The sequence below is a fragment of the Salmo salar genome, chromosome 15 (genome assembly GCF_965601325.2).
Source record: "Salmo salar chromosome 15, fSalSal1, whole genome shotgun sequence".
NCBI lineage: Eukaryota > Metazoa > Chordata > Actinopteri > Salmoniformes > Salmonidae > Salmo > Salmo salar.
Genome location: NC_138305.1, coordinates 43,024,373 through 43,096,461, shown reverse-complemented (window position 1 = coordinate 43,096,461; position 72,089 = coordinate 43,024,373). Strand labels below are relative to the sequence as shown.

The 72,089-nt window shown below is 41.5% G+C and overlaps 3 protein-coding genes and 1 non-coding gene across 5 annotated transcripts in view; all 4 read left to right on the top strand.

Moving 5' to 3' along the window:
- LOC106571391 (afadin, adherens junction formation factor a) overlaps positions 1-4,951 on the top strand; it is a 140,570-nt gene extending 135,619 nt beyond the window's left edge. Inside the window, 2 exon segments of the mRNA XM_045695699.2 lie at positions 3,044-3,128; positions 3,310-4,951. Coding sequence (XP_045551655.2) covers positions 3,044-3,128; positions 3,310-3,469 — 245 coding nt within the window. The 3' untranslated portion in view covers positions 3,470-4,951.
- Positions 4,952-8,941: 3,990 nt separating this feature from the next.
- trnal-cag (transfer RNA leucine (anticodon CAG)) lies at positions 8,942-9,024 on the top strand. The gene has a single exon. It is a non-coding gene; the product is annotated as a tRNA-Leu (tRNA).
- An 11,991-nt stretch (positions 9,025-21,015) lies between these two features.
- Positions 21,016-29,071, top strand: LOC106571539 (DNA-binding protein RFX6). Its single transcript, XM_082961786.1, has 19 exons — positions 21,016-21,478; positions 22,105-22,258; positions 22,411-22,534; positions 22,654-22,715; positions 22,818-22,895; positions 23,064-23,091; positions 23,275-23,382; positions 23,580-23,657; positions 23,747-23,860; positions 23,954-24,003; positions 24,155-24,314; positions 24,486-24,627; positions 24,739-24,848; positions 24,934-25,051; positions 25,755-25,877; positions 26,093-26,290; positions 26,480-26,998; positions 27,156-27,359; positions 27,534-29,071. Exons 1-19 carry the CDS (start codon positions 21,175-21,177, stop codon positions 27,722-27,724), a joined length of 2,865 nt encoding a protein of 954 aa, XP_082817912.1. The 5' UTR covers positions 21,016-21,174; the 3' UTR covers positions 27,725-29,071.
- Positions 29,072-71,298: 42,227 nt separating this feature from the next.
- Positions 71,299-72,089, top strand: part of LOC106571390 (transcription cofactor vestigial-like protein 2) — a 6,098-nt gene continuing 5,307 nt past the window's right edge. For both annotated transcript variants that reach the window (XM_014144416.3, XM_014144415.3), the window contains exon 1: positions 71,299-71,654. In XM_014144416.3, coding sequence (XP_013999891.1) covers positions 71,568-71,654 — 87 coding nt within the window. In that variant the 5' untranslated portion in view covers positions 71,299-71,567. The remainder of the gene's footprint in view (positions 71,655-72,089) is intronic.

The window sequence follows — 72,089 nt, the reverse complement described above, 5'->3', positions numbered from 1 at the left end:
TCCCTGTGAAAGCACTTCAGATATCCAATCATAGTACTGTTGGTGTTGCCGCTCAACGCCCACCCGCCCATGTGTGTTTGTTTTTGCTGAGGGGGTGGCCTGCCGGCCGCTGGCCCACCCGCCTCCCGCCTGCGGGCCCCACGGCTGCTTGGTGGTGGTGTTGGCTTTAAGGAACACTGAGACACTGGCTTCTTATCTATCACACAGGCACTGTGGTGGGACCTGAGAGGAGCAGCTCTCTTTAGGCTCACTTGCATACCTGGCAAAGGGGAAAGATCTGTTGAGTGAGGCATTGTTTTTGTCTGTGGCTGTTTAAAGCTCTGTCAGGGCTCCAAACCAATCACTGATTAGATTACTGAGCAGTACTAATTCACTTTAATCTAGTTCTATGGTCTTCATCTGGCACAATGTTTTCTATTCAAGCCTTTAGTGACCCCTATTGACAAAAGTAGAAACTTTCTGTTATTTGTATCAACAGCTGGAACCAATGACATACTATTTTATAACTTATTAAAACAGTATTTATGCTTTCATAAAAAAATTTAAGATTAGCTTTGTTTTACATTTTAGGAATAGTCTGTATATTTTTGCTCAACAAACCACAATATTTAAAGCCTCTTGGTGAGAACAGAATTCAAGTGTAACGTGGATGTGGATTAAGGCAGCCCCCCGCACCTCTCTGAGTCAGAGGGGTTGGGTTAAATGCAGACGACACATTTCAGTTGAATACATTCAGTTGTACAACTGACTAGGTATCCCCCGATCCCTTAATATCTCTATTTTGTGTTACTCTAAACACAATACATGTTCAGTGTTTCATTGTAAGCCATAGCATAGTCTACTGTAGTAAATAACTTAATATTCACATTGACCGGAATCACAGGATTGTGCCTTTGTAATTTTCCAGACGGATGAGTTTGTTGGTACATGTTCTAAAAGAAAATATGAAAGTGCCCCCCCCTGGATATGAACACTTTAAACAGCCATGGAGAAAAGATGTCACTAATGCAACACAGTCTAACAGTGTCAAGATGTTCAGTGACTGTCACCCTGCATGTAACATCTGCACACAGCACCAGTGCCCTTCCCCTACCCAGTATGGATGATGATGATGATGATGATGTCTGGGCCTTTTGTTATTGTGTTGCATTCCTCACTCAAATTGAGACCAATCACTAACCTTGCTGTAACCCCACATCAACATAACCCGCCTCCCTGCGCTGAATCCAAGCTCACTCCAATCGACCTGATATCCATTACGATCTACTGCCTCTGCTGCTTTGCTCACCTCCTTTCAGCGCTCAACTGTTCAGTTCACTCCTCTTTTTGTCTTCTATGACTGTTCCAGTCTCTGCCCTGTCTGTCTGTCTGTCTGTCTGTCTGTCTGTCTGTCTGTCTGTCTGTCTGTCTGTCTGTCTGTCTGTCTGTCTGTCTGTCTGTCTGTCTGTCTGTCTGTCTGTCATGTCTCTGTTTTTGTGAATTTCATCTGGTATGCCCTGTCTGTCTATCTGTCTGTGGCTCTGGCTGTCCTGTCTGTGTCAGTGACATTGTCTAATGCTGCTGCTTACCACCACCTTCTCCTCTGAGGGCCATGCCGTGGTTCAGGTGACCCGTCTCCACCTGAATCATTGGCTCCCTCTGTTAACAATAATACATTCAGGCAGACGAATCCACTGGCAGCATCAAGAAGAAGGGCAACCCAGCTCTCTGATAGAGAAGACGTCTAGATGTCTAGCCAAAGGTTTTGAGAAGGCTCAGATTCCACCTTCTTCTCCACTTTATCTTAAAAGAATATCAGCAAAATCTGACTAATGTGAATATTTGGAGCCATGTGTAAGGAAAGGAAAACATTATCCATGGCACAAGAATATAGAAAGACCTTTGGTTGACTTTTATGCATTTTTACAATTACATTTGAAGCCAAGGACTGTTCTGTATAAGCTTAAATTTGGCTTCCGAAAACAATGAAATCAACAAACCATGAAAAACGGCCTTTCTGTGGTGACTTAGTTACTGGAGGGTTCAGAAGGTATCGTTTTAGCTCAGGGGACAGACAGATCTTGGATAGGTACCAACTTGTCAACCAGTCTGTAGACTCCGAGAGCCTGTTCTGTGCCAGAAGAACTTGACCCTGCCAGTGGAGTCCTGCCTCGGTTCACACGTCAATGTGTTTGTGTCTGCCCTGTTATCCCTAGTTTCTTTCATTTTAAACAAAGAAAAATTCACATGCATTTGAATTCTGGTTGTGCTTCCACTCACACAGCATGCTGGAACACAACCAGTAAGATTCTATTAGTGGGAATTCTGGGTTAGTGTGAGAGACAGCAGCAACTGCGTTTGCCTGGCCCGTGCACACACGGACATGTGAACTTACTGATTAATGCCTACTGTGGGTCAGAGGTAGAGGTCACCTGGGGGTCAGTGGTGTTGGGTTAGAAGTTAGAATGCCAGTTAGGATACCGAATCAGTCCTCATTTAGCCACCTGTGGCTTTGATGAGCTCCTAGCTAACACCCAGTGGTTATTAAGTAAAGGTTTGTCATAACAGGCTTGATGACAGTTTATCTTGGGTGCTACATGACTTAGTGGTTGACCTCCACTTTTGATCCCACAAACTTGTTTTGCAGACCTTGCTGTTTCAGGCGTGCCTTGGACTGCACTAACGCCATCCACTCAGCTAATCTAGTCCCTGTGGCTTGTTTTGGTCTGTGGAAAAGGCACAGTTGTATCATTTGAACGTGACTGAAAAGTTGCTGGGTACAGATAACAATCATATATAGCCTGGACTGTGACTTGGCAACAATTTACAGTTGACACGGTGTTATGTCACAATAACTTTGCATTGGTGTGCGGTACTCTGTGTGTACTGAAGCAGGTAAACGAATCCCAGGGAATACATTTAGTAAAGATATATTATACACAGAAGTTATGTACCCAGCAGCTTTAAAAAAACAAAAAAACACAGAGTTTAATTTGCCAACGTGGTACAAAACATATTCATTAACTAATGTGCTCTGTTTCCCCAATTTAATTAATGAACACAGGATTTAATTCATACACTGGAAACACAACAGGGGTTGTAGTATCAGGAGAAGTTTACAAGGACCTGCGAGAAAAGTGGACGAAAGGGTGAGGCCTGGCATGCATCGTTCTCTTCATAAACAGACAATTCAACTCGGTCAGAGGAAATACTTTTAGACCGAATGAGAAAGAAACATAAGAAACTGAGACGTATGTAGGAATTCTCAGAACACACAATGTTGTACAGTATATGGTTTAAGTCGTATTGTGGTTTCTTTTCTCATTGCAGTGGTCAAGAACAGGAAAACACTTTAACTGAAGGAGCCCCGGAGAGTATGACATTCAAGGAGCGCCAGCGGCTCTTTTCCCAAGGGAAGGAAGTATCCAACAAAGTCAAGGCCTCGCGAAAACTCATGGAGCTGGAAAATGAACTCAATACAAAGCAGTAGACAAGTAGCCTTAGCAAGAAAAAATGACCACCAGGCCCCGACTGAGCAATGGGAAAGAAGAGCCAGCATTTGTTTCCCAGTGACTCTCCTTTTTTTGTTTTTATTGAACAACTGGACCATTACATTCAATTTAGATGTATCGTTGCTGTAGGTGAGACATTTATTTGCTTAATTTCCCTCTTAAACTATCAGATATTATAATAAAGCACTGTAAAAATAAATAATACAAAATAATTATACTACTAAGACAAATTTGAAATCACATGAAGGGGAATATATTTTTGTTTGTAAAATGGTTCTTGGGTTAGGGATGAAAAGTTTTGTTCATTTAAACAATTTTAATAGCTTAATGTAATGTGGAATATTTTATGATGTTATTTTATGCTCTTTCTGCATTACATATTTTCACACTTTTAAATAAATGCCCAGGCTTACCAGACCAATCTTTTAAGTTGAACTTCTTCCTTTACTCATTGATTCAAATGGAGTAATGTTGTCCATTCTGGTTTGCGATACACTGTATTCTTCATTCCTTAGAATGTGGCTTTAGTTTTGATCCAGGCATCACTGGAAGATGCTGTCTTCACTATGACTTCCACATATATAAACTGGTTTACTGGGGGTCCACCTGAGTGCACGCCCACACTGTAAATATCTGTCTCGTTCCAAACACAACTCTCAATTCTTAATAGTAACCGCTCTCATTTGGTTTTTATCTTCACAAATGGATGGTTCAAACTTTATCCAACAGGGCATTTTATACAAGTGTGATGTAGGAAATTGAGATAAGGAACTCCTACCTTTTGGTTCTCACTGTAAATTTGGGGGGTCTTATGTTTTCTATTCCCCCCCACTTTTTAGTATTGATTTTCTTTGTTTGAATTTAACAGTAATTTGCAGAGTTGTGAAATTTGGCCAGTTGTATACATTGCCAGTATGCGGAAAGTGGAAGCGTAACATGATGGAAAATTACTTCATTTTCAGTTCAAATGATAATAAAAATCCAAAGTAAAAACCTTGTTTAACAGGTATTTATTTGAACCTTATGTAATGTACTTGCACAGATTTTGTTTATTTAAAATGCTTGAGCATTCGGTTAAATCGATACAAACATGGAATACATTTGGGACCTATAGGCTACTGTAGGTAAATGCTATTTTAAGGATTTGGGCAGAATGCTATTTACATGAGTACATCTCTCCAGTCTTAAACCCCTACATCTCTTAATTCACAGCTGTTTGAGTGACTCCATCTTGTGTGTAAATATGATTACTTTTTTTCAGAACATGGGCCAGATTTGACTATGTTAACATTCATTATCCATAAAGTAACAGTATCAATATCCTGTTTCAGCTTTAAAGATGTTAACCGACATGTATACAAATGTATTCATGTTTCTCATTTTAGGTAACACATTTGAATCATTTAAATTGTTTCATGATAGCCTTTTGTAAATCATTAATAAATACAGATTTTACAAAATGCTGGAACTCTGTTCAAATTTGTATAGAAATATTTAAAATGGTGTTTTCTTTACATACTTGAGCTATAGTTTCTTTGTGATAGTGATAATGCACCTCTTTGCAGTGTGTACTGGTGTATGTATCTTGTGTACAGGCACATCTTGAAGACTCCAAGGAACTATGGATTTGAGAGGAACATATCTGATTACTGACGTGAGTAGTCGGCCTAACGTTGGTATGTCTTTGGACTAAGGTTGTTTTTGAGTCAAACCAGAAGGCATTACACTCACTGTCCAAATAATTGTATCAGACTTAGTCAATTATTTAATGTACCGTAGAAAGACTTTCCTCAGTGACTGAAGAAACTATACAGTGGATGGCTTCAGGTATTAAGATCTGCAGCATCAATCCTAAACTGTGGAACTGGGCAGCCTATTTTCACATCCCCAATTATCCTTTTGTGCAACACTATTTTCCTATCAGAAGGAAAACATTGAAGTCTATGTTAGGTGTGTTATTGAACTGTAAGGGTTGATAACAATGTATAGGTCTGATCATGATGGGACCTCAAAGCCTTTTGAAAATGGCACGTTCTGCTGCAGCTGGGAGCACAGAAACTGGCCAATTTCTACTCTTTCACTTGCAACAATCAATTTCTACTCTTTCACTTGCAACAATTTTTTTCTAATAAACTGAAACATGGGCATTGTTCTGTTGTTTAATTAGTTACAGTAGCGATTTTAGCATATACATCTTGGTGGGGGGGGGGAAAAAGTGAGAAGCATGCCAGCAAAGCCACTGCATAACACAACACTAAACAATACATTAATTGCACTATAAGGGTGACAAACAGTGCCCACAAACTGTTAGGGCCTACATAAAGCTATCCTAACACCTTACCACTGCTACACCTGGCTATCAGCAGAGCCTTGTCTGGCAGTGAAACAGTTAATTCAGCCTCATTTACTGCCTTTAAAAAAAAAAAACCGGCTGATATGGCTGACTTGCTTAAACAAATGTGGGTTCTAATGACAATTGAGATGTACAAACTATGGCACAAGGGGACGACAAGCGGATAAGAGGCAATCCGTAATTTCGATTAAACCAAGCGAGCTATAACGGACGTAGTCAATATAACTTTTTGTACAGAGACAGAATTCAGAACATGGGCCGTTCTTAGTGTTCTCCCTGTACACCAACTCAGAACCGTAGGATAAATAAAGGGGGCATATAAGCAGATAATGAAAGCTCTTACAATATTTAAATACATTTCTCAAAAACAGATTATAGGCTACATGTGCACCAAATTTTTAGGGTGATGCACATGGGCTACTAACAGCTTACTACACAACACACACTCCGTATTACTTTCTTAGCTACAGTATACAGTTGAAGTCGGAGGTTTACACACACTTAGGTTGGAGTCATTAAAACTAGTTTTTCAACCACTCCACAAATTTCTTGTTAACAAATTAGTTTTAGCAAGTCGGTTAGGACATCTACTTTGTGCATGACAGTTAATTTTCAAACAATTGTTTACAGACAGATTGATTACAGACAGAAGCTTCTGATAGGCTAATTGACATAATTTGAGTCAATTGGAGGTGTACCTGTGGATGTATTTCAAGGTCTACCTTCAAACTCACTGCCTCTTTGCATAACATCATGGAAAAATCTAAATAAATCAGCCAAGCCCTCAGAAAACAATTGTAGACCTCCACAAGTCTGGTTTATCCTTGGGAGCAATTTCCAATGGGCCAAAATTCACCCAACATTGTGGGAAGCTTGTGGAAGGCTACCTAAATCATTTGACCTAGGTTAAACAGTTTAAAGGCAATGCTACCAAATACTAATTGAGTGTATGTAAACTTCTGACCCACTGGGAATGTGATGAAAGAAATAAAAGCTGAAATAAATCATTCTCTCTACTATTATTCTGACATTTCACATTCTTAAAATAAAGTGGTGATCCTAACTGACCTAAGACACAGAATTTTTACTAGGATTAAATGTCAGGAATTGTGAAAAGCTGAGTTTAATTATATTTGGCTAAGGTGTATGTAAACTTCCGACTTCAGCTGTACATATCTCCCTGGCAGTAGATGAGGCTGAATGAACTGTTTCGCTGACAGACAAGGCTTCGCTGATAGCCAGGTGTAGCAATGGTAAGATGTTAGGACAGCTTTATGTAGGCCCTAACAGTTTGTGGGCACCGTTTGTCACCGTTAGAGCAATTCATCTATTGTTTTGTGTTGTGTTGTCGCTTTGCTGGCATGCATCCCACTTTTTATGTCCAATGGCCGATGAGCACCAATACGTTTTATCTATAATTTATTTTCATATGACAAGGCTTAAAAAGGATTTGCCAGTAGATTCATGATGATGACTGCTAGTTAAGATTTTGAAAGTATCAAAACTACTTCAAAAGCCAATTTTATTTAACTAGGCAAGTCAGTTAAGAACAAGTTCTTATTTACAATGACTGCCTACTCCGGCCAAACCCTAATGATGCTGGGTCAATTGTGCGTCACCCTATGGGACTCCCAATCACATCCAGTTGTGATACAGCTCAGGATCGAACCAGGGTTTGTAGTGACACGTCTATCACTAAGATACAGTACCTTAGACCACTGCGCGACTCGGGAACCCCCAATGACCTTGAGCCTTCTTGGATGGGCACTTCTAATGTAACTATGACAGCACCCAAGGGGGTTGAATTTTCAAGCTCTGCCCTTAGACTTGGCGGTGACGCAGTGTCCCCATGAGTGACAGAACACTGAGCCAATCACGGTGCAACGCTCTGGATTTTCTGCTGGTTTGCCCCACCTCCACAGAACGCACTGAGCTAGGCTGAAACACATGCATTTTGGAGCTCCCTTACTCAAGAAAACAAAAAAAGAGACCATGTTTGTATAAGGCTTTATTAACTCAGTGATATTTTTTTTATTACATTGTTTGCAAACTGATATGTAACACATATTAATGCCAAAATAACTTGCAAAACAGGCACTGCAGTAGCTACTAGTGCAAGCGCAATGTTCATACCCATTAGGCAAGTGTAGGCCAATTTGTAGAGAATAGAGAATGCTATACCATTAGATGGTCCAACGGCAAAGACGAAGCTGTCTAACAGCAGTGAAGAAACAATGTAGCAGTCTAGAATGTAGTAGCAGCCTTGCACGAGATGCTACGTTGCTACCACTAACATAATGTTCAACACTATGGTTGAAATGAATTGGCTACAAAATGCGCAGAAAACCTGCTTAAAGGAGGTGAACTGCGATATATACCACAACCCACTAACACGATTATCAGATTTTGTGTGTTAATGTAATGCTAACAAGGAATTCTTGCCTTTGTGCTGTTGTCTGTGCCCAATACTGTTTGTACCATGTTGTGCTGCTACCATGCTATGTTCTTGTTTTAAGTCTCTCTTTGTGTAATGTTGTGGTGTCTCTCTTGTCATGATGTGTGTTTTGTCCAATATGTTTATTTTTAATCCCAGCCCTCGTCCCCAGGCCGTCATGGTAGGCCGTCATTGTAAAAAAAAAAGATTTGTTTTTCTCTGACATGCCCAGTTAAATAAAGGTTAATGTTAAATAAAAAGTCACAGTAAACGCTGCATATGTCGGCTCAATCTGAAATTATCTTTATACTTCTTTCGCGGAATCTGTAGAATAAAAAACAAACTGGCGCACACCCAGACACATTATTTTGTGTGGAGGTGCTGACAAACAAGAGAATAACTCTAAACTCAAAAAACTAGAGTCGCACACTCCATACATCAACTCCCGGATGATTATTGGGTCTACCCAATAAATTACTGGAAGATGATATATGGAGTATGCGACTCTCTTTATTTTTATAGTTTATCGCGGAATCTGTAACACATACATTTTACAGATTTAATCGATGCCTAAATCTCATAACAATTAAAACAGCGTATCTAGTTCAAACAGCTAAACAGTGTGCATATTATAATTGCCGACTAATGCTAAGCTTTACATGAGTCAGGATGGCCGAGCGGTCTAAGGCGCTGCGTTCAGGTCGCAGTCTCCCCTGGAGGCGTGGGTTCGAATCCCACTTCTGACAACATATTTTTCTGCATAAATTATGTATGGTACAGCGTTGTGACCTGAACACACTCACGACGGCTTTAAATGTTATTATTTTTTTAAGTTTTTCTTTATTGAACAAACGATTGTTACACATCGATTATTGACAATCCATTCACAACCAATCTGTAACAAATAACAACATTATAAAAGAGGAAATGGCGTATCAATTTCTGAAATGAGTCTGTTTTTGTTAAAGGCATACTTGAGTCATTTTCTACTAAGGTATCTTTATTTTTACTCAAGTATGACAGTTGGGTGCTTTTCTCACGGTGGAAAAACTGTCGTACTTGAGTAAAAGTAATGATTCCTTAATAGAAAATGACTCAAGTAAAAGTCACCCAGTAAAATTCTACTTAAGTAAAAGTCTAAAAGTATTTGGTTTAAAATATACTTCAATATCAAAATTAAATGTCATTTCTAAAATATACTTAAGTATCAAAAGTTAAAGTATAAATCATTTCAAATTCCTTATATTAAGCAAACCAGATGGCAACATTTTCTTGTTTAAAAAAAAAATGTATTTATGGAAAGCCAGGGTCACAGTCCAACATTCAGACATAATTTACAAATGAAGCATGTGTGTTTAGTGAGTCCACCAGATCAGAGGCAGTAGGGATGTCCAGGGATGTTTGGTTGATAAGTGTCTGAATTTGATTATTTTCCTGTCATGCTAAGCATTCAAAATAAGGACTTTTGGGTGTCAAGGAAAATGTATGGAGTAAAAAGTACAATATTTTCTTAAGGAATGTAGGGAAGTAAAAGAAAAGTTGTCAAAAATATATAAAGTAAAGTACAGATACCCCCAAAAAACACTTAAGTAGTACTTCAAAGTATTTTTACTTAAGTACTTTCCACCACTGAAAATAACCATAATCGATTACAGTACATTATGGCATCAAAACCAAAGAAAAAATTAGGCCTATCAAATTACTAACTTGAATATCAGTATAGTCATAACATTTGCAGTTTGCCTAAATATCCCAATAGTAGTTTTGTTCGATAAGCAAGAGGCACAATATCATTCAAACAAAAGGACATTCCACTTCAGTTATTTATGATACATGAATATCAAGACTAAACTGTGCCAGTCAAAAAGCAACACCATTGATTTTCTTTCAAATACACTCCAAGAAGATGTTGTCATACTGAAATCGTAATTTAGATAACTTAAGCCATGCTTAAAAGGTGATCAGGAAAAGCTTTGTAGTCCTTTGTTCCTCATCACACACTTGTCACATTACCTTTTGGGGGGCGGGGGGAGGCTTCAGCACATTCAGAAATTGCAGCCTTCATTTGCTGGATGCAGGGGCGAAAATCTGATATCAACTTTGGAGGGGACAATTACATTCAATTTTCTCAAGAGCAATTCCTGAGGGGGACACCAAAAGTAGTGCTGTAACACATAGCCTACGTTTAATATGGTAAATGTATATTGAGGAACCAAAGAAATAAGGTGTTTGCCGTACTCCTAACTACCGGTACCCAAAACTACACAACTAATCACAACAGCAATACCATTGCCTTTAACAAATCTTAGTTCAGTCACCAGTTTAAGTTGAGAGTGGGGGTATCCATGGCATTTTCCAATTATGTTCCTATTTTACAAGTAAAAAACATTGAGAACCTTTCATAATGTTGCCAAACAAAGACTCAACAAACTTACCTGAGACTCCCTGTCTCTGCCAGTCTGTCCCTGCATATCTGTCCCCAACTCTGCTGTCTGTGTGCCATCTGTTGCCTGCTCTGCCTAATGACATCATTGTGAAACATTTCCATTAGAATTTCATTTCTTTCTTATGAACATTTTATCAACTAGTCTTTGAGATATTAGGCTACTAGGGTTCTTACTTTGCGCTTTGGTGTACTGAAAAATACTCTGATGTCCGTCTTTTTTCTGCCATTTTTCTACCTGGTTGGCTACACACACACAGTATGTAGGTTATTTACAGTAGGAGATGGGCTTCTATCATCTTATCTTCTATCATTCTATATGGGCTTCGATCTAAAAGGTAGCTAGCAAATGTGAAACGGATTGCAGTGACAAGAGTTGACAGCTGTATGAGTTCACCATTTACACAACATATGCTGCAACCTTTTGTAATTTTAATCGTTTGTTTCATATTGGCTGGCTTCTAACAATAGCTGAATTTGCAAAGCTAGTGAGCACCAATTCAGTGGTGTTTGCTATAATCTTTGCTACCCGGGTTAAATAAAGGTGAAATAAAATATATAAATAAAAGTTCCCTTGCGACAATTTAGCTTTTGCAACGAGACCATTAAATAGTGTAGTTCTGTTCAGTTTATCGCTAACCTTATCACAGGGACTTTGAAGCACTAACTTACATGCATGCTGATCTTGGAATAAATTGACGATAGCAAAGATTCCATCTTTGACGACGCCACATAAATGGAATAGGTACTAGCTAGCTTAATAGTTAATATTTGCACGCTAGCTCTGCATATTCAGCTAGTGTGCGTGCGCGATTGACTGGATTAACCTCACGTCAGTTACGTGCATTGAGTGCCTTTCAGACAGTAGATACGACCTCTACGTTACCTAGTAAGCTAAGGAACTGGCAGTGGATCAAACCATTGTGAGGCAAAGGGTGGGGGGGTCGCAATCTTTTGAAACTTAAAAACGCGCTATTAAGTGTCTATAATCAGCACAATTGCTTTCATTGCGTATTATTAATATTATTTAAATTACATAGTTATGTTTCAGTGATATATTGGGGGGGACAAATCATATTTTTCCCAGGATGGGGGGGTCGTGTCCCCCCCGTCCCCCCCGTGATTTCCGCCCCTGGCTGGATGATGAACACTCCATTCATCAACCCATTGAGACGTCCTCTGTAGGTAAATAGATGCATGCCGTACAACTGCCCTGTGCCACTGGTCGTCTTTTGTTAATTTTGCCAAGCATTGAAGTCCTTCTTTGACATTCTCCTCACTTGTCAGAGTGTACGTTTTGTCCTTCGTTACAATGGCTGCATTTCCATAGTCAACAACCTCCACCGTGAAATGGCCATTAGATGCATTATGTGTTACAACTACACAGTAGAGTACACCATCCTCTTCATATTCAGCAGCAACATGGTTATTCATTCTTAAGTCCACCAATGTGCTATGGTTCTCCATGGTTTCTTTTAACAGCTCAGCGTTAAACAGCTCAATCCATTTTCAGAATGGATTGTTCATCATCTTGCATTTGGATAAAAAAAAGCTGTTTACGGTATTGATGTGGGAAATAAACCCCAGACCTCGGAACCCTGATTTTATTTTGGGATCAGGGGGGAGTTGTGCAAGTTTTGGCAATTGGACGGAGCAAACTATTTCTGGGAGTTTGGAGGAGCTGTCTACATCACTTTGATCTGTTTTTCCTTCTGTCCTTTCCTCACATTTGAACAATGTGATTTTTTTCACTGTGCTCTTTCTAATCTTGCTGGGCATCAGGACACTTTGGTGGGTTAGCTTTTTGAGCATTTAAAGACTGCTTATTTTGATGTTGGTGCTTGTTGTGGCCGGTAACACCCTTTCAGATGATGTCTGTCTAGTTTTTTAGTTCTTCAATTGCTCTTTGTGTCCTTCATGACCAGTCACAGGTCCTCTGTTGCTTTTCTTCTCCTTGTGTTTTTGATTAGCAATGAGCGGTTTTTACGTTCTCATTGATGATTATGTCTCCATCAAACAGATCGAAAGAGACAGTACCATCCTCATTCTTTCCTGCAACAACAGCTTGAAGTGGCTAGTGGCGAATGGATTTCTCCAGCCATTTGTTGACCTCTGCAAAGTTGTCCTTTTTCGGGATTTGTTATTAAACTGCATCTCAATGCCTGGATGGGAGTGAACAGTAAATCTGCTGAATGTCTGGGAATAGACATTAAATAGTTTTCATTTTTTCATTCAACAATATACATGTTTCCATAGTCCACAGCCAAAACATGTTAAGAAGCAGAGTAGACTGAACAGGGCAAGCCACATCCCTGTACCATTTGCCATTACCGTAATATTATGCCAGGCAAAGTTTTCCAATACCAGGACCAGAGTTGGCACGCAGTATTTCAATCAATCAATCAATCAAATTTATTTTTATATAGCCCTTCGTACATCAGCTGATATCTCAAAGTGCTGTACAGAAACCCAGCCTAAAACCCCAAACAGCAAGCAAAGCATGTGAAAGAAGCACGGTTTTCTTCACTTTCCATGGTGACTTTCTACATCAAGTCTTCAATCATTTCAGTATTTCTGTCCAACTGGCAATACATCTCCCATGGCCTGCACACACGAGTGACACAGACTTGCTCTTCACTTGTACATCTTAAATTGAAGGATTAATGGACCAAAGAGTCTGGGCATACTGATTGCATAAGCTGCATTGAGGTTTGCCCTTCTCTTGCAAGACCTTTTTCCACAAGCTTCTTTGTTTCATTCTGTTGAGTGTTCTGGAGGTCAGTGACATTGTTTTTTACATACAGTTGAAAGTGTACACTGCATGTCAAATTCACTGACTGGCTTTGAGTGAAGTCCTTCAGTAAATCTCATGCCTCTGTGCACCAATAACCACTGCTGCCTTTTGCAGGTTCAATCAAGTTGTAAAGGCTAAATCTAAATGCTTGCCCCTCAAGATCAAGGAATTCTGGCACTATTGCTTGAAGATTGTGCACACTCTTTTGCTACTATCCCGTTGTCCACAAATATCACTTCAACTTCGTCTTACTGTGCTCCTACAATGCAGGCCCTGTACCATCTGCCGTCAACTTCAGACTTGGCAACAACATTAAACACCTGCCTGCACCGGAATTGTGTGTGTTTGGTAATGCTGCTGCATCGCTTCCATGATTTCCTCCAAGTTGGGGATCTTGCTTTTCAGCTGGCACCGGAAATCTGAGGGTGTGTTGATGTGAGCGCATTGCACAGCTATCTCACCTCCGAATGTCAGTGCTTTGAATTTCACAGTCGGATTCTTGTCTTTTGGGGTTCTTGACTTTGGACTTTCAGGTTTCTTTTCACAGCCATCAAATCAAATCAAATGTATTTATATAACCCTTCTTACATAAGCTGATATCTCAAAGTGCTGTACAGAAACCCAGCCTAAAACCCCAAACAGCAAGCAATGCAGGTGTAGAAGCACGGTGGCTAGGAAAAACTCCCGAGAAAGGCCAAAACCTAGGAAGAAACCTAGAGAGGAACCAGGCTATGAGGGGTGGCCAGTCCCCTTCTGGCTGTGCCGGGTGGAGATTATAACAGCACATGGCCAAGATGTTCAAATGTTCATAAATGACCAGCATGGTCAAATAATAATAATCACAGTAGTTGTCGAGGGTGCAACAAGTCAGTAACACAAGAGTAAGTGTCAGTTGGCTTTTTCATAGCCGATCTTTGAGAGTATCTCTACCGCTCCTGCTGTCTCTAGAGAGTTGAAAACAGCAGGTCTGGGACAGGTAGCACATCCGGTGAACAGGTCAGGGTTCCAGCAGGTCTGGGACAGCAGGTCTGGGACAGGTAGCATGTCCGGTGAACAGGTCAGGGTTCCATAGCTGCAGGCAGAACAGTTGGAACTGGAGCAGCAGCACGGCCAGGTGAACTGGGGACAGCAAGGAGTCATCAAGCCAGGTAGTCCTGAGGCATGGTCCTAGGGCTCAGGTCCTCCGAGAGAGAGAAAGAAAGAAAGAGAAAAAGAGAGAGATAGAGAGAGCACATTTAAATTCACACAGGACACCAGAAAAGACAAGAGAAATACTCCAGATGTGACAGACTGACCCTAGCCCCCCGACACATAAACTACTGCAGCATAAATACTGGAGGCTGAGACAGGAGGGGTCAGGAGACACTGTGGCCCCATCCGATGAAACCCCCGGACAGGGCCAAACAGGTAGGATATAACCCCACCCACTTTGCCAAAGCACAGCCTCCACACCACTGGAGGGATATCTCCAACCACCAACATATCATCCCGGGACAAGGCCGAGTATAGCCCACAAAGATCTCCACCACGGCACAACCCAAGGGGGGGGCGCCAACCCAGACAGGAAGACCACGTCAGTGACTCAACCCACTCAAGTGACGCACCCCTCCTAGGGACGGCATGGAAGAACACCAGTAAGCCAGTGACTCAGCCCCCGTAATAGGGGCAGAGGCAGAGAATCCCAGTGGAAAGAGGGGAAACCGGCCAGGCAGAGACAGCAAGGGCGGATCGTTGCTCCAGCCTTTCCGTTCACCTTCACGCCCCTGGGCCAGACTACACTTAATCATAGGACCTACTGAAAAGATGAGTCTTCAGTAAAGACTTAAAGGTTGAGACTGAGTCTGCGTCTCTCACATGGGTAGGCAGACTATTCCATAAAAATGGAGCTCTATAGGAGAAAGCCCTGCCTCCAGCTGTTTGCATAGAAATTCTAGGAACAATTAGGAGGCCCGCGTCTTGTGACCGTAGCGTGCATGTAGGTATGTACGGCAGGACCAAATCGGAAAGATAGGTAGGAGCAAGCCCATGTAATGCTTTATAGGTTAGCAGTAAAACCTTGAAATCAGCCCTTGCCTTAACAGGAAGCCAGTGTAGGGAGGCTAGCACTGGAGTAATATGATCACATTTTTGGGTTCTAGTCAGGATTCTAGCAGCCGTATTTAGCACTAACTGAAGTTTATTTAGTGCTTTATCCGGGTAGCCAGAAAGTAGAGCATTGCTGTAGTCCAACCTAGAAGTAACAAAGGCATGGATTAATTTTTCGGGGTAATTTTTGGACAGAAAGTTTCTGATTTTTCCAATATTACGTAGATGGGAAAAAGCTGTCCTTGAAACAGTCTTGATATGTTCTTCAAAAGAGAGATCAGGGTCCAGAGTAACGCCAAGGTCCTTCACAGTTTTATTTGAGACGATTGTACAACCATCCAGATTAATTGTCAGATTAGCAAGCAAGCTTCCAGAAAATTGGAACGGAAATGGCGCCACACCAAACTGGAAGTCTTCCGACTGGCTTGGAAAGACTGTACCGTGCAGTATCGAAGAGCCCTCACTGCTGCCCGATCATCCTATTTTTACAACTTAATTGAGGGAAATAAGAACAATCCGAAATTTATTTTCGATACTGTCGCAAAGCTAACTAAAAAGCAGCATTCCCCAAGAGAGGATGGCTTTCACTTCAGCAGTAATAAATTCATGAACTTCTTTGAGGAAAAGATCATGATCATTAGAAAGCAAATTACGGACTCCTCTTTAAATCTGCGTATTCTTCCAAAGCTCCGTTGTCCTGAGTCTGCACAACCCTGCCAGGACCTAGGATCAAGGGAGACACTAAAGTGTTTTAGTACTATATCTCTTGACACGATGATGAAAATAATCATGGCCTCTAAACCTTCAAGCTGCATACTGGACCCTAATCCAACTAAACTGCTGAAAGAGCTGCTTCCTGTGCTTGGCCCTCCTATGTTGAACATAATAAATGGCTCTCTATCCACCGGATATGTACCAAACTCACTAAAAGTGGCAGTAATAAAGCCTCTCTTGAAAAAGCCAAATCTTGACCTAGAAAATATTTTTAAAACTATCGGCCTATATCGAGTCTTCCATTCCTCTCAACATTTTTTGAAAAAGCTGTTGCGCAGCAACTCACTGCCTTCCTGAAGACAAACAATGTATACGAAATGCTTCAGTCTGGTTTTAGACCCCATCATAGCACTGAGACTGCACTTGTGAAGGTGGTAAATGACCTTTTAATGGCGTCAGACCGAGGCTCTGCATCTGTCCTTGTGCTCCTAGATCTTAGTGCTGCTTTTGATACCATCGATCACTACATTCTTTTGCAGAGATTGGAAACCCAAATTGGTCTACACGGACAAGTTCTGGCCTGGTTTAGATCTTATCTGTCGGAAAGATATCAGTTTGTCTCTGTGAATGGTTTGTCCTCTGACAAATCAACTGTAAATTTCGGTGTTCCTCAAGGTTCCGTTTTAGGACCACTATTGTTTTTACTATATATTTTACCTATTGGGGATGTCATTCGAAAACATAATGTTAAATTTCACTGCTATGCGGATGACACACAGCTGTACATTTCAATGAAACATGATGAAGCCCCAAAATTGCCCTCGCTAGAAGCCTGTGTCTCAGACATAAGGAAGTGGATGGCTGCAAACTTTCTACTTTTAAACTCGGACAAAACAGAGATGCTTGTTCTAGGTCCCAAGAAACAAAGATATCTTCTGTTGAATCTGACAATTGATCTTGATAGTTGTACAGTCGTCTCAAATAAAACTGTGAAGGACCTCGGCGTTACTCTGGACCCTGATCTCTCTTTTGAAGAACATATCAAGACTGTTTCAAGGACAGCTTTTTTCCATCTACGTAACATTGCAAAAATCAGAAACTTTCTGTCCAAAAATGATGCAGAAAAATGTATCCATGCTTTTGTTACTTCTAGGTTGGACTACTACAATGCTCTACTTTCCGGCTACCCGGATAAAGCACTAAATAAACTTAAGTTAGTGCTAATTACGGCTGCTAGAATCCTGACTAGAACCCAAAAATGTGATCATATTACTCCAGTGCTAGCCTCCCTACACTGGCTTCCTGTTAAGGCAAGGGCTGATTTCAAGGTTTTACTGCTAACCTACAAAGTATTACATGGGCTTGCTCCTACCTATCTTTGCGATTTGGTCCTGCCGTACATACCTACACGTACGCTACGGTCACAAGACGCAGGCCTCCTAATTGTCCCTAGAATTTCTAAGCAAACAGCTGGAGGCAGGGCTTTCTCCTATAGAGCTCCATTTTTATGGAATGGTCTGCCTACCAATGTGAGAGACGCAGACTCGGTCTCAACCTTTAAGTCTTTACTGAAGACTCATCTCTTCAGTAGGTCCTATGATTGAGTGTAGTCTGGCCCAGGAGCGTGAAGGTGAACGGAAAGGCTGGAGAAATGAACCGCCCTTGCTGTCTCTGCCTGGCCGGTTCCCCTCTCTCCACTGGGATTCTCTGCCTCTAACCCTATTACGGGGCTGAGTCACTGGCTTATTGGTGTTCTTCCATGCCGTCCCTAGGAGGCGTGCGTCACTTGAGTGGGTTGAGTCACTGACGTGGTCTTCCTGTCTGGGTTGGCGCCCCCCCTTGAGTTGTGCCGTGGCGGAGATCTTTGTGGGCTATACTCGGCCTTGTCTCAGGATGGTAAGTTGGTGGTTGAAGCTATCCCTCTAGTGGTGTGGGGGCTGTGCTTTGGCAAAGTGGGTGGGGTTATATCCTGCCTGTTTGGCCCTGTCCGGGGGTATCATCGGATGGGGACACAGTGTCTCCTGACCCCTCCTGTCTCAGCCTCCAATATTTATGCTGCAGTAGTTTATGTGTCGGGGGGCTAGGGTTAGTCTGTTATATCTGGAGTATTTCTCCTGTCTTATCCGGTGTCCTGTGTGAATTTAAGTATGCTCTCTCTAATTCTCTCTTTCTTTCTTTCTCTCTCTCGGAGGACCTGAGCCCTAGGACCATGCCTCAGGACTACCTGGCATGATGACTCCTTGCTGTCCCCAGTCCACCTGGCCGTGCTGCTGCTCCAGTTTCAACTGTTCTGCCTGCGGCTATGGAACCCTGACCTGTTCACCGGACGTGCTACCTGTCCCAGACCTGCTGTTTTCAACTCTCTAGAGGCAGCAGGAGCAGTAGAGATACTCTCAATGATCAGCTATGAAAAGCCAACTGACATTTACTCTTGAGGTGCTGACTTGTTGCACCCACGACAACTACTGTGATTATTATTATTTGACCATGCTGGTCATTTATGAACATTTGAACATCTTGGCCATGTTCTTTTATAAGCCAGAAGAAGACTGGCCACCCCTCATAGCCTGGTTCCTCTCTAGGTTTCTTCCTAGGTTTTGGCCTTTCTAGGAAGTTTTTCCTAGCCACCGTGCTTCTACACCTGCATTGCTTGCTGTTTTGGGTTTTAGGCTGGGTTTCTGTACAGCACTTTGAGATATCAGCTGATGTAAGAAGGGCTATATAAATACATTTGATTTGATTTGAATTTGATTTGATTATTTCACTTATAATTCACTGTATCACAATTCCAGTGGGTCAGAAGTTTACATACACTGAGTTGACTGTGCATGTAAAAAGCTTGGAAAATTCCAGAAAATTATGTCATTGCTTTAGAAGCTTCTGATAGGCTAATTTACATAATTTGAGTCAATTAGAGGTGTACCTGTGGATGTATTTAAAGGCCTACCTTCAAACTCAGTGCCTCTTTGCTTGACATCATGGGAAAATCAAAAGTAATCAGCCAAGACCTCAGAAAAAAATTGTAGACCTCCACAAATCTGGTTCATCCTTGGGAGCAATTTCCAAACGCCTGAAGGTACCACGTTCATCTGTACAAACAATACTACATAAGTATAAACACCATGGGACCACGCAGCTGTCATACCACTCAGGCAGGAGACACGTTCTGTCTCCTAGAGATGAACGTACTTTGGTGCGAAAAGTGCAAATCAATCCCAGAACAACAGCAAAGGACCTTGTGAAGATGCTGGAGGAAACAGGTACAAAAGTATCTATATCCACAGTAAAACGAGTCCTATATCGACATAACCTGAAAGGCCGCTCAGCAAGGAAGAAGCCACTGCTCCAAAACCGCCGTAAAAAAGCCAGACTATGTTTTGCAACTAAACATGGGGTCAAAGATCGTACCTTTTGGAGAAATGTCCTCTGGTCTGATGAAACAAAAATAGAACTGTTTGAACATAATGACCATCATTATGTTTGGAGGAAAAAGGGGGAGGCTTGCAAGCCGAAGAACACCATCCCAACTGTGAAACACGGGGGTGGCAGCATCATGTTGTGAGGGTGCTTTGCTGCAGGAGGGACTGGTGCCCTTCACAAAATAGATGTCATCATGAGGGAGAAAAATTATGTGGATATATTGAAGCAACATCTCAAGACATCATTCAGGAAGTTAAAGCTTGGTTGCAAATGTGTCTTCCAAATGGACAATGACCCCAAGCATACTTCCAAAGTTGTGGCAAAATGGCTTAAGGACAACAAAGTCAAGGTATTGGAGTGGCTATCACAAAGGCCTGACCTCAATCCTATAGAAAATTTGTGGGCAGAACTGAAAAAGCGTGTGCGAGCAAGAAGGCCTACAAACCTGACTCAGTTACACCAGCTCTGTCAGGAGGAATGAGCCAAAATTCACCCAACTCTTTGTGGGAAGCTTGTGGAAGGCTACCTGAAACGTTTGACTAAAGTTAAACAATGTAAAGGCAATGCTACCAAATACTAATTGAGTGTATGTAAACTTCTGACCCACTGGGAATGTGATGAAAGAAATGAAAGCTGAAATAAATCATTCTCTCTACTATTATTTTGACATTTCACATTCTTAAAATACAGTGGTGATCCTAATTGACATAAGACAGAGCATTTTTACTAGGATTAAATGTCAGGAATTGTGAAAAACTGAGAAATGTATGGACAATTATGTGAGAATTTGCCCAGCAAAAATAAAAATAACACGGTATTTAATTCAATTTCAGGTTAGAAACAGATTTGTTGTGTTCAGATGCAACTTTAGAGCAAAAAAAACGTATTGGCTTGACTACACTGGATGGGGACATCCCGAGTAGCAATTGATACAAGGCCTATATCCTTGTTGCTGAAAAACTGTTTCATTTAGGTATTTCGCATAAACCTACAGGAAATAATTATGCGTAGACAAATACACTGCTTTACTGCATAAATGATACAATTGGAAATTAAAATAGCAAACACTTATGTGTCTGCTAACGGCATAAGGTGCGAGGCAGTGCAGGCCTACAGCAGACCAAGGATAGATGTTGGCTTTTTAGTTAATCATTGATAGACTGAATCAGCGCCCCGTCCTCTGCAAATATGATAAATGAATCCCTAGGCAATTACCAATGTGACGTCGTTCTTTAACCACAGCATTGACTCCAAAAAGGTCGTTATCAGAGTTTCATTGTAAGGTGTGGGGAGAGACTAGAGAACAGCGCTTTCTTTTTTTCTATTAGGCTACTGCAAATGGATGTCTAATTATGAGATGAGACGATGAAATTGGGGGAAAAGTATATATAAGTATATTTATTTAGAAGATTGTATTTTTGCGGATAGGATACTTGCCTCATGAAGACAATCTGTGTACATGTTCTTACACATGCATTTAAATGTTCCATTTCAGTTATTTTGTATTTGTTTTGTTTTACTTTTTACCTCATAATATTTTCATTGAACATGCCTATGAAACGGAATACAAGCCCGATCCGGGATGGCCCATTTCTTCATGTTCATCCACCTTCAACCAAGAAATTCTGCGATGCCTCTGAGGAGTTTATGCACACCGCTTTATCTGACGAGAAATTACCCCGTGATTTCCATGGACATTCACTCTCAAAGTTTGACGAGGAAGATGATTCGGGAATTAAATCAGGTGATGAATAAAGTCGGATTAATAGGCCTACACATAATTGATTGCTGAGAGGCCCTCTTCCCCCAAGAGTCATCAAATTATAAACGCCATTAAAAATTGAGCGCTTGTTGATGTCAAGCATTAGTTTGTGCTGTATTAAATTGTGGATCGTTTTTTGTTGAAATATTCCTGCACCAAAGTATACTTTTTTTTATTGTTTGTTGGGTAGGCTAAAATAAAATAATGTATTCCAAATACCATGTTTTCTCCCTCTCTCTTACCGTTTGTAGCCTAAACATTCTACTCAATCTGACCAGAATTAACCTTTTACATTTTAGTCATAGCAGACGCTCTTAGCCAGAGCGACTTATACAGTAGTGAGGGCATACATTGTTTCGTACCATGTTCCTGTCCCACTTTGGATTCGAGCCCACATCCCTGGCGTTGCAGGTACTATGCTCTACAAACTGAGCCACATGGGACCCATTTTTCTCTATTATGTTAATTTTCATGACTCTTGGAAATCCTGTCTAGGCAATACTTATTTCAAATTGAATGGTTAATTTAGCCACCTACCTTGTCATGGCCCTGCACTCTGAAATATATTTTTCACCTCATGACTGTTTTCTCTCCCACAACACTATCAGAAGCAGAAGACACTAATGAAACCCCATCTTCTGAGGAGGACCAGGATTTTGTTGAGTATTCCAAAGATTTGCCTTTCAAACAGACTACCCCGAGGAAAAGCATCACTCAGATCATAAAGGACAAGAAGAAACAGACTCAGCTCACCCTTCAATGGTAGTGTTCCAGTCACAACATTTTACAACTCTAGAATATTTATTGTGTTGTAATGCATTTGTATAGGAACAATCCTTCTTACAAATGTGAATGTTTAATTTCTTGTTGATGATTGATTATACATTTGATTTGTGTGGCTGCTTGTTCCCTAGGCTGGAGGAAAACTATATTGTTTGTGAAGGGGTTTGTCTGCCACGTTGCATCCTGTACGCTCACTACCTAGACTTCTGTAGGAAGGAGAAACTGGATCCAGCCTGTGCTGCTACATTTGGCAAGGTGAGATGAGTCTTGAGGATGCAGTGGAGTTTGTGGTGGATGTTATAGATAAATACAACATATGGTGGTGGAAAATGTAAATTATGTTTTTTTTTTGTATTGTTCTCTGTGCACATTAGACAATTCGTCAGAAATTTCCACTTCTTACAACAAGAAGACTTGGGACCCGAGGTCATTCAAAGTAAGATATAGCGGGGAATATTTGCTTTTCAAACAGAATTGTTGTTGTAGTGATATGATATGCCTCAATATAACATGTATTGATGTTGTTGATATTCGACAGATATCATTATTACGGCATTGGCATCAAAGAGAGCAGTGCCTATTATCACTTGTTGTACTCAGGGAAAGGCTTGACGAGGTAAGATCATTCCCAGAATTTGCTCTGGAGCATTGTCATAATACACATCAATCTGTAATGTTATAGAAAGTGATCAGCCAGGTCCTAGGCTACTTACTTAGCTGTAGAATTGAAATTGCAATGACATTCTGGAATTTAATCTCAGTCTGATTTGTTATTTGATTATAGATTTTCAGGGAGCAAACTCAAGAATGAGGTAAGATTGTTATGAATGAACAGTCCCTAGCAAATATATGACGGACAAATAAGAGCTTATTTTCATTTTCATATCTTCTTGTAAGATTTTAGTGACGTGAATCATGTTTTCTAATACATTCTATCTGTAACTAAGACTACGACGTCAAACATTCATACTGTTTGATGTTCCTCTATTTAACAGGGAGGATATACTCGGAAATACTCCCTCAGCTCAAAAACAGGAACTTTGCTTCCAGAATTCCCAAGTGTACAGCATCTAGTGCTTCAAGGTTCTGTCTCTAAAGAGAAGGTTTGTATTTTTTTCCCCAATACTTCAACTTTCTGTGCCATTAAGATTGCTGATCACATACGGTATTCAATTCAAAGAAGACTGTAACCATTGTGAATTATCGTTACATTATGTTAGTGCGAAATGTATGCACTCGCTCTGGATAAGAGCATTTGCTAAATGACTCAAATGTAAATGCAAAACGTTACGTCCCATAGGTGGACACGCTCATCATGATGTACAAAACACATTGTCAGTGCATCCTGGACAATGCCATCAATGTCAACTTTGAAGAGGTATTCTATACAAAATCCAGACAAAAGGTTTTGTAGCCTTTTCTGACTAATTTTCTCCTGACTCACTATTTATATTTACTATGTTTCAGATACAGAATTTTCTGCTGCATTTCTGGCAAGGAATGCCCGACCACCTTTTACCACTGCTGGATAACTCCATAATCGTGGACACCTTCTGTGTGTGTGACTCTATACTATATAAGGTAGTTGTTTCTCCAGAATCATAGAGCAGCATCCTCATTAGTTGTTGTAGGACACCTACCTCAACTGGACAGGTTGTGCTATCCATTTTTCAGGTTCTGACAGATGTCCTGATCCCTGCTACGATGCAGGAGATGCCTGACAGGTAGAGTATTTTCGTCTTTCAGCATTTGTGTTTTGCTCACCTGGACACCAGATGTATTGTAAGGTTTATGCTGTATGGAATTACTAGTCATAAGATATGGCAGTCGGTCCAGGTCACGTACTGTTGCGTGTAAAGAGTATTTTGTTTGCAGTCTCCTGGCAGACATCCGTAACTTAGCCAAGCACTGGGAAGACTGGATGGTGTCTTCTCTGGAAAACCTCCCAGAATGCCTCTCAGAGAAGAAGCTCCCGATTGCACGCAGATTTGTGTCCTCTCTAAAGCGTCAGACCTCCTTCTTACACCTTGCCCAGGTAAAGCACTGATAACAGCACAGAAGAATATACATATTTTGTTCATGTTTAACTTTACAAATACATATTTAAAAGTATCCGAAGTATATCTATATATCATTCATTTTATTATGACTCTAAGAAATTGAATTTGCATATGTCATTTTTGGTCATTTTGTGTTTTAACAACAGATCGCGAGACCAGCTCTTTTTGACCAGAATGTGGTGAACTCCATGGTGGTGGATATAGATCAAGTGGATTTGAACAGCATAGGGTCACAAGCCCTTTTCACCATCTCAAGTGGTGACCAAGACTCTGACCTCTACTCTGAATGTGAGAGACTTGAATAATCTTCCCTCATCGAACATTCACATTGTACATGGAAAACACTGCCAGGTTAATTCCTGTAAACAATGTTAATTTGCTTTCTCCTCATGTTGCTAGATGACTCTATAACAGCGTTCCAAGAGCTGAAAGACCTACTGAAGAAGAATGCCACTGTGGAATCCTTTATTGAGTGGCTGGACACTGTTGTGGAGCAGAAGGTCATTAAGGTATGTTGTCCCCATTTCCAACCTAAGATTGGGGTTGTCAGATTGGATGTTGACATCTAATCTGTTTCTTTCTATTTCTCTCCAGCCTGGGAAGCAGAACGGACGGTCTATAAAGAAGCGAGCTCAGGACTTCCTCCTCAAGTGGAGTTTCTTTGGAGCACGTGTTATGCACAACCTCACGTTGAACAACGCCACCAGTTTTGGTATGAAATGACTACATCCCTCTATAACAGCTCCTCCTGATATTGTGTATATCCATGGAACAACTAGAACATGCAGGAAATGCTGTACGCTAGCCTATTTATATGTCATTTCAGCTTTTAGTTAAATTCATTACTACTGCCTGAGTCTAAATGATACCCGGTCGGGCACTACGACAGACACAAACCCACTTATCATTTTGGTAGGTTGGCTGGCTGGCTCTGAACAGAATGCTACAATGAGCCATAAATTATAATGGCCTAGCCCCAGGTAAACAAAGCATTATCTCTCGGTCGCGTGCACTGTGTTTGGAGACAGACTTCTCCCATACACCTTCCTCACCTCCTGGCCATGACGGGTCTATCACCAAACAAAAGTCAAACAGACTGGAGAACAATCACATGACCCAACAGGTCAAACAGCAGGCCTGGTGAGATGAAAGCCCAGGTGAAGGCAGACCTCTGGGGCTGGTTGGGTCAAACCCTCCGCACCTGGTGATTGGTGCACAGCCTTTGGAGCGGTTTCACTGTTTGTAAGGTGAAGGTTGTTAGAGAATATTTTGATATTCTGTCATGATAGTGCACATCTGAGCTTCAGAAAAATGTGATAAGATAATAGGTTTGATTTCTGGTGGGAAAAACTAGGACAGTAAGAGGTTGTTATGCTAGTAGCAAACTAAGATGTGTTTTTTATTTTTCATCCCAGGTTCGTTCCACCTAATCCGCATGCTGCTGGATGAGTATATCCTTCTGGCTATTGAGACACAATTCAACAATGACAAAGAACAAGACCTCCAGAATCTCCTAGATAAATACATGAGAAATGCAGGTACAAGCAAGCGTGACTGTTTTTACTTTTGATCGAAAATATACAATTACATGTCATACATAGAGTATCTAATTATATTATGTAGAACTCTGATTGTTTTTTTTCATTAAGTTGTTATTGAAATTCATCTTAATACTATCAGTTTTTACGAAGCAGTATGGAGTAATTGTAGAGGATGTAGGATCACTGAGGTACATTGTTGTGATTATTTTCAGATGGCAGCAAGGCGGCATTCACTGCCTCCCCTAGCTCCTGTTTCCTGGCCAACCGTAACAAGCCCAGCGTGGTGTCCAGTGATCTGTCTGTGAAGAACGAGTCCCTCTCAGAACACACATACATGACCCTGTCAGCTAATCAGCAGGCAAACATGACTGTCTACCAGGGCTCTGATACAGATGGATTCTCTCTGTCAGGTGCAAATGCGTTTTTAGGGTGACATTTTCTCAGTCAGTTCCTGAATTGAATTTGCCCGATTGTATGTGAGCTTTATTGAAACTGTCATTGGTTTAACATAAATAAGTTTGTGTGACAATTGCTAATTTAATAATGAATGTTCCTATTGTATTGTCTAAAATCTTAGTCATTTTCCTCTATACTCCAAGGACAAATGGACTTTTCCCAGAACAGTGGCCCTCTGATGACCCCTCCCATCTCCCCAGCCATGGTGAACAGGGGCAGTGTCATCAACCAGGTCCCCATGGCCGTCATACCCCAGAGCGCCTGCACCACCATCCAGCCCCACATCTCCTGCCAAGCCTTCCCAGACACCATGTACCAGAGCCTGCCTTCCAGTAGCCCCAGCTACTACCCCACCACTTCCAACTACCAGGCTGTGTTCAGACCCCAGACACACGCCCAGGCCCCTGCCTACCACACCCGCTCCGGCAGCAGCCACTACCCGTCCTTCAGTGAGCAGCACCTGGCCAAAGACTACTTCAACAGCAGCTGTGCAGTGTCCCCCTACAGCTCCAGACACACTTCCAATTACAGCACAGCCCCTGATCCTGGGATGGAGACTCAGGGGGTTGAGCTACTGGACTCTGGAGGATACAACTTTGTCATGAGTGGGTTAAACAGTAGTGGCTGTCAGGAGTCTGCCTACTCAACAGCAGGACAGAGTGGTAAGGATGAATTATATTGAAATAGGCCCTGAGTAGTCCGTTTTTCCTGGTTAGATCATGTGGTCACGTCACCTAGTCAGAAATAACTCAGGGCCCTAACAATAAGTTGTACTGTAAATGTGTATTCTGCTCATAGAGGAACTTCTCTGTTTTTCAGGGTACTATGGAAACAGTGGCTACCTGGATAGCCAGAGGCTGGGTTCCATGATAGACCAGCATGTGTCAGTTATCAGCAGTGTGAGCAGTATCCGTTCCGTCCCAACGTACGCTGATGTACACGATCCCCTCAACATCCTGGATGACATGGGCAGAAAGCTGGCAGGCCCTTACTACCCTGAGTCTGACTCACTGGGCACACCTGGAGGTCAGTGATGGATTTCATTTATATTTAGTGCTCAAGGCACTTTACATTGTAATAGGGAACACCAATGTTCCACTACCAATGTGTACCAATGGCCTGGGTGAAACGATGAGTGCTTTGTATAATTATTATAGTAAATTACTGAAAATATTTAGAATTTCCCATTCAAGATAATCTTGTTTTTGTCTCTAGCTCCTCCCCTCCCCTCCTCCATCTCCGCACCCTGCATGTATGGAGGTCCTGCCCAGTTCCACTCCCAGGATGCACCGCTTCCTCACCGGGGACCATCTGAGGTGCGTGACATGGTGTCATCGCTGCCACCCATCAACACTGTGTTCATGGGGTCTAGTGGAGGACGACCGTGAGCCGTGACTGAACCTCCAACCACCACCGCTCCTCACGGTCCTCCGTTCCCTCCCACACCTCTCCTCAAGGTCCTCCATTACCTCCCACACCTCTCCTCAAGATCCTCCGTTCCCTCCCACACCTTTCCTCAAGGTCCTCCGTTACCTCCCACACCACTCCTCAAGGTCCTCCGTTACCTCCCACACCACTCCTCAAGGTCCTCCGTTACCTCCCACACCACTCCTCCACTCCTCAAGGTCCTCCGTTCCCTCCCACACCACTCCTCAAGGTCCTCCGTTACCTCCCACACCACTCCTCCACTCCTCAAGGTCCTCCGTTCCCTCCTACACCACTCCTGAAGGTCCTCCGTTCCCTCCCACACCACTCCTCCACTCCTCAAGATCCTCCGTTCCCTCCCACACCACTCCTCAAGGTCCTCCGTTCCCTCCCACACCACTCCTCAAGGTCCTCCGTTCCCTCCCACACCACTCCTCAAGGTCCTCCGTTATCTCCCACACCACTCCTCCACTCCTCAAGGTCCTCCGTTCCCTCCCACACCACTCCTCCACTCCTCAAGGTCCTCCGTTCCCTCCCACACCACTCCTCCACTCCTCAAGATCCTCCGTTCCCTCCTACACCACTCCTCAAGGTCCTCCGTTACCTCCCACACCACTCCTCAAGGTCCTCCGTTCCCTTCCACACCACTCCTCAAGGTCCTCCGTTCCCTCCCACACCACTCCTCAAGGTCCTCTGTTCCTTCCCACACCACTCAGTCACTGTAAGCAATGACTCTGATCATAGACAAAATATGCTTAAAGTATCTCTCTTATCTAGCCTGTATATCTTGTGCCAATTTATGAAGCCCTCAGCTGTTCAGTCAATGTGCAGTCAAATGTTTTGATGAATTGAATGAATGAATAATTTACAATTGAACCATTTTAATATAATTCAATCTGTTCATCTTCATGTGGTTGAAGGCAACATTGTGTCTTTTCTGAGTTAACATGTAAATAAATACCTGTAGAATAATACCAGGAATGTAAACATTTGAAATGTAAAATATATAGTCTCATGTAAGACAGGTTTGATTAATTATGACTAGTTTAAAACACCATGTTATTTATTTTAGTTGCCTTTATAACCTGTTACAATGTAATATTAATGCTGGAAATGTATATACTCTCTATCTGAGTTAGGCCAGACATTGTTGAAACTAAACTGTAAGCAAAAAATATTTTGTATCTTAGGTTTTGATAAATGTAAAATTAGGAGAAAATTAACTTATACTTACCTGTATATGACCGAATGAGAGGTAGGAGCTTAGAAATTACTGTTGTTTGCAATACAGATGAACATTTATTAAATAATACTGTAAGGCTTCATTCATTAGAGAGAGAGAGAGAGAGAGAGAGAGAGAGAGAGAGAGAGAGAGAGAGAGAGAGAGAGAGAGAGAGAGAGAGAGAGAGAGAGAGAGAGAGAGAGAGAGAGAGAGAGAGAGTGAGAGAGAGAGAGAGAGAGAGAGAGAGAGAGAGAGAGAGAGAGAGAGAGAGAGAGAGGAGAGAGAGAGAGAGAGAGAGAGAGAGAGAGAGAGAGAGAGAGAGAGAGAGAGAGAGAGAGAGAGAGAGAGAGAGAGAGAGAGAGAGAGAGACTTTGTTAGTTTGCTTTCATGTGCTTCTTCAGCCATTTGTCTGGTTGTCAATACATCCAAAATAACAATCTCTTATCTCTCAATTGAAAGCCCTAGTGTCAAAACTCTGAATACACATCCCTTTAATGGGTAAACTGGACCGACACCAGGTGAGGAAAGAAAGATTACTGTCCAGAATGACAATGGAAGAAGCAGTGGATCAAAGTTGAGCTTTGTCTGTTATTATTTGATTTCTTCCTTGTACAATAGAGGGAGATATGGTCAGATAAAAGTGTTTACCAGAAACTAGAACCAATAGATGTGTTTGACCCACAGCAGGATCAAGCTGTTTATACATTGTGACCCTTTAGAGAAACTTCCGGGGAGTTGTCGAAATGGAGCTTTGTTAGCCTTTGAGCAGATGGAAGCCAATAAAACCATAATCAGTAACATTAGATTGACCAGGGCATTTGTGTGCCGAAATGATATCATTTCGAAGCGATACACTATTTAAATGTATTAAATTGATACGTACGTGCACAGGCTATGTATTAAAGTAGAGGATTCAGCATTTGTCTCCACAACATGAATAAACAAAGCAAAATGAATGATATTCCCCATCAGTGTTATCCTTTATCTACTCAAGGGGAAAATCCATTTCAGCCCATGGACGGGAACAGATGGCTTGAAATCTAATGATGACCAAATCCTGACGTTAAAATAGTTTAATTACAAAGTCAATAATGCCTCCAACAATTGCGGGACCTTTAGTGTAAAAACAACAGAAGGCTGAACGCAAACGTTGGGACAATGTTTAACCAGAACTTTTGGCGGTGAGTCTCCGTATGTAGCCCAGGCGGGCCAAAGATCAAGAGATCCAGTGATGTGTAAGACTGATGGTTTTACTGTTGTACGTCAGAGAATCAAGCCACAACACGACTCTAACCTCTAATCTCTCAGGCCCACTAAAAACCCCCATAGACACCTCAGATATCGTTTCATATGCAAAAACATAGCCTTTATTTTATACCTTTAAGGTTGTTTTTTTTGCAATTTGTATAGTCATACTGTGAAATTACATTTCTGTTTAGCTGACTTTATCGAGGCGTTTCGTATTTTATCATGGTAAAACTAACCCAAGTGTATTTCTACAGGATATTCATTTAAAAAGGGCTCTGACTAGAACATATTTTAAACATAATCTCCATCCTTGTCCAGTTCACCTGTATATCCACTTAAGCCTTCAATGCAGGAGAGTGGTTATTATGTACTTTTTACTCATACCTCAAACACACAGGTTCAGTAAAGTGAGGGTTGGAGAACACGTTATCAGCAATACAGGATCAACAATGGCCATATAGAAAGCTCTCTACAGGCTAGAAGCTGCCTTTTTATCACAATATCAACTGTACAGGTTGCCTTAATATGTCCTAGCCACTCGAGATGTCAGTGTTGGGAAGAACAGTGAGCGGACACCTTTAGCAACACTGTAATGTAGGAGCTCCGTCAGAGGTTAGAGTAGAGCCCACTATGAGCCTCTGACATCTTGTCTTTGTGTTGTGTCTTAATGAGTGTGTGTCTATAATGAGTGCATTGCACACAACTGCCTGCTGGAGCCTCTGGTAGGACAATATTCAGAGGTGTCCTGTACTGTCAATGATTAAGCTTTTATTGAATGGGATCATTCACAAATCTACATTTGCAGCTAAATATACAAGTGCTACTTCTGTTTTTGTATTAGTAAAAACAAAATGATCTTTTATCAGACAAGATCTCTGCCACTCTGTCTTACTCAGCTGGAAAATGATGATGCAGTTGGCGTTTGTCTTGAATGAGGAATCTCCTTGAGTTAAGTGTAGGTCTGAAAGTGTCCATATGATGGCAGTATAGTGTACGAAATACATTTTATCACATCCATTTCTGTTTTGGTTGGCCCCATGGTAAATCTGTTATTATTAAACTGTCTGCTGTATTTGGATAAACAGAGGTCAAATAAACATGCCAACCAATAGCTTTGTTAACATGTTACTAAATAAAAGGTGGAACACTATCTGCTGTATTTTAGGGACTTAATGTACAGCAAACAACAGAGGTAACTCTGTTGAACTGTTGAAAATGATCACTTTTCAGATAGGAAACATATTTTCTTTTTGACATGTGAAAATATTGATTTCCTCCAATATCTTATCAATATTGTTACTATCACTATAAATCATAAAGCAAATTAATTAAACACACATTCTAAAAATCCAAAACAGTTATGTGGTTCTATCTTGATGTCACAGATGATATAATTACCCAGAATACTAAAGAAAGTCACCATCAGTGATATTGATCCTCAGGGAGAGAAACTGGACTTCAAAGTCGTCAGTTAAAAACCTGACCAGTGTAGAGATAAACCTGGGATTTGATGTCTAAACCTCCCGTCACACCCTTCTTAGAGCCTTCCTCCCAAAGTCCCGGCCTGCTGTTAGTTTAAGTCGTTATGGAAAGCAACTCTGTCTCCTCTCCTACTCTATTAGCCATACACTGGTCTTCCAGGTCCCTGTTGGAATTTAACCTCTGGAAATGACTGGCATCTAAGATTACAGAGCAATAACCTTAGAAAGATCAAGCTGCAGCTTGAAATTGATTGATAGAGTGACAGAAAGGGGAGAAGCTATTGTTTGTTTCACCCTAACCCTTTGTGGCATTAGTACCTTTTGAGGAAACATTGCTTAATGCATGGTTTAGTGGTATATATTGTCATGAGTAAGCTCCTATTCTGCCGTTTGTGTAGACTGTATTTACCTGTCCATTTTCCCACCCAGGCATTTTAAACAAGTACATGTGTTTATGAAGAGGAATCCCTTTGATTGGAAAGTGCATCATAGTGAATGTGAATGAATAATAGCTGCATTTTCTCTGTTCACTGTTGCCCACAGTCCTCCTGTGAGAGGTTGTAGATCAGTTTATGGGTTTTGACTAACGCGAGGTCCAAGAATTCCACAACTGTGTGCGTCTTAACCCGGAGCGAGCAGCAGGTCAGTGTGGCTGTATTTGAAGAGCAGCATCAGACATGGTAGGCATTTCTCTCATTGGTGGTAAATATCTGGGGGAATCTCATCGCATATTCTGGCACAGAAACTCTGAATCACTGCAGATCATCAACGAAGAAATAGTGAGAGGCAAAACTTCCAACAACAAGAGGACAGACATTGAAGGCCTTTGAAAGCCGTGACCGTCGACTAAGTGCGTGCCAATTTGGCTCAATAGTGACATGATTAAAAATGATGATTGTTTTTTTCTGAAATGGATTGATAGACGAAGTGCATGATGAAGTTTGGCAACCACAGACATACATGATTTGTCTATACAGTACAGTGTTTATACAGGCAGCTATGTGACTGGCAAAATGCCTAACCGCAACATATTAAATGACTGTATATGTGAGAGATGGAGAGCTCCTTTTCTATAACTAACCCAGACAATCTTAAAGGAAGCACAATCCCTCTCTCTCTGTCACTGACACACACACACACACACACACACACACGATTTGTTTGCCTATATTCAGTCAGTCACATGAAAGGAAAGACCATTCAATTCACCACAGACTCCTACCCCTCATTGAAAATACAACATGAAAGGAAAGACCATTCAATTCACCACAGACTCCTAACCCCTCATTGAAAATACAACATGAAAGGAAAGACCATTCAATTCACCACAGACTCCTAACCCCTCATCGAAAATACAACATGAAAGGAAAGACCATTCAATTCACCACAGACTTTTACCCCTCATCGAAAATACAACATGAAAGGAAAGACCATTCAATTCACCACAGACTCCTAACCCCTCATCGAAAATACAACATGAAAGGAAAGACCATTCAATTCACCACAGACTCCTAACCCCTCATCGAAAATACAACATGAAAGGAAAGACCATTCAATTCACCACAGACTTTTACCCCTCATCGAAAATACAACATGAAAGGAAAGACCGTTCAATTCACCACAGACTCCTACCCCTCTTTGAAAATACAACGTGAAAGACAGTGGAGTGTCATTGCTATTGTTAGCCTCACATTGCCTCTGTCTTGTAATATAATTACTTGTTATGTTTTCTTTGCTAAGTGCAATAGACTTTAATTAACTAAGCTATGACAGTCCATTATGATGCTATGGAATAGGTCCTGATTGTAGTTGCTATGTGTGGGAATGCAAACCAGTGAAGAGGATAACATCAGGCAAAATATACAGTGGGACTTTATAATAACTGTAGGTTTCCATTTACTCCTTGCATATTCTTTTGTTGTCATGATGTAGGCTAGTCTTGCCATTTATTGTTTTTTTTACATTTACATTTACATTTAAGTCATTTAGCAGACGCTCTTATCCAGAGCGACTTACACATTTTTCTTCTACAGATGTAAGGTCTTAATTTGATCACTCTTTTATTGTTCAGAATTTTCCTGCAAGGCAGGAAATGCAAACCTGTAGTGCATTTGAGTTTTAAAAAGATTTCTAAAGTTTGTAATTTCCACTTGGAAATTTCAGACTTGATTTGCCTTAACGAAAAATTATAATCCACGTAATAATTCACATTTCCTGTTGCTGCAGGATTATTTTCCTGCTGTAGCAAACTACCTCAAATTAAGATCCTACATCTGTATGCTCATCTCTCCTTAACAGTTATCTTCCAAGCATGTCTTTACACCTTTCTGTCACCCAGACATAATTAAAATGTTAATCATCGTTAAATTATTAAACTATAAAATGCTGAGAGTAAACTGGTGTTTCTATTTACATTTAAATGTGATCTTGATGTTGTAAACACAGGTTAACTGCAGAGGCACTAATTAAACATGACTCATTTTCTTACCAACTCTAATGAACATCTTCGACATTGTCAAGAGCTAGAGGTGTATACCCTATAATGTGAATGGTTTTCTATAAAGTGAATGGTTTCCACTTTGTGCCATTTTTGATTGAATAGTGGCTTTATTCACTCATTCTCTTGTATATTTCAAAGCAGAGGGTGCTTGAATGCCATCTGGGGAAAACAAGTCTCAGTTTGAACTGAATAGCAGAGGTGTTTGTCAGTCAAAGGCAGGGGAAAATGTACTGTATGCACATGCTTACTTTGAAGCGTTTTACATTGTACGCATACATGTAGCAGAACTTCAAGGTAAATTGTCTATTAGAAACTCAAACACAGTTTTGGTTTTTTAAAACCTTCCTCTTTAGTTCTTTGGCTTACCTACACTCGTAGAAAATAAAGGTGCTATCTAGAACCTAAAAGGGTTCTTCGGCTGTCCCCATAGGAGAACCCTTTGAAGAACTATTTTTGGTTCCAGGTAGAACCCTTTCGGTTCCATGTAGAACCCTTTTCGGTTCCATGTAGAACCCTTTCCACAAACCAAGAAGGGATATTCTATGGGGACACCTGAAGAACCCTTCTTGGAACCTTTTTTTCTAAAAGTGTAGTAATATGGTTTGAATTACTCTATTGAACTATTGTATTGTAGTAGAGTTAAAATGGTTATTCCATCAAACTTCAAATTATTAGAATAGTACACAACGCAGAACAGAACAACCAGGTTGAGGGTCAGTGGCCAAAGCCCGCGAACAGGAATATTCCAAGTTCAGACAGAAGGGGGGAGTCAGATCGCTATGATCGCCAGGAACTTTTGGTCTCTATTTTTAATTGTTGCGCTACTGGTGATGCCTGTTGATGTTAGGTAGGCAGCTACAGTAGCTGAATGATGTTAACATCTTCGGGTTTTGTTTCATTAAATTAATTTTATTTCATCTGGGTGCTTGCGTCACCTACTAACACCCTGGTACTACCCGTAGCTCCAGTTCTCCTCAATCTGAGAAAACACTGAGAGAGAAAGGTATGTGTAGCAGATTACTCCTTTGTAGAAGTCCATAACGTGAAATAAATAAAACATCCCAAGGTTAATGCTGTAGATATTGTTATAAGGGAGTGTGAGCCTATTGAAACACGTAACTTTCAGAGTTTTATTGTTGTTATTAATATAGTTTACAGAGTGCTGCTGTTGCTAGCTAGCATGCCTTTCTGTGATGCAGACGGTTAGCTGAGCTGCCGACTGGTGCTGGCGGTGCATTATGGGAGATGCAGTTTGCTCCTCTAAGGTCTGAATGGGATAGAGGCGATTTCACGTTGTAACTTGTTTGTGTTGCAGTGTTTTTGTACATGAGTTGTTGTATTTTGGTACTGTCAACACTGAAAGCATCTAGCAATGTATTGGGGATGTAAGACAGAATATGTGTTTTACCTTTCTTCATGCTCCTGTGTAGAACAACTTGTCAGATGGTGCATTGGAGACTGATGTGTTCCTGTCCTGTCTTTTCACAATACTATTGCAGATCAACATAAAAGCCTAAAAGACAGCCGTGGTGTCGCTCTTCATTTCTTGGTTCTCCTGTGGTACATAACAGACCCGCTACAGATTGGTGCCGTGACCCGGATCAACAGATCAGCTGCAGCAGATCGCCGGGGGACCCCTACACAGAACTGGATCGACATCACACGTTTAGAACATTTGAGGGCAAGGTGAACTTTGGACAATATGTTGCATACACCTCAGTTGTATGAGATTACAGGAGAGAGAAGACATATCAGGTGTTGGTGATAACAATGTACGTGTTACTCCGGTTAGTGTTACTGTGAGAGGTCCACAAGGTATGGCCACTGGGGTGGGGCAGGGGGCTCAGTTGGCCAGTATGGTGGAACATAGTGCTAGAGCCAGTCCTCTTAGATACCCAGCAGTTGATTCTAGAGGGTCAAGTGTTAGCAGTAGCCAACCAGAGCATGTTAGCAGTAGCCAACCAGGCAACGATAACTGTGAAGAGTCCCAGAAAGCCATAGGGGGTGAAAATGAAAACCAAACCCAATTGCAAGCCCTAGCAGAGTTAGTCAAACAACTGGGCAGTGAAATAGGAAATCATGTTGCCGCTAGTCTAGCAGGGGCTGGTGCAAGCACTCCCCCTCCCCAACCAATAGTAGAAATACCTGATTGGTCAAAGGTCAACCTAATTCTGAAGTCAGACGTCAGAGAACCACCCCACTTCCGGGGTGAAAGCACAGACCGGTGCACAGTGACTGAATGGCAAGAACTTATGCAAGCTTACTTGATAAAGAAGGGATGCAGTATATCAGAACAGGGGCAAGAGATACAGGATAGACTGATGGGGCGGGCTAAAGACATAGTCAGAATTGGGCTCCGTTGAAACCCTCTTGTTAACATAAGCAGAGACCCTGAAGCCATATACAATATCTTGAGGCAGCACTTTGGAGAAGGAATCTCGTCCACAATTCCATTAGGATACTTCTATGAAACCTTACCAAGACAGTCAGAGCGCTGCTTGGATTATTGGGTTAGACTGAACAAAGCAATTGACCTTGCCAATGAGTGCTTGCAAAGACAGGGAAAAAGAGTGGATGATCCAGGTCATGAGGTGACCATGATGTTTGCTGAGCACTGCCTTGATCCAGCACTATATGCCACTCTTAGGTGCAGGCCTATTGAAAATTGGACCGTTGGAGATTTGCAGGCAATGATTGACAGCCATCACAGAGACAAACAGTCAGCCAGACACAGGGCGCAAAGTACTGCCAAGGTAGAAGTTGTGATGACCCCCGACGCTTGGTGTATGACTCAACAACAAGCATTCGGTCGTGATAATTCAGCCACACCCATTGACAGTGATCAGGCTCCATTGAACAAAGTGATTTCTCTCCTGTAAAAGCTCCTGTCAACCCAGGAACAGAATCAAAGGAGAACTTCGGCCAGAACGCCACAAACTAATACAGCTGCTGGTCCCTGTAGAATTTGTAAGGCTTCAGACCATTCAACTCAGTCGCACTGCTTTAAGGAGGGTTTATGCTTCAAGTGTCACAGGACAGGCCACAGAGGCTTTGAATGTCCAGCAAGAAAACAAGTTGGAGAGGCAACTGCCGAGGCTCCCCCTGGGCCCGCTAAAGTAACATGCTCACGTCAAGAGGGGGGCAGTGTGGGCGAACATGTTACATCCCCACAGAACATCACGGATATAAGGACTGGAAACACAATGAAAACCGAGGTGATTTATCCGAAAATAGAGAGTAATGACAGTCTTTTCTATGTTCCAGTAATGGTGCAAGAAATTGTAGAACTTCAAGCTCTGATAGATAGTGGGTCTATGACCTGCACGTTAAGTGAGTCAGCTGAAGACACACTTCTGAGATGTAATGTGATAAAACCAGAGTCTAGAAAGCCAACTCAAGTAGTTCTTGTAGGCTGTGGGTGCAACCAGGCACAGCCTAAGTATGAATATGACTTGAACATTGATCTTTTAGATTGCAAGATGGCAGTGTCTGTTTTAGTTGTACCTGAACAGACAGACGATATGATAGTTGGATCGAACGCCATAAAACACATAATGCAACAGGTTAAGAAAACAAAGTGGTATTGGGGCAGCCTCTCCAAACCTGCCAAAGGAGATTCACATTGACTTTTACTCAGCATGCTAGCCAACGTGAACCGCTGGCATGGTGACAAAATACCAGACAAAGTGGGAACTGTAATGCTCAAGCAGAGTGTGACTCTCATGCCTCAACATGAACATTTGATCTGGGGAAAACTGAAAGAAAAGGTGCTGCTATCAGTTGGTAGTACTGTAGTCATAGAGGCCACTGCAGCATGATCTGCACCAAGAAATATCATAGTAGGATGCACTGTATGTCCTTTGAGGGGTGACAAGTGGGTCCCCATGAAAGTGATCAAAATGTTGGACCACCCTATTGTTCTCCGCCATAACACCAAGTTGGCTGATGTGCACCCATGCCTAACCATAGAAGACCTAGAGCTCTATTCCAGCCATGCTGAGAACCCCAGTAAGGTCCAGTCTGCTCTTTAGAATGTCACCCAAGCTGGGGAAGAATGTTCAGTTAGTGGAAAAAGGGTAAAGGAGTATCTACAAAAGTTGGAAGAGTTGGGATTAACAGAAATTGACGTAGAGTCCTGTGAAGTGTCTGATATGTGGAAAGGAAAACTAGTGGACCTTATTGCTCAGTATGAAGGCATCTTCTCCAGGGACTGACTTGACTGTGGAGAAGCGAAGAACGTCATCCACCGTATCCGACTCAAAGATGAAAAGCCTTTCAGGCTGTCGTACAGGAGGGTCTCTCCATCCGACTACCAGAAACTGAGGCAGACGTTGGAGGAAATGAAGGAACGGGGCATCATCCGAAAGTCCAGTAGTGAGTGGGCCTCCCCCCTTGTCCTGGTTTGGAAGCCGTCAGGAGAGTTGAGAATTTACACTGATTTCAGATGGTTGAACCAGAGGACAGAGAAAGATGCATACCCATTGCCCCATCAATCCGATGCTCTCGCTGTTTTGGGAGGGAACTACTTCTTCAGTACTATGGATTTGACTTCGGGATTCTACAACATCCCCATACATGAAGATGACCGCAAGTACACAGCGTGCACAACACCCACAGGTTTATTTGAGTACAACAGAATGGCTCAGGGATTATGTAACAGCCCAGCAACATTCGCCAGAATGATGACCTCGATCTTCGGCGACCAGAACTACTTGTCCCTCCTGTGCTACTTGGATGATCTCCTGGTTTTCGGGAAGAGTGAGCAGGAAGCCCTGGACCGTCTTGAAATGGTGTTCTCCCACCTTAAGGGACACAACCTGAAGCTAGCGCCAAAAAAATGTTACCTCCTCAGAATATCTGTCAAGTTTTTAGGCCATATCGTCACGGCAGAGGGCATTGCAACTGACCCAGGAAAAGTGTCTGCAATCAACGACATCACAGCAGCTGACCTGATGAAAAATGATGGGAAAGCACCTTCACCCACCAAGGTCAGATCATTTCTTGGTTCAGCAAACTACACTGCTCAAAAAAATAAAGGGAACACTTAAACAACACATCCTAGATCAGAATGAAAGAAATAATATTATTAAATACTTTTTTCTTTACATAGTTGAATGTGCTGTCAACAAAATCACACAAAAATAATCAATGGAAATCCAATTTCTCAACCCATGGAGGTCTGGATTTGGAGTCACACTCAAAATTAAAGTGGAAAACCACACTACAGGCTGATCCAACTTTGATGTAATGTCCTTAAAACAAGTCAAAATGAGGCTGAGTAGTGTGTGTGGCCTCCACGTGCCTGTATGACCTCCCTACAACGCCTGGGCATGCTCCTGATGAGGTGGCGATTGGTCTCCTGAGGGATCTCCTCCCAGACCTGGACTAAAGCATCCGCCAACTCCTGGACAGTCTGTGGTGCAACGTGGCGTTGGTGGATGGAGCGAGACATGATGTCCCAGATGTGCTCAATTGGATTCAGGTCTGGGGAATGGGCGGTCCATAGCATCAATGCCTTCCTCTTGCAGGAACTGCTGACACACTCCAACCACATGAGGTCTAGCATTGTCTTGCATTAGGAGGAACCCAGGGCCAACCGCACCAGCATATGGTCTCACAAGGAGTCTGAGGATCTCATCTCGGTACCTAATGGCAGTCAGGCTACCTCTGGCGAGCACATAGAGGGCTGTGCGGCCCCCCAAAGAAATGCCACCCCACACCATGACTGACCCACCGCCAAACCGGTCACGCTGGAGGATGTTGCAGGCAGCAGAACGTTCTCCACGGCATCTCCAGACTCTGCCACGTCTGTCACGTGCTCAGTGTGAACCTGCTTTCATCTGTGAAGAGCACAGGGCGCCAGTGGCGAATTTGCCAATCTTGGTGTTCTCTGGCAAATGCCAAACGTCCTGCACGGTGTTGGGCTGTAAGCACAACCCCCACCTGTGGATGTCGGGCCCTCATACCACCCTCATGGAGTCTGTTTCTGACCATTTGAGCAGACACATGCACATTTGTGGCCTGCTGGAGGTCATTTTGCAGGGCTCTGGCAGTGCTTCTCCTGCTCCTCCTTGCACAAAGACGGAGGTAGCGGTCCTGCTGCTGGGTTGTTGCCCTCCTACAGCCTCCTCCACGTCTCCTGATGTACTGGCCTGTCTCCTGGTAGCGCCTCCATGCTCTGGACACTATGCTGACAGACACAGCAAACCTTCTTGCCACAGCTTGCATTGATGTGCCATCCTGGATGAGCTGCACTACCTGAGCCACTTGTGTGGGTTGTAGACTCCGTCTCATGCTACCACTAGAGTGAAAGCACCGCCAGCATTCAAAAGTGACCAAAACATCAGCCAGGAAGCATAGGAACTGAGAAGTGGTCTGTGGTCCCCACCTGCAGAACCACTCCTTTATTGGGGGTGTCTTGCTAATTGCCTATAATTTCCACTTGTTGTCTATTCCATTTGCACAACAGCATGTGAAATGTATTGTCAATCAGTGTTGCTTCCTAAGTGGACAGTTTGATTTCACAGAAGTGTGATTGACTTGGAGTTACATTGTGTTGTTTAACCTGTTATGGCTAGGGGGCAGTATTTTCACGGCTGGATAAAAAACGTACCCGATTTAATCTGGTTACTACTCCTGCCCAGTAACTAGAATATGCATATAATTATTGGCTTTGGATAGAAAACACCCTAAAGTTTCTAAAACTGTTTGAATGGTGTCTGTGAGTATAACAGAACTCATATGGCAGGCAAAAATCTGTAATAAGTATATGCATATTCTAGTTACTGGGTAGGAGTGGTAACCAGATTAAATCGGGTATGTTTTTTATCCAGCCGTGTCAATACTGCCCCCTAGCCCTAACAGGGCTAGGGGTACAATATGATACAGTATTGTATCATATTGTACAACCGATCCAATTTGCAGACCACATTTGTTACATTTTAGGAAAGGTCTGAAGTTGTGCCATATGTTTTGCATTGGCTGCTGCAAGTGGTACTGGATCTGGTGTGTGTGTGTGTTGGAGAGCTTAATCAGTAAATGATCACTAGCTTGTTGTGGATTAGGAAAGTATCAGCTCATACGATATCACTAGACTCATAATGAAGAGAAAGGCACACTGCTCTCTTACTCTTCTGTTGCATGTTAAGTAAGGGACAATCAACAAGAGGCTATGCGTTCTATGGAAAATAATGAACGACGGATGGATGGTGTTGGAGTGGAACTAACTTTCCATGGAGTTGCATTATTTTCCAGAGAACGCATAGAGCCACGATTTGATTATACCTTTTATACCATGGCTATAATTTAACACATTTGCTGCTAGAAATGTGTTCATTTGCTGCTAGAAATGTGTTCAACATCCACTGAAGTAGCTAGCAAGTTTACTAGATAACGACAGTAGTTGCATTGGTAACCAAGCAAACAGACTTGCTAGTTTAGCTAACCAAGCCATCAGTCCTAGCTTGGTATTATGAAAATCATATTCAACAATACCAATGTTTTCAATTCAACTTTTGGTTTCAAAAGCAGCTCAAACATAGAACACGTAAGAATGAACTATAGCCATTGAATTATACCGTGCTGATATACCGTGTGTCATTTAAGTGATAATGCCCGATAAACCGGTCTTTGGAGGATATTGGCACTCGAGGTCGACCGATTAATCGGAATGGCCGATTAATTAGGGCCGATTTAAACTTTTCATAACAATTGGAAATCGGTATTTTTGGACACCGATTTGGCCGATTTAAAAAATAAAATAAAAAATATTTTTTTTTTACACCTTTAACTAGGCAAGTCAGTTAAGAACACATTCTTATTTTCAATGACGGCCTAGGAACGGTGGGTTAACTGCCTTGTTCAGGGGCAGAACAACAGATTTTTACCTTGTCAGCTAGGGGATTCGTTTTTGCAACCTTCCGGTTACTAGTCCAAAGCTCTAACCACCTGCCTTACATTGCACTCCACGGGGAGCCTGCATGGCAGGCTGACTACATGTTACGCGAGGTCAGCAAGAAGCCAAGGTAAGTTGCTAGATAGCATTAAAATGATCTTATAAAAAACAATCAATCTTAACATAATCACTAGTTAACTACACATGGTTGATGATATCACTAGTTTATCTAGCGTGTCCTGCGTTGCATATAATCGATGCGTTGCCTGTTAATTTCTCATCGAATCACAGCCTACTTCGCCAAACGGGTCATGATTTAGCACTGTCGTTGCACCAAACCTAACCATAAACATTAATGCCTTTCTTGAAAATCAATACACAAGTATATATTTTTAAACCTGCATATTTAGTTAATATTGCCTGCTAACTTGAATTTCTTCTTAATTAGGAAAATTGTGTCACTTCTCTTGCGTTCCGTGCAAGGAGTCAGGGTATATGCAGCAGTTTGGGCTGCCTGGCTCATTGCGAACTGTGTGAAGTCCATTTGTTCCTAACAAAGACCGTAATTAATTTGCCAGAATTGTACATAATTATGACATAACATTGAAGGTTGTACAATGTAACAGCAATATTTAGACTTAGGGATGTCACCCGTTCTGTATTTCACTGAAAGAATGAACGTTTTGTTTTCAAAATGATAGTTTCCGGATTCGACCATATCAATGACCAAAGGCTTGTATTTCTGTGTGTTATTATGTTATAATTAAGTCTATGATTTGATATTTGATAAAGCAGTCTGACCTAGCGATGGTTGGCAGCAGCAGGCTCGTAAGCATTCATTCAAACAGCACTTTCGTGCGTTTGCCAGCAGCTCTTCGCTGTGCTTCAAGCATTGAGCTGTTTATGACTTCAAGCCTATCAACTCCCAAGATTAGGCTGGTGTAACCGATGTGAAATGGCTAGCTAGTTAGCGGGGTGCGCGCTAATAGCATTTCAATCGGTGACGTCACTCGCTCTGAGACTTGGAGTAGTTGTTTCCCTTGCTCTGCAAGGGCCGTGGCTTTTGTGGAGCGATGGGTAACGATGCTTCGAGGGTGGCTGTTGTCGATGTGTTCCTGGTTCGAGCCCAGGTAAGGGTGAGGAGAGGGACGGAAGCTATACTGTTACACTGGCAATACTAAAGTGCCTATAAGAACATCCAATAGTCAAAGGTATATGAAATACAAATGGTATAGAGAGAAATAGTCCTATAATTCCTATAATAACTACAACCTAAAACTTCTTGCCTGGGAATATTGAAGACTCATGTTAAAAGGAACCACCAGCTTTCATATGTTCTCATGTTCTGAGCATGGAACTTAAACGTTAGCTTTTTTACATGGCACATATTGCACTTTTACTTTCTTCTCCAACACTTTGTTTTTGCATTATTTAAACCAAATTGAACATGTTTCATTATTTATTTGAGGCTAAATTTATTTTATTGATGTATTATATTATGGTAAAAGAAAAGTGTTCATTCAGTATTGTTGTAATTGTCATTATTACAAATAAATACATTTTTAAAAAGTCAGATTAATCGGTATCGGCTTTTTTTTGGTCTTCCAATAATCGGTATCGGCGTTGAAAAATCATAATCGGTTGACCTCTAATTGGCACGGGTGTTGTTAATATATCCTCAACACCGGCTTTGAGTGCATTATCACTTTTATACAACGGGGTACCAACATATTCAAATAATGATCGTCATATAATTTTATTTTTTTAAATGAATTTATTCTTCCTATTTCATCCTTCCACAAGATATGGTCCCGACACAAATCTAGGGTCGCTACCCAAGCCAGCTGGTTGTTCGTTCAGTTTTTTCGTTCTGTATCGATGGACGCTACCCAGTCGTTCGTTCAAAATGTTCCATTGCCATACTGGCTGGCAACGTTCTTATCCCTTGCTTGCTAGCTAGCCAACTAGGGCTAATTTACAGTCACGTCAAAAATAATAACAACAGCAGCTGCATTTTTTTGTTTAAGCTGTTTTCAAGTGACATTTATTTGGATACATCCATAACAATGAGCTAATGAGGCACGATTTCACCTGGCATAGAAAATGTACTCTCTCGTCTGGACACTGTTGTTCAGAGGAGCTAGCCAACAACGCAGCTAATACAATCACTTCAAACACTGAAGCTGGAAAGACTGCAAACTAGCTGCACTTTGTTTCGTTTGACCTTTTTCCAATTTACATTTCTTTGTATATATCCATAAAAAATTATGCCAACTGATTCAGGATTTCGACTGGCTGAGAAATGCTGCCTGCCTGTCTGTCTCATCCCGACTCCCGACCCCTACATGTTCATTACTATGGGACAGCTGGAGATTGAATTTGAATATTGAAACAATGCTGCAAATGTCGGCGAGACGGAAAGCAAGGTTTATACAAATCTCTGCTGTTGAAAACTAAATGTCAGTCTAAAAGAAATTTGATATAATGTCTAGATTCTTTTTATAGTGGACATCAAGTTTATAATTTGTCTGGCTTGGCTAATGAGACAGTGAATAGCGCAGTCAGATGGAGCAGAGTAAATAGGCATTTAAAAGTAGATTTATTGGTAACTTGTGGAATCGACACTTGCTGGAATGCGCTTTAAACCAATCAGCATTCAGGATTAGACTCACCCGTTGTATAAAGGGAAATAATGCACGCTCCAGAATGCCATTCAAGCCAATCAGAAACGAGTATTCAACAATGCCATGGTATAAGCAAACCACTGCGCTTCAATTAATCTACCGGCTAAGCTTGTACCATGTTCAGGGAATCTGGTTATGTTGTAAGACAGCATTGCTAAGTACCTTTTACCACTTCAGCATAAAATGTGTATTATTACTAGGGCTACAAGCTTTTAAAATTGTTCAATTTTCTAAGTTCAGAATAACATGTGAAACACTAAAATATGTGCGCCTCATACATGGGCCATAGGTTACAAGTGGCTTTATTACATATTGTATGTTACACAGATTCATCAGATTTAAAACCCTATGGGTCAAGGGAAGAGTTTCTGAAGTAAAGAAACTCACTGTGCAAAATATTGAGACTTAATTAAAGAGAGAGTGCTCTAAATGTGTTGATCAAGTGGATGTCAAACCAGGGTTGGGTGGGTCAAAATGGTTTATTCCAGCTGGCAAAGATGGCTTAAAAACCTTTTCCTCACTGCGTTCTGTTCTGTACATCACAGCCTTGAGTTTCACTTATTCCCCTCCTCCCCCTTTTCTCTCACTCCTTTCTTTCTCCTCTCACTTTAACAAGGATGGAGTAAATCAAGAACCTATTTTTCTCATATTGTGAACGGCCGACATTTCACCCATGTCAAACCTTTTTTGATATGCACCTAATAAAAGATGCTTTTTGATAATTGTACTATGCACTTTCTGTGTGAAAGTGTTCTCCATTGATGCACTGAATTTCCTTGACTTTCTGAGGACACCTACAACATTTACATTTCATGCATTTCCTCTGTTGTTTTTGTAGTTGGCCCACTAGAATGGTACTTACATTTGACAGATTGTGGCTTTTAAGGCATTACTGGGACGGTTAGAAAGGAAATATGAGTTTTAATGAGTGTATGTCTTATGTGATGGCCTAAGTGTTAATTTCCCTGGGTGTGATTGTTGTGCATGAAATCTGTGTGTATTTGTCTATTATCAGTATGAGGTGATAACGGCCTATTCTACATTTAATTAGACTGTAAGCGGACTCCTCTATTGAGGGAAACCTGTTGAATAAAAGCTATTCAGATCACTTTTATTTATTTTTTTACAGTTTTCTTTCCTGATAAATTTCAGCCTTTGAAAGACATTTTAGGGACAAATTGTATTTCTATTATAGCAACTTTCTTGTCAGCAGTTTAGTATTTTTATTCCCATCGTGAAACAGTAATGTAGATTGTTTTACTATAAATCTGCAACTGTTCCTGTACTATAAATTATTACAAACCATTTAATAAATCCACTTGATATTTGAAAATAATTCTGATGTATCCCTTCAGACCTGTCTTTTATATTCAGTGTCTGCCTGTAGCCTATTTGTCTATGTCTGTCCGAGACATCATTGAAGTCCAATGAATCATTTGCTTCCTTTATGCTCCTCTTCTCTCACACAGGCTTAGAGCATGACTGATCCATTTCAATGTGATGCTTTTGTGAGGACACCCCCAGTCTCTATGGCAGCCCAGATGAGGTTCAGTGGCTTTAGGACATGTGATGTCTGGAGAAATGGCCAGGTGTAGACTGGCTTTGTTAAGAAGATGAGGGAGGAGACCTGTTGTACTCAGTGGGATGATGTATTCAGACGTCTTCCCCACCACAACAGACACTCAATGTAATGCTAACATTAATGTTCAATGAAAGCTCATACGAATCTGTATGATAAAATAGGAGAACTCAATTTGTGTAGCTTTATTTTTAGCTGAAAATACAGTACATTTACGTCATTTAACAGACGCTCTTATCCAGAGCGGTTCGGGTTAATGAACATATTTTTCACCTAGTCGGCTTGGAGATTCGAACCAGCGACTTTTCAGTTACTTCGTTCATCATTCTAACCACTAGGCTACATGCTGCCAGATGGATAAACAATACATTGATAATATAATAAAATAACAGTTTCTTCATTATTTGAAGTGTTTTTTTCCAAACCCACTTAATGTATCTGAAATTCATTTCAACCAGCTGAACGAATGGTTATCGAACTGTAATGAGACTAAAAGTCTGGCCCATTCTCTGTGCACTCATTCGCTAGACAATACAATTTCTTGTTATTTGTCCTTGAGCAAACAATACACATTTATATACAACATCGCATAGAAGGACCCTGCACTTCTCTTACAGAAAAACAGCCCCTTTGAGTTCAAATAAATACATGTAGAAAAATACCTGCTTTCTACCAACAAACTATTTTATGCAGCCTCTTCAAATAGGTAAATCAGTTCAATGACACTCATGGCCAGCCAGGAGGCTAGGGGTGAGTCATGTGCAGCACATTAACTCTCTCATCAGTTTTACCCTAAACAATTATGGTTCTCCTACATCTGTTGAGAAAATACTGTAATTCACAGAACATAAACATCCCATTATACAGTGCATGTGATTCATGCTATGTTGAATGTGTTTGTATGCTGAATTTATTCTTTATCATTTTCTTTATTAGTGTACTGAATTGAATTGAATTTACTGCATTTGTTTTATATAGACAATTTATTTCATTTATCTCATCTTCAACACAAAGCAACCAACGCACCAAACAAAACAAAAAACACAAATACAAAACACAAAAACATAGGGATATTTTTACTGATAAATGATATACTATTTCATGGCCATGATTGTTTTATGTACCATTAAGAAAACACAATCGTTCCAATATCTTTTTAGAGTATATTATTTTTGTCCAGCCTCTTTGCTAACATAATTTGATATGATGTTGTTTTTATCAACATATTTATCCCTTCCAGGAACATTGGCTCATTAGAGCTTTTCCAGCCTTAACACTGACACAATACCTAAATATTATGTTTGAAATTCTGTCTGGTTAATCCCTCTTATTTCAGACTAGTCACTCAACAAACACAGTCTTGGGGACCTAGGTACCTGGAATCCAAGGCCACCTCCCATGCACTGTAAGACCTTGTCCCATTGGGACATGTATTGGAGTTAGATAAACTTGGGTTTTTTCAGGCGGAAACATACAGGATGCTACCCTCCACACCATAACCTTCACTCCAGATCAAAACTCCAAGCCTACATACTGATTTTGGACAACAATACCTGGAAGGAATCCTACTAATCCTATAAATTGAAAGTGTGGGTTCACCGCTAACCTTTCTGGTTATAACCTTTTTCGGCAAGACAGATCTTACAAAGGTGGTGGAGTTGCAATCTTTACCAAGGATCACCTCCAGTGCTCGGTTGTCTCCACCAAGTCTGTCTCCAAACAATTTGATTTTCTGGTTTTAAGCATTAAACTTTCAAATAGCTCTTTGTTGACTGTTGCTGGGTGTTATCGTCCTTTATTAGCACCGGCCTGTACCCTACCTGCCCTAAGCACTCTCCTGGCCCCTTGCACTAAGTCTGAATTTGTCCTGCTAGGTGACCTAGACGGGACATGCTTAAACCACCTGACCAAGTCCTAAAGCAATGGGACTCCCTAAATCTTTCTCAGATTATTACCAATCCCACAAGGTATGACTCAAAACACCCAGAAAAGGCTACTGTCCTAGATGTTATCTTCACAAATAATCCGAATAGGTATCAGTCTGGTATTTTCTATAATGACCTTAATGATCACTGTTTTACAGCCTGTGTTCATATTGGCTGCTCAGTGAAACGACCTGTCCTGATTTGTCATAGACGCTTGCTAAAAAACTAATGAGCAAGCCTTCCTTCATGATCTGGCCTCTGTAAATTAGTATCGAATCAGCTTGATCCCCTCTGTCGAAGATGCTTGGACCTTCTTTTTTTATATTTTCAGTGGTATTGTTAACAAACATGCGCCCATAAAGAAAATGAGAATTAAAAACAGGTTCAGTCCTTGGTTCAACCGTGATCTTGCAGAGTTACTCCACCTCAAGAATTCCATTTGGCGAAAGGCTCGGCACATGCATACTCAGGCTGACTGGCTCTCATTCAGGCAAATGAGAAATAAGTGCATTCATGCTATCCGGAAGGCCAAAGTTAGATACATTAAGGAGCAGTTCTCTCTCTGTGGGTCTAAACCCAAGAAGTTCTGGAAAACAGTTAAAGACCTGGAGAATAAACCCTCCTCCTCACAGCTAACCATGTCCCTTAATGTTGGTGATGTGGTTGTTACTGACAAGGAGCACATGGCTGAGCTCTTTAATCACCACTTCATTAAGTCAGGATTCCTATTTGACTCAGCCATGCCTCCTTGCCCGTCCAACATTTCCTCATCTCCCACCCCTTCTAATGCAACTAGCCCTGATGCTCCTCCCTGTTTTTCCCCTGCCCCGCTTCAAATTTTCACAGAGTCTGACGTGCTAAAGGAGCTCCTTAAACTTGACCCCAAAAAACCATCTGTGTCAGATGGTTTAGACCCTTTCTTCTTTAAGGTTGCTGACCCTATCATCGCCAAGCCTATCTCTGACCTTTTTAACATGTCTCTCTTCTCTGGGGAGGTTCCCATTGCTTGGAAGGCAGCCACGGTGCGTCCTTAATTAAAAGGGGAAGATAAAGCTGATCCTAACTGTTATAGGAACATTTCTATTTTCCCCTGTTTATCAAAAATGTTGGAAAAAAATACTATGTCTGTAGTATTCTCTCTGGTATGCAATCTGATTTCCGCTCAGGTCATGGATGTGTCACTGCAACCTTAAAGGTACTCCATGATGTAACCATTGCCCTATATTCTAAGCAATGTTGTGCTGCTATTTTAATGTCTTGGCCAAAGCTTTTGATACGGTAGACCATTCCATTCTTGTGGTCCGGCTAAGGAGTATTGGTGTCTCTGAGGGGCCTTTGGCCTGGTTTGCTAACTACCTCTCGCAAAGAGTGCAATGTATAAAGTCAGAAAATCTGCTGTCTCAGACACTGCCTGTCACCAAGGGAGTACCCCAAGACTCGATCCTAGGCCCCACGCTCTTCTCAATTTACATCAACAACATAGCTCAGGCAGTAGGAAGCTCTCATCCATTTATATACAAATGATACAGTCTTATACTCAGCTGGCTCCTCTCCGGATTTTGTGTTAAATGCTCTACAATAAAGCTTTCTTAGTGTCCAACAAGCTTTCTCTGCCCTTAACCTGGTTCTGAACACCTTCAAAACAAAGGTCATGTGGTAAGGTGACGCCTCCTGAGTGGTGCAGCGGTCTAAGGCACTGCATCTCAGTGCAAAAGGCGTCACTGGGGTCCCTGGTTTGAATCCAGGCTGCTTCACATCCGGCAGTGATTGGGAGTCCCATAGGGTGGCGCACAATTGGCCCAGTGTCGTTCGGGTCTAGCCCGGGGTAGGCTGTCATTGTAAATAAGAATTTGATCTTAATTGACTTGCCTAGTTAAATAAAGGTTAAATAAAATAAAATAATATAAAAAGGTGAGAAGAATGCCACTCTCCCCCCGGTGTGATTATTACCTTTGAGGGTTTAGAGCTTGAGGTAGTCACCTCATCCAAGTACTTGGGAGTATGGCTAGACAGTACACTGTCCTTCTCTCAGCACATATCAAAGCTGCAGGCTAAAGTTAGATCTAGACTTGGTTTCCTCTATCGTAATCGCTCCTCTTTCACCCCAGCTGCCAAATTAACCCTGATGCTTATGACCATCCTACCCATGCTAGATTACGGAGACGTAATTTATAGATCTGCAGGTAAGGGTGCTTTCGAGCGGCAAGATGTTCTTTACCATCCGGCCATCAGATTTGCCTCCAATACTCCTTATAGGACACATCACTGCACTCTATACTCCTCTGTAAACTGGTCATCTCTGTATACCTGTCGCAAGACCCACTGGTTGATGCTTATTTATAAAACAATCTTAGGCCTCACTCCCCCCTATCTGAGATATCTACTGCAGCCCTCATCCTCCGTTCTGCCAGTCACATTCTGTTAAAGGTCCCCAAAGCACACACATCCCTGGGTCGCTCGTCTTTTTCAGTTGGCTGCAGAAAGCGACTTCATTCAAAGACTCAATCATAGATACTCTTACTGACAGTTGTGGCTGCTTCGCGTTATGAATTGTTGTCTCTACCTTCTTGCCCTTTGTGCTGTTGTCTGTGCCCAATACTGTTTGTACCATGTTTTATGCCGCTACCATGTTGTGCTGCTGCCATGTTGTGTTGCTACCATGTTGTTGTCATGTTGTGTTGATACCATGCTGTGTTGTCATGTGTTGCTGCCATGCTGTGTTGTTGTCTTAGGTCTCTGTTGTGGTGTCTCTCTTGTCATGATGTGTGTTTTTTTTATCAAAGCCCCCATCCCCACAGGAGGCCTTTTGGTAGGCCGTCATTGTAAATAAGAATTTGTTCTTAATTAACTGACTTGCCTTGTTAAATAAAGGTTAAATAAAAACAAATAAATAAAAACAGGGGGTACACAGCTGGACATTCCCACAGTGCATGTGGGGGAGTTATTTTTTCCCCTTCACATCTCCAAGACACATCCTCCTGTGACAAACCCATCCTATGTAACCTTGTGGGAGTAAAATAAAATCTATGAAAAACTTTAAATGGTATACCTTTTCCCTTGGCTTCTCTGACATTTTGCCCAAGATTTGAAATAATATACAACCATGTATTCTTATCTATCTCCCATAGTAACATTCTACAGCATTTTGTAACCTAAAGATGCTGATTGTAGAGAGCTTGGTAGTGAAAAGAAATCTTCTACAACATTGTTGCCTTTTTTCATAGTGGCTCCACTTAATGTTGACACACGACTTTTAAAGGACACAAACCACTACTTAAGGACTCAAATAATAATAAGAGACTTGCTTTGGCCAAGAAACACAAGCAATAGACATTAGACCGGTGGAAATCTGTCCTTTAGTCTGATGAGTCCAAATTTGTTTACAACCGCCATGTCTTTATGAAACGCAGAGTAGGTGAACGGATTATCGCCGCATGTGTAGTTCCCACCGTGAAACATGGAGGAGGTGTTATGGTGTGGGGGTGCTTTTCTGGTGACACTGTTAGTGATTTATTTAGAATTCACATCAAATTGGTCACATACACATATTTAGCAGATGTTATTGCGGGTGTAGCGAAATTCTTGTGTTCCTAGATCCAACAGTGCAGTAATATATTTTTAATTCGATTTTCTTTACCCCTTAATTTTGTGATAGCCAATTGTGCGCCGCCCATGGGTCTCCCGGTCGCGACCGGCTGTGACAGAGCCTGGACACAAACCCAGAATCTATAGTGGCACAGCTAGCACTGCCTTAGACCACTGCTTTTCTGATGGCTGTGGCCATCAGAAAATAACTCACCCTGGAAATCCTTGAGGTCACGTACTGGTCGGATTCTACAACAGTCTTAACCTGGCTCCAGTCAGACTCCTGCAGGTACAAAGTATTTGTAGGCACAAGAGTCACAGAAATACAGGAGCTCACGGACCCCCAGGCCTGGCGTTACATGGACACGGATAGAAATCCGGCTGACGATATCACAAGCGACAAGATGCTGTCTCAGCTTTCAGAACACAACCGTTGGAGTCAAGTTCCTCCTTTCCTGTGGCAGGCCCAGTCATCCTGGCCGAGAAGCCTAGACCATGTACCTCCTGATGAAACAGAGGAGCTGCGGAAGCCTACCTTCTGTGGACTCCTGTCAGTGGACACCAAGTCGTTTCTTCCTGATGTTGCCCAGTTCAACACTTTTCAGCCCTTCAGCCGACGATTTCAAACAAGCAGAACTCAAAATACTCAGACATGCTCAGTCTGAGAGCTTCCCAGAAGACCTCTCCCTACTAGAGGCAGGCAAGCCAATCCCTCTGAGCAGCCGTCTGGTGACGCTGGCCCCAGAGTATGACAATGACACCGGACTGATTCGTGTTGGAGGTCGCCTTCGGAAGTGTGACCAGCTGTGCCTTGATGCTCTTCACCCAGTGGTTCTGGACCCAGGTCATCCGCTCACCAGGTTGCTGATCAAGAAATATGATGAGCAGCTGAGGCACCCGGGCCCAGAGAGGGTTTTTGCTGAGTTACGTCGAAGGTTCTGGATACTGAGAGGGAGGGCAGCCATTCGCCGTTTTCAGATTGGCTGCACCGAATGCAGGAAGTGGTGAGGCCAGCCTAGGATGGCTGACCTGCCTCCAGTCCGACTGCGGCTCCACAAGCCCACATTTTATTCTACAGGCATGGACTGCTTTAGACTGTATATCATCAAGATTGGCCGAAAAAAATTAAAGAGATGGGGCTTCATCTTTAAGTGCTTGACCGCCCGGGCTGTACAAGTGGATCTACTGACAAACATGGATTCCGATTCGTTCCTAATGGTGTTGAGACGTTTTGTCGCTCGAAGAGGAAAGCCCTTTGAGATCCAGCCCGGTCGAGGAACACATTTCAAGGGAGGGGAGCGAGAGCTACAGGAGGCCTTCATGACTCTCCACCCACAGCTCCAGGAACATTTAGCCAGTCAGAAGATTTGCTTTGCCTTCAACCCACCAAGTGCACAACACTTTGGAGGATGTTGGGAGAGGGAGATTAGATCCATCAAGACTGCCCTGCAAACCGCCCTTGGTGCGCAGACCATCTCTGAAGAGGTGCTGAGGACTGTCCAAATCGAAATAGAAGGATCTTGAACTCCAAGCCTTTGGGATATGTGTAGCCAGACATCGCGGATCCGGATCCAATCACTCCTAACTCTCTTCTCATGGTGCGGCCAGACTCGTCAGTACCACAGGTGGCCTACCCAGAGACTGAACTGCTTAGTCACAAAAAATGGAGACACAGTTAGGTTCTAGCCAACCATTTTTGGCACTGCTTTACATGGAACTACTTACCTGCACTTCATGGCCGCCATAGGTGGCACAAGGATAAGGAAGACCTTTTAGTTGGGACTGTTGTGATGATCGTGGATGATCAGTCTCCTAGGGCACTCTGGCAAGTTGGAACTGTCAAGTCAGTTATCCCTGGAGCAGACGGTAAAGTGAGGACAGCAGAGATCCAAGTCAAGGACAAACCTATGTCAGGCCTGTTGCTCAACTCATCCAGCTGCTTCTTCAAGAAGCTACTGACCCTTAGCTGGCTTGTCAGTTGAAGCAAATATGTACAACATATTTGGGGGCGGCTGTAAAAACAGCCAGCTCATCTCCTTTCCAAGACCGCAACTTTATTTTGGTTTTCCTTTATTTTGGTTTTCCTTTATTTTGGTTTTCCCGGGGTTACTTAGCGTAATACTCGACCAGGCAGGTCCTCAGGCAGTCTGTAGTTTCCATTCTGATGACCAAACTGTTTTTCTCTCCAGCTTATTCTACCTCATTAGAAGAAATTGCTATTCTTTATTGTGCTTACAGCTAAATGTAAGTGCCAAAATCCTGATGTCTTGTTGTTTGGAGCTAAATAGTGACTGTTGTAAATAGGTACCATTTGTGTTAAACTTGCTAGCTACCTAGCTTGTGTACTCCCGCTAGCATTAGCATTGTCATCCAGAATGCATTACTATTTCACATGCTAAATAGCGATTAGCATTTGTTATCATTTGTCTGTGGTGCTAGCAAATTTTTGGTTGTAGATCACTCATGCTTATTATGTTTTATACTGTGTAGATATTTCTACATTGCTCTATTGTTCTTCGTGCATCTAGCATGTGTTTTGGTCCACATAGCCTGTTTAGTTGTTGACATGCAAATAGGCATATATTTTCCCAACTGTGCCATAGCCTAAGTTCTCCTCTTTTCTTTACAGAACCACAATTAGTATCAGAGAGAGTGGTGTTGCATGTGTGTGTGTGGATCTTCATTAAACCCTTGAACTGGAACTACTGCTTCCTCGTGTTATGAACGGACGCCCCGTGGTGGTTACTACCGGCCTAAAATCCAGCACCTACATTTTTTATCCCTTTTTATTGGTCCTTCGAATTCATAAACAACCCATATTTTTCAGTTTGTGTCGGCGTTACCCTCCCCTGTAAAGTTCACATTGTTTGGCACCTCACCTCTCCTCCCTCATTCAGAGAATATGAGACAATGGCCTTGGAGACTGAGGAGTACATACTTTTCACCATCCATGGCAAGCATCCTCCTCAGCTACAATTAAACAAATCTAAAAACCAAAAGAAAATGATAGAAATCCATTGTGTGGCTGGTCTGTGTACAAACACTAGAGGGATTTAATTGTTTTCTATTTGCACCTGTCTATTTTCAATGTGAATAAGAGGAATATGTTGCATACTGATCTTTCTCCTCTTAACGAGCCAATTTATGTCTCCTAAGACCTGTGTGGATCTTTTCATCACCAAGCATGCCTTCCCTCCCCGGGCCCTTGTGTCACCTTAAGGCGCTAGCATTATATGAGCATTCAATTAAAGTCTTTAGAGATGGTGGAAAAATGTAGTGCTGCAAAAAAAATAGGAAGACAGTCCTTTTCTTTCCAGCTGGACACTGAAAGAGGCTGAATGATTCTTAATTAGCAGATATGAGGAGGTTTTTAATTAAGGAGATGCTGGGGCAACGATACCGAGACGCTGGCTAATAACAAAAAACTTTAGCCATCCAAAAAGGAGCAAAGCTAAAATGTGAACAATGTTTTTCATATGCTGTATTTTGGCCTGCATAATTACATGTGTTATAGCGACAGGATAAATGACCAGTGTGACTTCTAACAGATGAATACTTCAGACTGCCTCCTGAGCAACTGTAATATATTCTTTAACAAGTGTCCAGGCAACTGGAATGTATTCGCCCGTCTCTCTTTATCTCTTTATCTGAGGTAACCATTCTGCTAATCAAGGACAGTTTGGGCCACTGTAAATGGAATGATGGTGGAGCTCGATAATAAAGAAAATTCTGTATGTAATTAAGGGTTCTTCTCATTATTTTATGTTAATATCTGTAATAATATTTAACCAGAATTACAGTAACCTACAGTGTTCACCTATTTTTTCACATTTTGTTGTGTTAAAAAGTGTGATTGAAATGGATATAATTGTGACACAAAATACCTCATACTGTCAAAGTTAATAGAAAATTCTATTCATTTTTACAAATTAATTTAAAAAATAATAACTAAAATGACTTAAATTTGTTTAACAAATCATCTAATAAGTTGCACGGATTCACTCTGTGTTTAAATTATTTTTGAATGATTACCCCATCTTTGTACCACACACATACAATTATCTGTAAGGTCCCTCAGTCGAGTAGTATATTTCAAGCACAGATTCAACCACAAGGACCAGGGGGCTTTTCCAATGCCATGCAAAGAAGGGCACCGATTGGTAGATTGTAAAAAAAAAATCAGACACTTTGAGCATGGTAAAGGTATGAATTGTCCTATATTTATATTTTTGTCCTATATTTATATTACATTTATTTGTTTATTTTTTTCATCCCAGGCCCCCGTCCCCACAGGAGGCCTTTTGCCTTTGGTAGGCCGTCATTGTAAATAAGAATTTGTTCTTAACTGACTTGCCTAGTTAAATAAAGGTTAAATACATTTTTTTTTTAAAAGGCTTTAAATGCTGTATCAAATGGTGTATCAATACACCCAGTCACTACAAAAAAAAAGGTGCTATCTAGAACCTAAAAGTGTTAGTCTGCAGTCCCCATAGGAGAACCCTTTGAATAACCCTTTTTGCTTCCAGGTAGAACCATTTTGGTTTCAGGTAAAACCCTTTCAAGTTCCATGTAGAACTCTTTACACAGATGGTTCTACATGGAACCCAAAAGAGTTCTACCTGGAACCAAAAAGGGTTCCCCTATGGAGACAGAATTGTAGTTACTACACAATACTAACCTAAAAGACAGTGAAAAGAAGGAAGCCAGAATAAAAATAGAATAAAAATATTCCTAAACATGCAGCCTGTGTGCAACGAGGCACTTAATTAACAAGTAATACTGCAAAAATAATTGCCAAAGGAATTCACTTTTTGTCCTGAATACAAAGTGTTATGTTTGGGGCAAATCCAACACAGCAACTACTTTCCATATTTTCAAGCATGGTGGTGGGTGCATCATGTTATGGGTATGCTTGTCATCGGCAAGGACTAGGGAGTGTTGAGATACTCTATGTTGAGATACTATCCAAACATTTTTGAGATACTAAGTTGACATTTTTAGATACTAATTCGAAATTTGAGTTATTAGAACATACATATAGGATTTTTTTTTCTCATTTGTAGCATTAAGTGGCGATTTCCATCTATCCACATAGCAGAGATCAGCACAGCAGGGCTGCCGGCAAACGTGTGGTGAGCTGGTTTAATAACAAATATTCCCACAAAAGTGTTGAAAAGAGGGACAAAGTATTGTTGTTTAAACTGATTTGCTTCATGATTTGTCAACTCTAGCACAATTAATCTGTGCTTCAGTCTGATCAACTGTAGCCTACTGATAACAACCACAGCTGCAGGCAGCCTTGAGAAGCTTATGCTCTCTGATCCCATCTTGCCGGTGGAAGCGAAGCGGTAACGTCATGTATTTATAGCCTAAGCTATGTATTTATAGCCTGAAATATCCCTATTTATTTTGTTAAGAGAAATGTTGTTTATATTCTATGGAGAGTAGTGCCAATATTTTAGTAAATACATCGAGTACATACAGTGAGGGAAAAAAGTATTTGATCCCCTGCTGATTTTGTACGTTTGCCCACTGACAAAGAAATGATCAGTCTATAATTTTAATGGTAGGTTTCAACAGTGAGAGACAGAATAACAACAAAAAAATCCAGAAAATCTCATGTCAAAAATATTATAAATTGATTTGCATTTTAATGAGGGAAATAAGTATTTGACCCCCTCTCAATCAGAAAGATTTCTGGCTCCCAGGTGTCTTTTATACAGGTAACGAGTTGAGATTAGGAGCACACTTTTAAAGGGAGTGCTCCTAACCTAAGCTTGTTACCTGTATAAAAAACACCTGTCCACAGAAGCAATCAATCAATCAGATCCCAAACTCTCCACCATGGCCAAGACCAACGAGCTCTCCAAGGATGTCAGGGACAAGATTGTAGACCCGCACAAGGCTGGAATGGGCTACAAGACCATCGCCAAGCAGCTTGGTGAGAAGGTGACAACAGTTGGTGCGATTATTCACAAATGGAAGAAACACAAAAGAACTGTCAATCTCCCTCAGCCTGGGGCTCCATGTAAGATCTCACCTCGTGGAGTTGCAATGATCATGAGAACGGTGAGGAATCAGCCCAGAACTACACGGGAGGATCTTGTCAATGATCTCAAGGCAGCCAGAAACATAGTCACCAAGAAAACAATTGGTAACACACTACGCCGTGAAGGACTGAAATCCTACAGCGCCCGCAAGGTCCCCCTGCTCAAGAAAGCACATATACATGCCCGTCTGAAGTTTGCCAATAAACATCTGAATGATTCAGAGGACAACTGGGTGAAAGTGTTGTGGTCAGATGAGACCAAAATGGAGCTCTTTGGCATCAACTCAACTCGCCGTGTTTGGAGGAGGAGGAATGCTGCCTATGACCCCAAGAACACCATCCCCACCATCAAACATGGAGGTGGAAACATTATGCTTTGGGGGTGTTTTTCTGCTAAGGGGACAGGACATCTTCACCGCATCAAAGGGACAATGGACGGGGCCATGTACTGTCAGATCTTGGGTGAGAACCTCCTTCCCTCAGCCAGGGCATTGAAAATGGGTCATGGATGGGTATTCCAGCATGACAATGACCCAAAACACACGGCCAAGGCAACAAAGGAGTGGCTCAAGAAGAAGCACATTAAGGTCCTGGAGTGGCCTAGCCAGTCTCCAGACCTTAATCCCATAGAAAATCTGTGGGGGGAGCTGAAGGTTCGAGTTGCCAAACGTCAGCCTCAAAATCTTAATGACTTGGAGAAGAGCTACAAAGAGGAGTGGGACAAAATCCCTCCTGAGATGTGTGCAAACCTGGTGGCCAATACAAGAAACGTCTGACCTCTGTGATTGCCAACAAGGGTTTTGCCACCAAGTACCTAGTCATGTTATGCAGAGGGGTCAAATACTTATTTCCCTCATTAAAATGCAAATCAATTTATAACATTTTTGACATGCGTTTTTCTGGATTTTTTTGTTGTAGTTCTGTCTCTCACTGTTCAAATAAACCTACCATTCAAATGATAGACTGATCATTTCTTTGTCAGTGGGCAAACGTACAAAATCAGCAGGGGATCAAATACATTTTTCCCTCACTGTATACCTAGACCTTCTCAATCCAGAATGATTGACTGGAATTAATCAATCAATAGTGATGACATACTGTTTGAGTAACTTTTTACGTAATTACAGATGCAAAGGCCTACACGATTCAACCCTGCATAAATCAAGCTCAGCGATATTAGTTCTATTGTCCAATTGCAGTTGCTGTCTAGTTTTTTTGTAACTACATGACCTGATTAGAAAAAAATCTGACCCCATCATAGCCAATATAAATCGATTTTACAGCTGATTTGTTACTATTTCCGGTGAACTATGTTTATTACTAGGGTCTGGAGTTTTACCTTGTTAGGTTAGCCCCCCCTCACCCCCACTTTGGGACCTGTGGTGCCCCCTCTGAAGTCACCGCACAATGATACAAATAAAGAAACGTAGTATCTCGATATTATAGTATCTAATTATTTCAATGTCGATACTATCAAAAATGTCAAGATATTATCTATATTTTCTTTTATTCTGGTGGCAGAAATCGGCTTCCATACATTTGTTCCCAAAAAGTCAGCACATCTCTTGTTCTCATTTCACCCCTCAAAACCCTTGGCTGACCTCGACCTCCAAATAACCGTCCACCCCCACCCTCCTCCAGCCCTTAGTCTGTTTCTTCGTACTCTTTTTCAGCTGTCCTACTAGGGTTACAGGGACGTTTCTAACTTGGTGCCTGTCCGGGACCGTTGAGATGTGGCCACATGACCGTTGATTCATGGGGACGCCCATAGAGCTGTCACTTTTAAGGCAGGTGTCGAGAAATTGGCAGACCGCTGCGCAACGAAAAAGACTCTGACCTCATCCTGAAATACTGCAATATGATGGCCCTGCTGGTCACAGGACCCAAGGTACTGACATAAAAGGGCTTTTCTAAATATTGAAATGAAACTTGATCAAGTCCAAGGAGACAAGTCCAAAAGTTATGACTTGACATTGTGACAGATAGGGGTGATAGTTTTTGGCCACATTTCTCTCTGATTTTTCGTCGCTTTAGCACTCAAAGGTCATGGATGATAAGCCCTGGTGGTTTGGTGATTAGTTTTCCATAAGTATGGATGTGGTTAATTTATTTACAATGTGCTATAGGAAATGAGGTGGTAACATAAAGTGGTTTACATAAAGTATAGCAGTAGCAGCATAGATCCAATCATTCTTTAGGTTATTCACATTTCTCAGCACCACTAAAATATATCATACATTTTCCCTCCCATCCTTTAAACAGCTAAATTCCTTGTTTACAAGATGTGTCCAGTTTTATTGAGACACCACAGGAATCAGGAATTTGTGTCATGCAGAATATGATCTTGCAAATGCAACACTGTTTAACACTAAAGGCATAACTGTAACATTTCTGAGAGGAGAGCGCCAGACCAGGCCATTATTCTTAAGTATTTCCCACAGATTTGACAATCATTACCGTTTTGTTACCCCATTCCTCCAAACCATCATTTAAGTGAATCTTAAGCCACCCGTCCACCCTTCAGGACACATATGGGGAGTGTTAAGTGGAACAGGGGAGACAGGGGAGATTTGCCACTCTACAGGGGGAGAGAGACCACACAAAAACAGCTACTGTACAGACAGACAGACAGACAGACAGACAGACAGACAGACAGACAGACAGACAGACAGACAGACAGACAGACAGACAGACAGATAGACAGATAGATAGATAGATAGATAGATAGATAGATAGATAGATAGATAGATAGATAGATAGATAGATAGATAGATAGATAGATAGATAGATAGATAGATAGATAGATAGATAGATAGATAGATAGATAGATAGATAGATAGATAGATAGATAGATAGATAGATGGAATATTCTCCCTCATGACTAATTACAGCAAATCACTTTCCAGCCCCCGGTGCCTGCCTCGCGCTCCGTGCCATGTCGATGGTTGTGGGCAAGAATCTAGATCCCAGAAAAAGTATAATCGTGAGAGTGGACTACTACGCTGATCTAATCCCCGTAACCCCGTAGGTCCTGCTAAAGGCTGGGAAGCATGGTGGTTTAAGCTTAAGATTCTCAAGATTCCCCACAACATAGCAGCAATGCTTTAGAGAGTTTCTGCAGCTTGTTATGGGAGATGCCTGGGATAGTTCTTGTAGTGTATATTTTCATTTAGTCTGAATGCTTGGCACACTCTCATCATAAACAGAGGCCTAGGTAGACATAGATGGCATACTTGGTTTGCACTTCATGTGATGAAAGAAACCATTCATTAACATATCTCATTTACATAGCTGGGAGAATAGTTAAGAACCCAACCGCTATGATGAATATTCCTAGAAAATAATAGAAATATGCAGAGTGCGAATTATATCTGTGACAATCATAGGTCTATATTTTTTTCACGGGACCTCTGTGGAAATTTAACAACAAAAAGTGAATTACCTTTTAATTTGGCGTGAATAATCACGACATTTTCATCTTATTGTCAAACGAATCACTTAAAAAATAGGCCACCTGCGCATGTTGGTCCCCTCCAAAATAATTCCAGCATCCAAACAGTGCACTGTGCACTGGCGCCATTTGATGAATGGAAAGAGACATCTGTTACAAAACAACAAAATGTTTAATGTCATTCGACGATGGTCATTGGGTCTACACTATTGTAGCCTGAATTAATTGATGCGTCTTGCTGACAAAATATGGCATTTTAAACAAATAGGATAATGGTTAAATGACCATTATTTAGGTGAGCCCCCCCCCCCTGTAATTCACACTAGAAATATGTCTCCTTACTAAATGACTTGATTAACCTACTGCAAACAGAATCTCAGGATATTCTCAATATTAGTTCAGTGCAATATCTTTGCAACTGTTAGTAGACCTATATTAAATATGCATTTAATCTGAAATGTACATATTAAATTATAATAAATAAATGGAATTTGCCATAAAATATGTGTTCATGGTGAAAGTCCAACCTTGAGTATTCAAATTCTTGGACAGTGCCCTCATTATTGTACACACCATGAAAGTTATTCATATTAAATTCACAATTCAAATAATAAAATAAATGACTAAATAAATTGAGAATACATTTCAGTGAACATGCAGGCCTACAAAAGCACCTTAACCTGTTAAAATGTAAAAGCAATATGTAAAGTTTGATGAATGAAACCGTTACACTCTGTACTACATAAATGCCCCTCACCATTCACATACAAAATATTACATAATTTAATGTTTTTACAAGCAGGTCAAGGGTGACCAGCTTGTACAAGGGGGTAGTTGTCATGCACATGTTGTTGTGCACCCAAGTTGCGTATTCCATTCTCCCCATGTCTGTCATGCACCTTGTTTCCAAGTATGGTCACTATGAGGGAGCTGTCACTTCGGGCCTTTGTGGGAAATTAATGGCCAACAGAGAAGGGCAAAAAAGACGGGACAGCTGCCTCTGTCACCACCCAGACAGGGTGGCTGTGAAAAGGGCCCACTGTGCAACGCTCTGGTGCAACGTCCCTCAGAAATGCTTTTCGGTTAATCAGATTTTGCTGTCAGCAGCTGTCTTTCATATTTTCAATTTTCTTGGGCTGTGTGCATTATCACCCCTGTCTATCCCATGCAGGACTGGGGTTTGATTTGAACCCAGTTAGGATCAGGGCTAGAAAGCTCGGAAGCTATAATATGATACAGTATGTTCCATGTTTCACCTATTGTATATCCTGGAATCTTAACATAACAGTAAAATAATGTCTCTTCAGTCCTTTAGCTCTCTAGAGAGATATGTCACATGGTGTGTAAGGTAAGACGTTTGGTTTGTCCAAAGGGGGAGGGGGGTTGGGATCTGCCCAACTTGCATTCACGTTCAGTTGGCCATGTCTGCAAACTAAGTCATGCGAAAACAAGGAGAGTGGACAGACAGCAGTGGGTTTGCCTCATCAGTCCGCGGTGGCCCCTATGAATAAGCCACAAGTGTGACCGAACTGATGTAGCCAAGCCCAAATTCCAGCACATGGATTGCCAGTGGCCTTCAGTGGGCTTCTTCAATTCTATGGGCATTTAGACACCCATTTATACTGGGTGTCTAGTAAAGTACTGGGTGTCCATAAAGTGTTGGTACCATCTTTCATGAGCTGAAATAAAAGATCCCAGAAATATTCCATATGCACAAAAAGCTTATTTCTCACAAATGTTGTGCATACATTTGTTTACATCCCTGTTAGTGTGCATTTATCCTTTGCCAAGATAATCCATCCACCTGACAGGTGTAGAATATCAAGAAGATGAATAAACAGCATGATCATTACAAAGGTGCACCTTGTGCTGGGGACAATAAAAGGCCAATCCAAAATGTGAAGTTTTGTCACACAACACAATACCAAAGAAGTCTCAAGTTGTGAGAGAGCGTGCAATTGGCATGCAGATGGCAGGAATTTCCACCAGAACTGTTGCCAAAGAATTGAATGTTAATTTCTCTACCATAAGCTGCCTCCAATGTTGTTTTACAGAATCTGGCAGTACGTCCAATCGGCCTCATAACCCCAGACCACATGTAACCACGCCAGCCGAGGACCTCCACATCCGTATTCTTTAACTGCTGGATCGTCTGAGACCAGCCACCCGGACAGCTGATGAAACTGAGGAGTATTTCTGTCTGTAATAAAGCCCTTTTGTGGGGAAAAACGAATTCTGATTGTCTGGGCCTGGCTCCCCAGTGGGTGGGCCTGGCTCCACAGTGGGTGGGCCTGGCTCCCAAGTGGGTGGGCCTTTGCCGTCCCGGGCCAATGCCCTCCCAGGCCCACCCATGGCTGCGCCCCTGCTCAGTCATGTGAAATCCATAGATTAGGGCCTAATGAATATATTTAAATTGACTGATTTCCTTAAATGAACTGTTACTCAGTAAAATATCTCAAATTGTTGCATGTTGCATTTTTGTTTTTGTTCAGCATAGAAATCTGTTGTCGTACCATACAATACCATATCATGTGAACATGTACAGAATCCCCCCCCAAATCTTTTTTTAAGTACAATATATATTTTATAGATATTATGTTTTTTGATCAGTTTTATATATATATACATATTTACCAAGCAGGTAAGGTCATGCAGATTTATAATTGAATAAACCCCTTTTGTAGTGTTTTGCAGCAATATCTGAAAACGTGTACTTCCCAGACCCATCATCATTATAACCTTGTGTCCGAGGACTTTCTCTTCAACTGGTAAAGAACAGTTTTATAAAGGTTTTTCAACTCAAGTTAGATTCCATTTACCAATAAGTGCTTTTTCAAGTTACCACTGGATGCTAACCTAGGGACATAACAGTATTGAACAGAGAGAGATTCTCTTCTCAAGGTATCCTGTCTTCTGCTCCTAATGGCCCAGGATAAAAGAGGTGTTGAAATGAGGGCCACAATGGGGGATTCAGAGTGCAAGGACAAGCCTGCCCATTCGGTCTGCACAACCTTTTAAACTCAATCAAATCAATCTGGTTGCATTGTGTTTAATTGTATATATTTCTACCGCCTTGTTGCAGCCAATGAGGAAATATCTCTCCATCTCTCCTCGTCCTTGCAGATATTTTCCTCACAAAAAGATTACCATTCACTGGTAGCTGTACTGTGCAGAGGACAGATACAGTACAGAAGCGAAAGTTGTAGGTGTGACATTGTTACGACTTTGAGTTTGATGTGCACTCAATATTAATGGATTTTTTTCTAACTCCCACTTATGACGGTATGAATGGCAGCCGTCATTCCTAATGATTTTGTAATGAAATCTGTCATAGGAGAGACAAGGCAAAGCATGTAAAGATTGACACACACAGAACTGTATCCACTGTGAGACACTGATATAAGCAGTCACGATGTAATCAGTCTGTGATGTGGTGCCACTTGGGCAGGTGATATCTGATTGGCCATGGGCATGTTTCAAAGTCCAGAGAGGCCAGGGGCCATAGCCAGACGATTACAAACTACCTGTATTTACTACACAGACAAACACCCTGTTGCATCTTGCACCCACACTCACTATACCCCGCTACCCCTCACACACCCACACACATTCACTACACACCCCTACCCCGCACACACACACATACATGCACACACACACACAGCACCCCACACCTCGTCTGTCACCCACATCGCCAGCCCTGTCCCTCCAGCTGTCTCCTGAATCACAGGACTCAGTACTGATGGATGGCACATGACCATGACACTGGGCCTGACACTCCTCCAACCCAGTCACGTCGCCTTTGTTGGAAGTGAGCGTGTGTTGTTACAACCGGGCCGCCCTAATTTTAACTGCTAATGGGCTTGCCCCTCTCTGGATCCAGGTCCCCTCCAGAAATAGGAGGCGCAGTGACAGTCATGGGTTTGACAAGGGGCCAAGACGCCAGCCAAAACACATTTGAGCCGGATGGAATTTCTTGCCCCTGTAAAAATGTGGCACTAATATATTTCTCCTCAATTTCTTCCTGACTACTCCCCAAATGCTTGCTCGTCACCAGCACACCACATCCTTCAACCCCACCCTCACCCTGGTTTATAGTGTCCCTCACCCATAAAACTGTCAGGAAAAGACATGACTTCAATATGCAACAGGAGCCTGGTGACGTAACGTGTGGTTGTTGTTATGCGGGTCTCTGTGGAGGGGGCAGTAGAGCACGTTTATCACACACACTCCGCCGCCAAGCCAAACCCATGCCAACTTAGCATGGCACCACTTGAATGGAAAGGAAATATTTTTATGCTAGTCACCTTTCAATAATATTTCCTCATACACGAGGAAGACACACACTCAGTGCAGACACACACACGCTACAGAGGGTTAATAGTAATACACCCTTTACCTTTCCCTTATGAAACATTTATGAAGTTATGGAACAAATGTATTTCCTACAATTGATCTAATATGATAAAGGTTTTGTGTAGACAGTATTGCATGTAATGAGAAGCTGAAGCACATCTAGCAAGATCTCTCTTTTTAACCCTAACCTCTCAGCCAGGGTACACCAAGGTTGCCTGGGCTACAACTGCGTAGAACAAATAACAATGAGTGATACAACCAGGTTTGAATCAGTTTGCTCATGTTGAATCATCTCATTCAAGCTTTCCAACATTTTCAAGTTAAAGTTAGGGTTAGACCTTGTAGGCAGAATACATCACCAACAACCAGCATTGATTTGCCTCAGTGTGTTCTCGAAGATGGAGAATCAGTCATCATATTATCTGAATCACCTGAATCTCAGATTAAATTTATTCTCAGACTTTCAATGCCTTTTCAATCATGTGTCTAAGATGGTTTATTGTCATTATGCATCACAGAAGAGACACATTTGAAGACTAAACTAGTAAGAAACCAGTCCCTGAACTGTCAAGGTTTTCTGTTACAGAGCTGTGGACATGGTATTTTCAGCTTCTGCACAGAGAACAAAAAATCACCGTCCAGAACAGTCATTCAAATATTATTTGAAATGGTTGGCCTTGCTTTTCTTGGTTTGAATTCTAAATGAAATCTTTGTAAGTTAAAATAACATCGATTTAAAAAAAGAAAGAAAAAAAAGGTACATTGGTCATCTTGGAGGACATTTACATGATGACCAAGACCAACATGAAATAACAGGGAAACTATCATTAGTTGATAAATCTAATTCAAATAATCATTAGCAATCTAGTGAACGTCTAGGGAAGGGCTGGTCATGTTTTACATGACTTGATTTTGACTTTCTACATACAGTTATCTTGCCGTGTTTTCCCTAATGGGGAGTGCTACCGTACATTGTCCTGGTTCAGCACATATGCAACTTACAGTCACCCTGGTAGTTTTTTCAATAAATTATATTAGACTAATGTCAGGCGTGTCCAAATAATGAATGGGTGGATGAATGGAGTCAGTGTGAATGCATAAGCCTGGAAGCAGCCTAGCAGCAGGTCCACAGCTGACGGTTCCTACTCGCTCCATTCAAGAGTCACCCCAGTGTCTTTGGATTTCCACATTTCCTTCCCAGGCCGGACCACGACTTCATCGCCGCCTAATACTAGCGACAGGTGTCTCTGCCACGAGAAGGGGTTGCTGGGACTCTACTGTACGTATCAAGCTTCTCTTATGCCATGTCGTGCTATGTAGTCAGAGCTCTGGCGAATCGATTGGACACACTGCAGGCCCACTGCGTCCTAATTGTGTCATAATATTACCGGTCCCGATGTAGCGAGCCTCATATTCAGAAGATGAAGTGCTTTGATAAGAAACGAGTGCGGGTTTCTTTTTTTCTTTGTGTTCATTACATGCATTTTAAATGATCATTGGCTCAAACAAAAAAGCTGTGTACCGCCTAGGATTTTACCTATGACCCTCGAACTTTCCCCCTGGTCCTGGGCTGTATGTGCCTGTTCTGTGCTCTTTAATGGTTTCCTCATATGCTGCTGGGCCTTGTGTGGCAGTGAGGCTGTGTGTCTGGGACAGGTGTCACAATATCCCTCCTGAAACAGAAACTCTCTGTTTCGCATTTCACACTGGAAGTCCCATATCTAAAACGGTTGCTGCGGTCACATGGAGTGTAGGTGTTAACACCTATGTCACACTACCAGAACACCACAAACCCAATGATGATCAATGATCATTCCTCAGACACAACATGGAAGTAATTTCATATGACAAGGATTTGTCACCAATGACCTTCAGCTTAATTTATTTGAGGAGTCAGTTGTAATGTAATAAAATAGTTATACAAGCAGTTTGAAGAGTTTTTATCTAGTTGTAAGTATTTGAATGTTTTTGTAGAGATCCTGAAATAACTAGAGAGTGATAATAATTATTTTAATTCATAATGAATTTTTAAATGCTGGAACTAAAACACCGGACACACAAGACAATGTTTAGCGCTGCAAAAAAACGAAAAACCATATCCTACTAATATATTCAGTCCTCATTTTGCAGTCCCCTCCTACCCTACCCTCCTTCAGCTTCTATGTAAAGTACATGTTTGCATTCCTCGTTCATTCCTCTGGCAATACCTTTGTGTGCCGCTCCTTTCATCCCCTCATCTATCCCCCCCACCCCCTCACCCTCTCACCCCTCCACCCCACACCCCCACCCTCTCTCCTAGTCGGTAGCCTTGGGAGGAGCCAGGCATATTACCTGTAAATGGAAGGTCAGGGCCAAGGGTCCCTCTCCATCAGGGGACCAAACAATGCTTTTAGACTTGAGTCTTGGTCTAGGCAGCCCCGTGTTGAACATAACAATAAATAAAAGCAGTCTGTGAGGTGCACTCCCCCTCCTTTCCTTTCCAGACCCCTATCCACTACCTTCCATTAGATGTGTTAAATGTGCTGTTGTCTCGGCGAGTTAGCTCCTATTAGCGCGGTGTTAACCCTCACCACCCATTTCTTGTCTTTAAGCTGTTGTGTAGAAAGACAAACACGTTGCGTTACACTGACATCAGAAATGGAAATGTATTGCAAATGGTAATATTATCTGACTGACTGAAAGTGGAGCTCTGACCGAGTCTAATGTATAACACGCAGGAAAGGAAATACATTTATCATAGTCCCTTATCACGCAGTATCCCTCAACAATAACCCTACTGACCATTTCACTACCACCTGCAGTGGATTCTCATGTCAATTATTTGGCTAACTAAAAATGATATAGGCCACTGATGAACTGTTACAACTTTGAAATATAAGATGATACGTTTATGAATAGGTTGAATAAGTGCTAGAATACACAGCCATTCTAGAAAGGTAGAGTGCGTTGCTTGTAGACCTGAGGCAATGTGCTCAGTAGACTGTAGACAAAACAGGAGGATAAAGACAGTATGTGTTGCATGTATTCCACTGATGTGCCCAGAGTGTTACTTCCAACCACGCAGTGGTGCTGGGAGTCAGTTTTCATCTGAAAATCCAGAGCTGTTAATTGTGAGTTAAAGAGGGCTGATGGGTGAGGGGCCTGGTTCTCCCCGACACAGCGCAGGGCTGGCAGAGCAGAGTGGGCGCTGGTTTCCCCCATGGTCATGTTTCTGCCACAACCAACAAGGTTAATTGAGTGCAAAGACACTCTCTTATCCAACTTGCCATCAGAAGGCTAGAATCATCTTTACCTTGGATTTCCTTTATATGGTTTATCCAGCATCAGACATGTTTTGTAGGATATGTTAAAAGGTTTGTCTCCCTTCAATTGTTGAAACATTTAAAGAAATACAGTGAGATCCAAAAGTATTGGGACAGTGACAATTTGTTGTTGTCTTGGCTCTGTACTCCAGAACTTTGGATTTGAAATAATACAATGACTATGAGGTTAAAGTGCAGACTGTCAGCTTTAATTTGAGGGTAATTTCATCCATATCGGGTGAACCGTTTAGGAATTACAGCACTTTTTGAACATAATTGTTTTTGTACATAATATTTACATACTTTTCCCCCAATTTTTATTGTGTCATTTTGGAGTCCTTTTTATTGTAAATAAGAATAGAATATGTGTCTAAACACTTCTACATTAATGTTGATGCTACCATAATTACAGATAATCCTGAATGAATCGTGAATAATGATGAGTGAGAAAGTTACAGATGCACAAATATCATACACCCAAGACATGCTAACCTCTCACCATTACATTAACAAAGGAGGTTAGCATTTTATATCATACCCCCAAGACATGCTAACCTCTCACCATTACATTAACAAGGGAGGTTAGCATTTTATATCATACCCCCAAGACATGCTAACCTCTCACCATTACATTAACAAGGGAGGTTAGCATTTTATATCATACCCCCAAGACATGCTAACCTCTCACCATTACATTAACAAGGGAGGTTAGCATTTTATATCATACCCCCAAGACATGCTAACCTCTCACCATTACATTAACAAGGGAGGTTAGCATTTTTGGGGGGGGTATGGTATTTGTGCATCTGTAACTCATCATTATTTACAATTCATTCAGGACTACCCATAATCATGGTCACATCCACATTAATTAGAAACATATTCTATTCTTATTTACCATAAGTGACCATTAATTTCTATTGGGCACAAAATAATTTCAAACACAACCAAAACAAACAGCAAATGCATTCAACAAGTTTGTAGAGTCAAAAGCTTGATGTAATCATTGCGTGCTAGGAATATGGGACCAAATACTAAACTTTAGACTAATTTAATACACATATTTGTCCCAATACTTTTGGTCCCAAAAAGTGCTGTAATTTCTAAACGGTTCACTATGGATGAAATTACCCTCAAATTAAAGCTGACAGTCTGCACTTTAACCTCATAGTCATTGTTTCATTTCAAATCCAAGTTCTGGAGTACAGAGCCAAAACAAACAAAAAAAATTGTCACTGTCCCAATACTTTTGGTGCTCACTATATTTATGGTGGAAAAACCATTTGTCCAAGCCCACAATGACCATGAAAGCAGAGAGAGTCTTTGGATATGAATAGTCATTACCTGTCTCACTTTGTTCACAATAGACTAGAGCAGCATTTTTGTAATGTTAATACCTTCATTCCAGTTCCATTATTGTTTGTTGTGAAATTATTATTATTATCATTCAAACTCTAGGTAATCCGTTCTGACCCCGACAAACTATTTAACCTCTGACCTTGGAATCTGACAGGCCACTGAAGGATTGTGACACTCTGTACTGTGTGGGGTTGGAGCCCTGCATTCCTCTCATTCATTTATTTGAACTGTTTACATAGACAATTAACAACAACAACGATCACTATGTCACATTCCTTATGTTGACATTTCTGACTCGTATTGTCTGAATCAATTTATTGTTCCAATGAATAGATCTACATTATTTTGACAGCTGTACAGGCTGCATGTACTGCCTGATATAACGTACACTGAGGGATTATCTTAAAAGCCTCCATTGCAAAGGATATAACACAGTCTTATTAATAGGCCTTTACAGCTTACCACAGAGCCATGAACGTTATTCGACAGATCCATGGGTTTTTATCCTGGCCCATCAAACTGTAAAAGTATTCGAATATATATATTTTTTAGATTATTCACAATATGTTGTATACTCTCTCATTTGTGGCAACCAGTGAATGACTAGCCTTATGTAAAGAGAATATAAATGAGCTACAAATATAATACACATATGTGTGTGAAATTAGCATATTGGCCTGTAATATAGATTAAATGCAAGTAACAAGCAGGTGCGTATCAAAGGAATTCATTCCAGGTAACAGTCGATATCAGTGAACATTTAACTTGTTACTAAGCTCTGCGCTAAGTGGCCTACCCTATTTGACAGAGCGCCATTGTATTTCATTTAGCATCTCGCATCTCATGACAGTAATGAAATGTTCATTGCAGACTTCCAGAAGACAAAATGCACCAGCTTGTGAAGTGCTTTTGCTCCCTCATTGGTCAGATGCAGGCTCGTTCAGAGACACTTGAAAACCGCTGGCTGTGTAATGTCTTTACTTTTCCCCGCCACGCGCTCGCTGTCGCACTGACGTAGCGTTAAGAAGGCAGGACGCGCAGCGCGATTGGGATAGAAATGCAGCCCTCCAACGTCCCAAATTACTTTAATCTCTCTCCGTTTAGGAAATTACAGCCATACAATCTGCTTATTCTGTCAAGTTATTATCCGTGAGAATTCGCTTTTTTCGCCATGAGCTGCTTGGATGTTATGTATCAAGTGTATGGTCCACCACCTCAGCCTTATTTTTCCGCAGCGTATAGCCCATATCATCACCAGGTATGTTATTTCTTGGGTTGTTTCGCTTCTTGGCAGATTTAGGGCACGGAAACTTTTGTAAAACTTGTGTGGAATAAAACTTATGGCGCATTATGGTGCGTCATTAGGTCTCTCTAGGCAACTGTATTTTGGCAATGGTCACTTTAAAAATGATTCTGCATGACAGCCATCGGTCAATTGGGAACCAATAGTCCCTTCCGACAGTTATCTATTTAATAATAATAATTTATTAGCCTATTGACAATGCTGGGCCAACTTTTGATTGTTATTGATGATTCATTAATGAATAATGATAGCCATACCTCCTTATATTGTTATTGACTATATCGAATCTGCGTGCTAATATTTTTTGTTGATGTAAGTGATTGTAAGTGTTTTAAACCAATTTATTTTTCAAGTTGTTTATAGATATGCTCTCTGTCTTGCTAAATCGAA

Bases quoted from the DNA above. Each gene is read 5' to 3' on its own strand.
- LOC106571539 (XM_082961786.1), top strand. From the start codon at position 21,175: ATGAAGACAATCTGTGTACATGTTCTTACACATGCATTTAAATGTTCC. The intron at 23,861-23,953 runs GTAGTTGTTTCT...TCCATTTTTCAG, and splicing joins GTGACTCTATACTATATAAG to GTTCTGACAGATGTCCTGAT. The intron at 24,628-24,738 runs GTGAGAGACTTG...TCATGTTGCTAG, and splicing joins CTCTGACCTCTACTCTGAAT to ATGACTCTATAACAGCGTTC.